Source organism: Lycium barbarum, chromosome 10, assembly GCF_019175385.1.
Source record: "Lycium barbarum isolate Lr01 chromosome 10, ASM1917538v2, whole genome shotgun sequence".
Classification (NCBI taxonomy): Eukaryota; Viridiplantae; Streptophyta; class Magnoliopsida; order Solanales; family Solanaceae; genus Lycium; species Lycium barbarum.
Genome location: NC_083346.1, coordinates 94,591,104 through 94,653,864, shown reverse-complemented (window position 1 = coordinate 94,653,864; position 62,761 = coordinate 94,591,104). Strand labels below are relative to the sequence as shown.

The following is a 62,761-nucleotide window of genomic DNA, read 5'->3' as shown; positions in this document are numbered from 1 at the left end:
GTTATTATTTAGCTCTTGGCGTCCTTTTGGGAAATCATTTCGTGTAGCCCAAAAATGTTGTAGATATTAACATTTAAATTCACTCTAAGTTTTAAACGATCCTACTTAATCTTCCAAAAAAAAAACTAGAATTCCGACAAACCCTGCTAGGGCTCATCTAAGCTAAGAGAAACAAGAATAAGATAAAGTGTAAGACAATCCATACAAGTCAAATACACAAAAGGAATAGAGTAGAGGAAGTAAATGGGCTTAGCCCATTTAAACGCTGTTACAATCGGCTCTTTTTGCTATATGGGCTTGGCCCGAGAATCTTTTATACATTGCGGGTTAGGGCTGACTCGAGAAGAAAGTTTCGTTGGGCTTTGGCCCAGCACCGAATGCGGAAGATGATGAGTCCCTTGGACTTTAATGCGAGATGATCATGCATAAAAAATGAAAAGAAAAGGATTAGTACAGTGATATGAGTCTTTTATAACACCAAAAAAAGCTAGTAAACAAAGTAAAGCAACTTTATCATCCAATTCACAGCAACATGTAAGTCCAAGGAAGACACTGCACATATATATATGATTAAGACAAGAACAATCAGTTTAACTTCCACCCAAACATGACAAATGAGTAATCACATATTCTATGCCTTTTTTGGAAATTGCTTTAAATTTTAATAAATGATGTTATTTTCTATAAAAGGTACCTAAGTACACCAGGTAAGAAAAAGAATTAAATATGATCCTTTAATAGCTAAACTGTCAATGCAGATCCATGTCTCGGACCTAGTAAACCCAGCGATCAAAAGAGAAGCAATTTGAGTATCAACTTCCTTGATTTCTAAACACGATCAGTAACTTATCTAATGAGCCAAGGATAACTGAATGTTCTCACTTTGCCAAACATCTTGAAATCATCACGAAAATGTCACAGTTATACTTGTTATATATTTATAGCTAACATCCCACATAATATAGATTTAATTAGAGATATACTTCCTCTAACAGGGGAACGGATATCCCAGAGTCATATTGCAATAATGCTATTAGGTATTAAACTAACAAGCTTGAATCCTCACAACAAGACATGAAATACGCTTAAGCAAACAAACATAATAAGTTGGGAGGGAAACACATTTTCTTCATAAACTGGTTGTTTCGAATCAACCAACTCGTAAAGGAAAACACCTAGTTAGAACAGAGTTATCCTCACTAGAAAGTATCTCAACTTAACCATATTCTGTTTCTTAAACTAACAAGGTAACCCTGAAAATTCACAAGTTGTATTTTTAATTGTAAACATAAGCATACAGCAATAGTGATTTCTACCTTTCTTTAAACTGTTATGCAATATTCCCCTGCTTTTCTTTTAGTAGCACATGAGAAATAAGTGGAAAAAGAGAAAGACTACTTAAACTGAAAGCTCCTTAATTACCGGATGAGCACTTCTACTGGACCGTAACAGATTTGAAACATCTTAAAACCAAACAAGACGAAACAAGTATCTGAGACTAAATCTCTTTTCACGTATGCTCTTATAGGAAATTCTTTAGAGTTCACTCGACTGAAACCAGACAACATTCAGGCTGACTCATTCCCATAAAATTTATATGCCAGTTCCTAGCTTAACAGACACAAACAGAAGCAAACAAACATACGTTTAATGAAAGCAAGATCATCTTAATTGAGAACTAACAGGTGGTTAAACTAATCTAAACAGGACTGATAATTATGACCATGCCAAATTAGAAACCAAATACTATCGACGTAATCATCCACACATGAACTCATACAAACACCTAAAACAAAACTGAAATTAAACTAAACTAAAATAAGACATAAACATATAGATGCTATCAACCATTAAACTGCAAAAACCTCAAACTAAATTAAGACAAGAACATACAAACATCACTAAAGCAAAACCAAACCAGCTAATCCTGAGCATGCATGATACTACAAGTCACTAAACTGAGGTTCAGCCAACTTAAACAACAAACATGTGTGAACATATAACTACTTCTTAAGCTACCAAAACTGAAATTAAACTAATTAAAGAAGGATTGTTTACCTTCTTCAAGTGCAGTGAACTAGGCCCGATTCTCGAATCTACACTCGAACAGATTCGAATCCCAGATCGAAACGGACCAGAAAGTTTTAGTATCAGACAATACTTAAGAACAGATAAAAATAATTTATCAAATGGTATGTAATTTAGGGGGGAAGTTACGGACTAAAAAATCTCCCCTTCGGCTGAAGACTTAGAGATGTATTTATAGGTGTAAAATTAAAGTCTAGGGTTTCGATTTGGGCGGGATTTCAAGTTGAATTAGTCGTTAAAAATCAAATCTCCCTTGTGATTCTTTCAGAGATCATTGTTGGATTTTTGTGTTGACCGAAAATAAAAGAAAAGGAAGTAATAGGTGTCAACGATGGGCGTCTGATATTGCAGAAGAAAGAGACGTAGATTATACCAAAGTAGAACGACAAATCTGTCTATGGCTAAAGATGGGGAAAGTTTATCCGACTTTGAATTCATTAATCTCCTTTTCCATATCTTCTAAATGTCTACCAACACCGAAACTACCTCCCAAGATGTTCCCTCGGTTTCTTCTCAAGGAGCCGAGCCAACCTCACAACCCAAAGGAAAAACCTTCATTGAACCTACCGTTTTGGACATAGTACCGTCCAAACCCAACTACAACAAAGAATTTGAAGCCGAGAAGCCTTATCTGGTTGCGGATAGAGGGTTCGATGTAAGGCGATATCATTCGTCTATTACCGAGGATAAACTTGATCAGGTCCGGGCTGATTGCGGATGGGATAACCGTCTGGTGCAAGCGTTCTCCCCCGGGCCCAATGAATCTATCACCAATCATAGGGAAGGCTTCTTGTATGTTTACACCTATCCCTTCACACTCAAGCTCAACCCCCCAATTAACTTGGTTATTTTGGATATGTGCCAGACATACAGCGTGACCTTGGCCCAAATTGATCCGATAATCTGGAGGACCGTAGCCTACCTCCGGCTGTTGGCCAACAATGTAAAAAGGGAATTTACTATGACACATTTCATTCGTTTATATTCCCCGAGGCTATTCCGAGGGGGCGTGATAAAACTCGCCAAGTGAGGTCAGAACCCGATCTTTTCGAAGATGGATGAAGACAGAGACCGAGGCTGGTTAGAGCGTTACGTCCGGGTGAGGACAGCAGACATTATTCCGGCTGATTATATGCCTTTTCCGGAGAGGTGGAACGATAATCGTAAGTTTCTCAGTTCTCCCTTCAATAATTAATCTTGAATGCTTTGTCAAACACTTGCTCCCTTGTATTCACACGATTTCTCCCCTTCTCTCTTTATATCAGCCGTGGCATGGATACCTCCGGCCGTCCGGAACATGAATGAATGGGTTGGAGCACTCCTCGGTCAACACACCCATGAAGAACGGACATGAGGGAACCTGTCGCGTGGCCGATGGGTTGCCCAAAATCACGGTAATACTCTGCTTGAATTGGAATATAATGTATCTTCTACTTTTTTCTTTCATTTTTATAACCTCTTCGGTATTCAGATTTACCTAAGGGCTCGGTGGAGCCAAGACCGGAGCCAGCAGCCGAGCCTGCTACGCCGGTACCTGAATTTTATTAAGCTGGGACATCTCGTCTTATTGCTGCTGCCAATAAAAGGCGGAGAAAGCCCTCGGACAAAGGGCAGAAACCGAAGAAGAGGGCAAGGAGCGTCGTTCGGACTCTAAGGGATGAAGCAGAGCCCGATTTTCTTATTCGAAGGGTCGGTGTAGCCCCCTCCGTCGCCTCTGTTCCGGAGGAGGAAGCCACCATTCCGCCATTTTCTTCAGCCGGGGAAGGACCTTCAACTCCGACTGTGCACACAGGTGGGGAAGAAGTTCTTCATCCGACTCCTCTAAGGTAAATTGAATATGTTGACATTTCAGGTGATGCTTCATCTGAGGAGGCCCCCCTGCAAAGGAATAGAAGATCCGGGCTCGCCTCGACTGCTGAGGCCGAACAAAAAGCTGAGCCGGTCCCTGACACCGAGGCTCCAGTGGATACTGGCCCACTGCCCGGTGGTGACCCAGCTGTAACATCCGAGGCACCTGCCTCTACCGAGACCGCTGAGGCTGCTCCAACTTCTCCTGCGCTGAGGTTAGATAACTTCGATGACATGTTCTCAGATACAGGGAAAGCAGCCGGTTTCGGACATCTCCCTATCCCACGGGTCACGAGGGCAGCTAGTCGGTCCACCGAAACTGGTTCAAGGGAAATCCTAGTATGTGTTTTCCCGGCCTCGAGCGTGGAACCGAGGAGGACAAGGTCGGTCGTGGTCACTGTCCCCGAGGATTGCAGTTTCTTGTCCCGTCCTGTAGGAATTGCAAGCTATCTGAGGCCCTTCATCTCGGACTCGGATAAGCGGAAGATGGTCGGAGTCCCTTGGCAGAGTCTCATTAATGAAGGCATGCACACGGGCAACCAGGTAAGCTTATCACCTAAGCCTTCCATAATTCAATGTGTACTTTAGCTCCGGTTTTATCCAAGTTCAACTTCTCATTTCTTTTACAGAGTGTGGTGCTCGTCAATGAGGCCTTCATCCGTGCTCAGCAAGAGGTAGATGACCTTAAGGGCCAGCTGGATGCCCAGGGTCGGGAAGCGGAGAAGTTCCAGCACCTTTTGCAAGTAAAGGAGGATCAATTTTACCGGGCAGCTGCCCTTTCCAACCTTCAACCCGAGTCGAAGCAGCGAAGGCCGAACATATTCGGTTGAAGGCTGAGTTGGACGGAATGGTTGAAAAGAACTGGCTCCTGGAAGCGGACAAGGTCGGCCTTAGCCAAGACAATACCCGTTTTACTTCGAGGCTCGGTGAACTCGAGGCCACTATCTCTCAACTTCGGAGTGAGCTGGACTCGGTCAAGGCTAATGCCGTGAATATGGCCGAGAGGCATAGGCTGCTTGAATCCAAGAATGCTGAGTACAAGGAGAAGTTGAGGGTATTCGAACAGAAAGCCGAGGATAGGGCCCGGATATGTGATGAGCTCAAAACTAAATTCGAGGAGGCAGCCGAGGCCAATGACATTCTGAAGGCCGAGCTTGAGTCGGCTACTCAAGTTCAAAGAATCCTCGATGAAGAGAGGTTGGAATTAGTGGCTAAATTGGCCCAAGCTGAGGCCGACTTAGCTGAGTCTCTTAAGAATGTAGAGGCTGCCGAGGCTCATACCACGATTGCGGTTGAGTATGGACGGTGGAAGTCCCGGAGGGCCACCCTTAAGCAAGCCCAACAAGGATTTGGGGACCTCCCGGCCCTGATACTCGAAACCAGAACGATCGAGGAGGAAGCCAAGAGAGCCCTCGATAACGATTCTGAGAGAACGGTATCCGAGCACTCCGTCTCCAGTCGCACCGGGTAGACCAGGGCCTGCATTATCCTTTATTTTGCCTTTGCCTTTTTGGCTTGTTTTGTTTTTTAGCTTTGTAGAAATTTCGGATGTAAAAACTTTCATATATGGAATGTGCATTTTCCTTTCTGATTCTCTTTATTCTTTTACCTGAATGCTCGTTACGACTTTTTCCCTAATCGCCAGTCTCGTTAAAGAATAAACAAAGGCTCGGAGTCATTTTTCTGGACTGTGCCTAAATATCGGCTTTTCTTTTTGTTCGGTACATTTTGTCCGGGGATTTAATCGAGTGGTCCCGTGGGACTTATTTCTGCTCTGTGAATTCAGACGTCTCCGAATCACGTTAGGCATTTTACGGCCAATGTTTTTCGACAGCTTACTTATCATAGATTAGGTTCGGACACTTGAATCCCTGCCTTATCAATTTTTGATATAGCAGTCCCCATTCGAGGGTGTTAAAAGATTTTGGCTTGGTTCAATGCGACCTTGTTGCCTTTGTCGAATTTCGACTATAGTCCCCGATATAGGGTATTTAGATAAAATGATGCCGAATTTCAGTGGTAATCATCGGGGTAGGGTGTTTAACAAGAAGACATATCCGAAATGCAATAATCTGAATTTTCAATAATTTTTATATTGCAAGTACTTGCATGTACATGATATGAAGATTTTGTCTGTTTCCTTTTGTTTTTGCCGTAGCAACTATTAAGTGGACATGATTCATTCTGATCGTTTGCTCCTTACATCGAAACCTAATACAGAAGGTCCGATTTTGGATGAAGATGAGAAATACAAAATTTTGAGGAATTCTCTGGGGTAGCACCTAACAACGTTCACTTGTTTTGTTGAGCTGCTTTGTTTTCTATTAATCGGGGTAAGCCTCGATGTGGATATAGTAGTCCCCTAGTGTTTATCCGAGCTGCATGATCGGGTAAGCACTATCAAGTCCCCACTCGTAGGGTATAACCCCAAGTTTCCGGACACTTGTCCTCGTTTTTATCAAGTAACACGTTGTACTTGTTGCCTCATTAAAAACCTTATTGGAAAACCCATTTTGGGACAAAATCGTACTAAGGAAAAGAGTGCAACACGTGTTTTCAGACCTAGCACCTAACTTCATCCGGTACTCGACTTCCTGCAAAAAAGAAAGATTAACAAAAAATAAACACAAGGATAGGTGTCCATACCTTAGCAGTAGTATCTCTTCAAATGAGCCACATTCCAGTTATTTCGAAACCGTTGTCCATCTATGGATTCCAGCTGATACAACCCTTTACCCATTATTTCGATTATCTTGTATAGCCCTTCCCAGTTCAGACCCAACTTTCCATCGTTGGGATTCTTGGTGTTCAAAGTAACTTTTCGAAGCACTAAGTCTCCAACTTGGAAATGACAAAAATTGGCCCTCCGGTTGTAGTACCTTTCAATTCTCTGTTTCTAGGCTGCAATACGGACCAACGCATTTTCGCGAAGTTCATCCGTGAGGTCGAGTTTTATGGCCATGGCCTTCTCGTTTGACTCACCGGTGGTGTATCTGAATCGGAGACTCGGTTAACCAACTTCTATGGGGATGAGGGATTCGGCATTGTAGACCAACGAGAAAGGCGTTTCTCCCGTGCTTGATTTTGATGTGGTTCTGTAAGCCCACAATACCTCCGGTAGCACTTCCCTCCAGTAATGCTTCAATGTTTCAAGTCTTTTTCTTAGATTTTGAATTATTGTTTTATTCGTGGATTCTGCCTGTCCATTTGCACTTGGGTGATGCGGAGTTGATACAATTTTCTTGATCTTCAACCCTTTGAGGAAATCATTGACTTTGCTGCCAATGAACTGAGGAACGTTATCACAAGTTATCTCGGCCGAGATGCCGAAACGACAAATAATGTGGTCCCATATGAAGTCAATAACCTCTTATTCTCTAATTTTTTCGAAGGCCTGCGCTTCAACCCATTTGGAGAAATAGTCAGTCATAAACAAAATAAAACGGGCCTTACCTGGTGCCCATGGCAGAAGACCAACAATGTCCATTCCCCACTTCATGAAGGGCCAAGGTGATATCACCGAGTGTAGCAACTCCCCGGGCTGATGAATCATCGGGGCATGTCTTTGACACCCATCACATTTTCGGACAAAATTCTTCGAATCCTCCTCCATCCGGTTCCAGTAATAACCGACTCTCATAATTTTTCGAACCAAGGCTTCTGCACCGGAGTGATTACCGCAGGTCCCCTCATGGACCTCTCTCATCACATAATCAGTTTCTCCGGGACCCAAACACTTGGCCAGGGGCCCGAAGAGAGACCGTCGATACAATTGGCCGTCTATTAAGCAGAATCGTGCTGCTTTTGTACTTAGTGACCGTGATTCTTTTGGGTCACTCGGGAGCTTTCCATCTTGCAAGTAGTCGATGTATTTGTTGTGACAATCCCAAGTTAGACCCATCATGTTTATTTTAGCATGCCCGTTTTCTACCGCCGAATTCATCAATTGCACTATAGTTCCGGGGTTGATTTCTTCCCCTTTGACTGAAGAGCCTAAAGTGGCCAATGCATCGGCTTCGCTGTTCTGCTCCCTGGGTACATGCTACACGGTCCACTCTTTAAACCGGTGTAGTATCACTTGGATTTTCTCCAGTTACCTTTGCATTCGTTCATCCTTAACCTCGAATACGCCATTTACTTGGTTAACGACCAAGAGAGAGTTGCATTTTACTTCAATTATTTCGGCCCCCATACTCTGAGCTAATTCTAAACCTGCAATCATAGCCTCATACTCGGCTTCATTGTTAGTCAATTTAATAGTTCTAATCGACCGTCTAATGGCATCTCCGGCGGGGGTTTTAAGGACGATGCCTAGCCCGGAACCTTTAAGGTTCGAGGCCTCGTCCGTGTGTAAAGACCAAATACCCAAAGCCTTTCCCGAGGTTAGCAGAAGTTCTTTCTCAACCTCGGGGATCATAACTGGGGTAAAATCTGCCACAAAATCGACCAAGATTTGGGACTTAATAGCCGTCCGGGGTTTATATTCGATATCATATCCGCTAATCTCTACGGCCCATTTGGTCAGTCTACCCGACAATTTTGGTTTATGCATGATGTTGTTTAGAGGATAAGTAGTTACTACGCATATCGAATGGCATTGAAAGTAAGGTTTGAGCTTTCTTGAAGCACTTACCAATGCCAAAGCCAACTTTTCAAGGTGGGGATAACGGGTCTCCGCATCTCTTAAAGTTCTACTCACATAATATATAGGGAATTGCGTACCTGATTCTTTTCAGACCAAAACACCACTTACCGCTACCTCAGATACTGCAAGGTAGAGAAACAACTGCTCATCCGCCTTCAGTGTGTGCAGCAGAGGCGGACTAGACAAGTACTTTTTCAATTCCTTCAAGGCTCTTTGGCATTCCGGTGTCCAAACGAAGTCATTCTTCTTCCTTAATAAGGAGAAGAAACGGTGACTTTTATCTAAAGATCCCGATAAGAACCGACTCAGCGCTGCTATCCTTCCGGCGAGCCTCTGCACTCCTTTGACGTTATTTACCACCTCAATATCCTCGATGACTTTGATCTTGTCCGGGTTAATTTCAATTCCCCAGTTGGACACCATGAAACCCAAGAACTTGCCCAAAGGCACATTTTTCCGGGTTAAGCTTCTTGTTGTATTTACGGAGTACATCGAAGGTTTCCTGCAAATGTTTTAAATGGCCCTCTGTTTATAGGGACTTGACTATTATGTCATCAATATAAACTTCCATTGTTTTCCCTATCTGTTCTTCGAACATCCCATTAACTAGGCGTTGGTAAGTTGCACCGGCATTTTTTAATCCGAAGGGCATGACATTGTAACAGTAAGTCCCGTACCGGGTAATAAAGAATGTTTTCTCTTGATACTCCGGGTGCATTCGGATTTGGTTGTACCCGGAGTAAGCATCGAGAAAAATTAACATCTCATGCCCGACCGTCGCATCAATCATTCTATCGATGTGAGGCATCGGAAATGAATCCTTTAGGCATGCTTTGTTTAAATCCTTATAATCAACGCACATTCTAAATTTATTACCTTTGTTCGGCACCATCACTACGTTAGCTAACCAATCCGGGTATTTTACCTCCCGGATAGAGCCTATTTTCAAAAGCTTTGTTACCTCATCCTTTACGAAGGCGTGTTTTGGCTCTGCCATGGGCCTCCTCTTCTGCTTCACCGGGGGAAAACTCCTGTCAAGGCTGAGCTTGTGAGTCGTCACTTCCGGTGGCACACCTGTCATATCTATATGGGACCATGTGAAACAATCGGCATTAGTTTGAAGAAACTTAATTAACTTGTTCCTAAGATCCAAGGTTAACCCCATGCCCAGGTATACCTTTCTATCCGGTAGATATTCGAACAAGATGACTTGCTTCAGCTCCTTTACTGTAGACTTGGTTGCATCCGAGTCATCCGACAAGACGAATGATATGGGTACACTGAAATCATCCTCTTCATACCCCGGGTCCGACCCCTTCTGCTCCATTGTCGAACCCGTACACTTTAGTTGCTATTTAGAGTCCTTGCCAGTGACTGACTCATCATCTTTTGGATCCGATTTTTTGGGAAAGAGTGGTGCTTCCTCGACTGTGAATATCCCCCTTGCAGCGGGCTGTTCACCTCGGATGGTTTTTATCCCCTCCGGTGTTCGGAATTTCAGTAGCTGATGTAATGTCGATGGCACAGCCCTCATGCTATGTATCCACGGTCTGCCAAGCAAAACATTATACTTCATATCCCCTTCGATGACATAGAACACCGTCTGCTGAATGGTGCCATCAATGTTGACCAGCAAAGAATTATCCCCCTTCGTGGTTTCACTCGCCATATTGAACCCACTAATCACTCGGGCTACTGGTACAATCTGATTGAGTAGCCTTAGCTGTTCAACCACTTTCCACGGGATGATATTGGCCGAGCTACCTGGGTCAATCAAAATACGTTTAACTTGTGATTTAAAAATAAGAACAGAAATTACCAACGCATCATTGTGTGGTTGAATGATGCCTTCTGCATCCTCGTTACTGAAGGAGATGGAACCCTTGTGCACGTAATCCCGACTGCGCTTCTCACGCACAACGGTAACCTTTGTCCGTTTCATCACCGGCCCTTGAGGAGCATCTGTACTTCCGATTATCATGTTGATTATATGTTGAGGTTCCACCGGTTTGGCCCGTTTGTGGGACTCCCTTTCCTTGTAGTGGCCTTTAGCTTGTTCGCTCAGGAATTATCGAAGGTGGCCATTTTTCAGTAACTGAGCCACCTCCTCCCTCAATTGGCGACAGTTTTCAGTTCTGTGCCCATGAGTTCCATGGTACTCACACATCACGCTCGGGTCCCGTTGACCAGAATCTGATCTCAGTGGTCTCGGCCATCTTACTTCTGCGAGACGACCAATGGCCGAGACGAAATCGGAGGTATTGATGTTGAGGTTGTACTTCGATATCCTCGGTAGGTCTTTGTTACTAGCCGAACTCTCGGCATCACTTCTAAATGATAGACCTCGACTGTTCAACGGCCACTCGGTCCGTTTATCATCCCGACCGGAGAATTGACTAGGACCAACCCTTAATTTTTCCGACCTGAAGCTTGGCTTTTCCGAATGAGAGTATGGACGATACCTTTCCCTCGATGTTCTTGACTCCGGCTCGTAATTTTTCCTCGTCTCTCAGAGCTTTTGCTCATACTTATGGGCCCCGGGGGGAGTTTGAGTTGGTCATCCTCTACCCAAATCTTTGATTCGTATCTGTTATAGACATCTGCCCAGGTCGCAACCTCGTATTCCATCAAGTTTTCTTTTAGTTTGAACGAAGTCGTCGAGCTTCGAGGATTAAGTCCTTTGGTAAAAGCTTGTGCAGCCCATTCCTCCGGAACCGGAAGGAGCTCCATCTGTTCCCTTTGGAACTGGTTGACAAATTCATGTAACAACTCATCGTCCCTTTGGGCTATACGGAAAATATCCGCCTTCTGAGCCTGGACCTTTTTAGCTCCAGCATGGGCTTTTATGAACGCATCCGCGAGCATTTCGAAAGAAGTGATTGAATGCTCGGGCAGATGGTCGTACCAAGTCAATGCTCCCTTCCATAGGGTTTCCCCAAACTTTTTCAACAACACGGACTCAATTTCATCCTCTTCGACGTCATTGCCTTTTATGGCACAGGTGTATGAAGTCACATGCTCCTGTGTGTCCGTTGTGCCGTCATATTTCTGGATATCCGGCATTTTGACCTCTTCAGGATGAATTTCGGAGCCGCACTTAGAGGAAAAGGCCTTTGAATGTACCTCTTTGAATCCGATCCTTTTAAAATAGGTGGAGCCCCCGGGATCTGATCCACCCGAGAGTTATATGTTTCCACCCTTTTCTCAGTTCAGTCTACCCGCTTTGCCAATGTTTCGAGCATTCTCAGAACTTCGATGGATGAACCGTCTCCCGATCCATTACTCTCGACTATCCAGGTTTCGTCCCTTCTTGGTTCGGCGACACCTTTCGACCTCTCCGGGGCCGCTTTATCATTTTTACTTTGCAGCTGAGCTATTGCGATTCCTTGTTCGGCGATGGCGGTTCTCTGTTCCTGTAATACTCCGGCCTTGTGCTTGGGATAATTGAATTATGAGTATTTAAGGGATCAGTGGCCAGCTGGGTGGCATTCTCCTAGTTCACGGTGTTCTGCCGGTTGAGGCCTTCCTTCGAATCAACAGAATTTAGGTCGATGGGATCTGTTGGTAGGTCCTATAGCACACTGTTCTCGTTTTCGGCCACAATCTCGTTGTTGTTGACATGACCAGATTGCCCACTGCTTGCCATTTGGTCCATTTTCACATAGATCAACAAAAGATTTCTTAATCCAACGGGTAGGAGATAGAAGCCAAGATTAAAAAACCACTATTATCCTAGCCCCACGGTGGGCGCCAAACTGTTTACCTCGGATTTAGGTAAAAATTGAATTTGTAAGTGAGGTATAGGATATGTGGATAACTTTAATCTATTTGGGTTTATGAGAAATATTTATGGATTTGCGTGCTACAATATGTATATAAGAATATATATCAATGCCTTGAATGAATATGTTGCTATAGATGATTGAGCTAATGGTGTTAGAAGAATAAGCAAAAACCACAAAGATCCACTGATTCGGACTAGAGAGAGAGAGAGAGAGAGAGAGAGAGAGAGAGAGAGAGAGAGAGAGAGATAATGCTTTAATATATATTTGCTATTACAATATTCTAGATCTCAAAAAACTAACCCCTAAAAGTAGGGAAATGTCCTCTATTTATAGTTTTGTCTCATGGGCCTTTCATACTACACAAAACCCTTTTGGAATAAAGAAACCTTAAAAGGATAAGATAGGACCGTACGGTTTGACATCCGTACGGTTGTCAGTACAAAATGGCAGAACGGTCTTGTCGCATGGCTGTTCTGCAGCTGGTAAACCGGACTAACGGCCACGAGAACTTGACTTGGCGAAACCGGGCTAACAGCAACGCAGAATTTGGTTCGGAGACACCGGACCAACAGATTTACTTCTCTTTTCTCGGATCAGCTACAGTTGGTGCAATCCCCGATCTGAAGAAAAGACTGATCATACTCGTGCTCATTTGATCTTACTCCCGGCCCTGGTGTCACCGGTTTTGCGCATATCCAGTTTTTACCGTATACAAGATTGAACCCATCAAATTAAAATCTCGGACCCGCCTTTATATACGGAATAACTTACACCAAGAGTTATGAAGATATGGGGAGTTCACGTTCAACTCTAGTGAGATTTACCTTGGATTCCAATGTTGCTACATTAGGATCCATAATTGAATTTACTTACCGATTTCCCATATTTGTTTTAATACGTACGAGCTTTAGTCAATGAACTGCTGAAATTTATGTTCATGACAAGCAAACACAAATATGAAATTGAAAAAGAAATCCATGCAAAAAGAAAAAGGAAAGGTACTAGACAAGACAGAAAAAAGTAAAAAGGCATATTTACCATTAATATTCTCCAATTTCCACAGTACCCACATTTGCAACCAGGTTCAGTTCAACCATGGATTCATGCCTCCATGACCTTTTATGTGCACATTTCCTATAAACTTCTTTTTAAGAAAAAACATGTTATAAATAGGAAGGCTCAACCAAGAGAAATACAAGCAAATGAAGTTATATGGCTGTTTTTCAGAACAGTCATTAAAATCGACATTATCAACACTATAGTTTTTGTAGTGATTGGAGATCGATAAAGAAGGGGATGATCATATATGATTCAGGGTGCTCCCTAGAGTTCCTCTGAATGCTTCATGAGGGTTCTTGTTTAGCCCCTCTTGAAGTGTTTGGGGGAACTCCCGGGTTCACTCTGATAATCACAAGAGTATACTCCATCGTATAAGTTATGTTCGTCTACTTTATTTTTTTGTATTTATTGCTTTTAATATGTCATTTGTTATTGAGTTCAATTTCCATATGTGTTAACCGTGTAGAAGTTTTCCTATACTATAATTTACCTTAGTAAAATATTCCAGGTAGCTAGCCTATAATAAGTGGAACATTTTTCTTATCATATTTATGTGGGATTAGTTTCTCTTTCACGTGTCTCGCACGTGCGCCCACACAACAACAACAACAACAACAACAAGCCCAGTATAATCCCACTATGTGGGGTCTGGGGAGGGTAGAGTGTACGCAGACCTAACCCCCACCTTGAAAGGTAGGGCGGCTGCTTCCGAAAGACCCTCGGCTCAAGAGAGAAGAGAAAAAAAAAAAAGGACAAGACAAAAGGTTAGATATGATCAAGCGTATCAAAAACAATATAAAAGCAAGGAATAACAAAGCAAGAAAGTCATGGTAAAAGGAGAATTAACTGCTATAAATAACTATGAATATGAAAACAATGAAAGTAAATAAGCCATTATAAACCAATAGATACTCGCAGAAATCAAGAGACAAGAAACTATAGAACAACATAACTACTCTTAAGGGAGGATAAACGCGACTACCTACTATCCTTCTACCCTAATATGAGTCCTCCATACCCTCCTATCTAAGGTCATGTCCTCCGTAAGCAGGAAATGCGCCATGTCATGTCTAATCACTTCCCCCCAATACTTCTTCGGCCTACCTCTACCTCTTCTGAAACCGTCGCTGGCCAACCTCTCGCACCTCCGCACTGGGGCATTTTCATCTCTCCGCATCACATGCCCAAACCATCTCAACCTCGCTTCCCGCATCTTGTCTTCCACTGAGGCTATTCCAACCTTGTCTCGGATGACTTCATTCCTAATCCTATCACTCCTAGTGTGCCCACACATCCATCGCAGCATTCTCATTTCCGCCACTTTCATCTTCTGAACATGAGATTTCTTGACTGGCCAACACTCCGCCCTATACAACATAGTTGGTCTAACCACCACTTTGTAGAACTTGCCTTTAAGTTTCGGTGGCACCTTCTTGTCACACAACACTCCGGAAGCAAGCCTCCATTTCATCTATCCTGCACCAATACAATGTGTGACGTCATCATCAATCTCCCCATTTCCTTGTATAATAGACCCAAGATACTTGAAACTATCTTTCTTCTGTATGACCTGGGTGCCAAGCTTCACTTCCACATCAGCCTCCTGTACTATATCACTGAACTTGCACTCCAAGTACTCTGTCTTGGTCCTACTCAACTTGAACCCTTTAGACTTCAGAGTTTGTCTCCAAACCTCCAGCTTAGCGTTAACCCCGCTGCGAGACTCGTCAATCATGACTATGTCATCCGCAAATAACATACACCATGGCACCTCACCTTGAATTTGCCGCGTCAATCCATCGATCACCAAGGAGAATAAAAATGGGCTAAGAGTTGATCCCTAATGCAGCCCCATCACCACTGGGAAGTGCTCTGAGTCTCCTCCCAAAGTCCTTACCCTGGTCTTGGCCCCATCATACACTTCCTTGATCGCCCTAATGTACGCCACATGTACACCTCTAGCCTCCAAGCATCTCCATAGAACCTCTCTCGGCACTTTGTCGTATGCCTTTTATAGGTCGATGAATACCATGTGCAAGTCCCTCTTCCTCTCCCTATATTGCTCCACCAGTCTCCGTACAAGATGAATAGTTTCTATAGTTGAGCGCCCTGACATGAATCCAAACTGGTTCTCTGAGATAGACACGCCTCTCCTCACCCTCATCTCCACCACCCTTTCCCACACTTTCATAGTGTGGCTTAGCAGCTTGATCCCTCTGTCGTCGTTGCAACTTTGAATGTCGCCCTTGTTCTTGTACAATGGAATCATTGTACTGCATCGCCATTCTTCGGGCATCTTAGTCATCTTAAAGATGACATTAAAGAGTCGAGTCAACCATTCTAAACCTGCCCTGCCTGCAGTCTTCCAAAATTCCCCCGGAATCTCATCGGGCCCGGTCGCTCTTCCCCTACTCATCCTACGAACAACACCCTTAACTTCTTCAACCTTTATATTCCTACAATATCCAAAATCACGACACCTCTCGGAGTACTCCAAATCTCCCAACACAATATCTCTGTCCCCTCCATCGTTCAAGAGTTTGTGGAAGTATGACTGCCATCTCCGTCTAATGAGAGCGTCCTCCACTAGTACCCTACCATCCTCATCCTTGATGCACTTCACCTGATCCAAGTCGCGCGCCTTCCTCTCCCTCGCCTTGGCTAGTCTATACAACTTCTTATCCCCGCCTTTGTCCTCTAGTTCGGCATACAGGCGTTCAAAAGCTGCTGTCTTTGCCGCCGTAACCGCTAACTTTGCCTCCTTCCTCACCATCTTGTACAATTCCCTATTCGTTCGCCTCTCTTCATCATCCTTGCTGTCTACCAACTTCGCATACGCCACCTTTTTTGCTTCCACCTTCTCTTGAACTCTTCCATTCCACCACCAGTCCCCTCGGTGCCGACCACGACTACCCTTCGAGACCCCCAGCACCTCTCTAGCTACTTCTCTAATGCAACTGGCTGTCCTATCCTACATATTGGTCGCCTCCCCACTACTCTCCCAGGCTCCCATAGATCTCAGTTTCTCCCCTATCTCCGTGGCACCCGTCATGGTCAAACTCCCCCATTTGATCCTAGGCCTATCGTCCACGACCTTCTTTCTCTTCCTCATCTTGATTTCTAAATCCATCACCAAGAGCTTATGCTGGGTCGATAGATTCTCACTCGGGATCACCTTGCAGTCTTTACAAAGACCTTTATCTTCCTTCCTAAGGAGTAAAAAGTCTATCTGCGTCTTAGCCACCGAACTACGAAAGGTTACCAAGTGCTCCTCCTTCTTCGGGAAACTCGAATTGGCCACCATCAGCCCAAAGGCTTTTGCAAAATCCAACAGTGCAACTCCTCCTCCGTTCCTGTCCCTGAAACCACAACCTCCATGCACATCGTCATATCCCCCTGAAATTGACCCAATATGCCCATTGAAATCTCCTCCGATGAATAGCTTCTCAGTGGACGGTATACTTCCCATCATCTCGTCCAAATCCTCCCAAAAACGTCTTTTCTCCTCCTTGCCCAAGCCCGCTTGCGGCGCGTAAGCACTAATAATGTGCAAAATAAACCCTCCAACAACCAGCTTAATCGTCATCAACCTATCGCTGACTCTCTTAACCCCTATCACCTGTTCTCGTAAGACATTATCTACTAAAATGCCTACCCCATTCCTATCACTCGACCTACCTGAGAACCATAACTTATACTCATCCACATCTGTAGCCCTGGATCCTCCCCATTTAGTCTCCTGGACACAAGCTATATTGATCCTCCTCTTCTTAAGAATCTTAACTAGTTCGATGGACTTCCCCGTTAGAGTCCCAATATTCCAAGACCCTACGCGTAGACTAGAGACTCCCTTAACCCACCTACCCCCTCTAACCCTCACCCCTATCCGAGAACATGACCCTAGTCCACCATCATCTACCCAAGCCAGTAAAGCAAATATAAACTACTCGACCAGGCAGTAATCAACACTAAAACACAAGTTAGTACTAATCTAGATGAAAGTGTAACTACTACGACAAAAACGAAATAAGTAATGCAAGGATGCAAATTAGCAGCAAGGGTAAAATACAGAGAATTAAAAAATAAAATTAAAACCGGAGGTACCAACTCCAGTTAGACAGAACCTGCTGACGTCGGAATCATTGTTCACTGTTCACGCCGGAATCACTGTTCACGCCGAAACACTGTTCACGGCGGGAAGCTTGAATCTGTCGGACCAGAGAGAAGGAGAGGAGAGAAGAGAAAAGAAGAAAAGGAAGATAGGAGAAGAAGAGGAGTGGGGGTGGGTATAGGTCTGTCACAAACCCTAGGAGAGAGAAAGAGAAAACTTACCTGGGGAGGCCACTGGGAGGTTGCTGGCCGTAGTTTGGGGGTGGCCGGAGTTGGGGGGTGGCCGGAGTTGGGGGGTAGGGGTGGGGGTAGATGAGGGAGTTGGGGATGGGAAGAAGAAGACGTTAGTTTCCTAGAGAGAGAGAGAGGGAAGGGGATCAGTGATCAGAACTACCAATGAGAAAGACAAGGCAGAGGAAATGATACATGGGCACAAAGCTGTTATTTGACTGGAAGAAACAAATAAAAACAAAGAAAAAGAATGACTTTGTATTGATACAATTTGAAGTACATCTGCAATGGAGAAACAAAACACATTATAAAAAATTTATATCTGAAATTTTTAACACAATTCCAAATTTGAAAGTAATTATTTAACCTATAAGTAAACGTCAAAACATACACAAAGTGCAAATTCCTATATTTGATTAGTTTCATATGTTTGACTACATATATTTTCTGGAATCTGACAATATGAAAGGTTAATATGAGCTTGTTTGGACAAGCTTCTAAAAATTATTTTACTATACTTTTGTTAAAATAGCTTTATAATAGAGTACTTTTGGAGAATAACTTGTGTTTGGCTAATTCATTTTGAGAAGTGCTTCTTTTGGTACTTTATAAAGTGATTTTGTTTGGTTAATCTTCTTAAAATATGCTTTTAAGTGTTAAATTATGAAAATAAATGTATTAAGTTTAATTAGCACTGCAATACTATTTAAATGAGAAAAATAATTCATATATTTTCTTAAGGGATTTAATTAATTTTTTATTCATTTATAGTTAAAATTTAACACAACAACAACAACAACATAATAAGTGAAATCTTACAAAGTGGTGGAGTTTGGGGAGGGTAGAGTGTACGCAGACCTTACCCCCATCTTAGGAGGTAGAGAGATTGTTTCCGGTAGACCCTCGACATAATTAAGGACAAGCAATTCACAGCAGTATGAAAAAAGATATGATGAAAACAAATAAATAATGACAACATATCATAAAAGCGTTATAGAGCAGTAACAACCACAGAAAGGAGCACTAACAACATATTAAAAAGGTAACCCACCGTTGTTGGACAAGCTTAAAGAAGTGGTTTGAATTTTGTTTTATTTTTGTGAGAAATTTGGAATGGGTGTACTGTGTACAAGTATGTCAACTGAAAATATAGCTATTTGGATGTATTTTAAAAAAGGTTCCTATTTACGTCAGTATACAACAGAATTAGTTGTAGCAGGCAGGAAAAACGTCATAATAAACGGGTAAAAATATACAACAAAAGGAAGTGGCCCATGCAGGTCTCGAACCTGCGACCGCGTTATTAGCACGACGCTCTAACCAACTGAGCTAATGGGCCAGATGTTCATGTTTGTAACTTGATTTTTAATTTCACTTTATTAATATACTGTCGGGAAGATCAATATAACCACGACAGTTTCAAGCAAGAGTTTAGCGTCGAAGCATAGGCTTATTATGCCTTGTAATTTCAAGATCTTAATATATGGAACAATAAAATTGAAAATATATCACGTACAATTTTTAATCCATTCAGAGTAATTGCAAAGATTCTAGGCATGATTACATAGTGCATCATAATACATTGAATGCTTTAAAATAAGATCTTAAGAGAAGAGATTTCTCAATCCACAATAGGGACTCCACGACGACTAGAGAAGTGTGCACCTCACTTATTCAAGTCTACAAGCTGGACCTTAATAAGATTGCTTCCTATTAGGGATGTGCAAATTTCGAGTTAACCGATAAATCAAATCGGAAAAAATGCTATAGGTTTCTTAGTACTTAGTATTAGTTCAACGATTTTTAAATATTTTATGTTTTTAATAGTGGCCTATGATCATAGGTTCTTTGAGTTTACGCTGGGGCCGGGGGGGGGGGGGGGGCGAGGTTGGGGAGCATGGAACATTTTCTTGTACTGTATAGGTCAGAACTTCATTTTTCTTACCATTAGCCAATTTGGGGTGGGGGCATGGAACATTTTCTTGTACTGTATAGGTCAGAACTTCATTTTTCTTACCATTAGCCAATTTGGTTCACTGACACAAAGCATCTAGGAAGTCTATTTGAATTACTATATATTTTGAACTCAAGATCATCAGTTTGTAGTGTTAGCCTTTTCTAGCTAGCTATCCCAATGTGGGTCCCTTGCACTAGAAGTTTTGTCACACTTACATTATAAGACATGTAACTGAATAGAGTTATGCACATAGAGATATTTTCTGGCTGATACTTGTAGTCATTGAGACAACTAATTGCTCAGAAGTATACCGCCATATGTAAAAGGACTGGATGAGGTGATTCTTTTAGCATTCAATTGGATTCCCAGCACTGGATGACTGAAGTTATTTTTGTTGCAGAGTAAAAAGACCTTTCATTGTTATTATTTTACATTCTAGGTGGATATACTGTCGTTGATAACAGTAATTGCTTTGCAAAGAACTTCTCTTTTGTTCGATAGTAGTGATATCCGGACCAGCTAGTACTCACCTCAACTATTCGATCGACCACCTCCCACCAGTGAGATACGGAGAAACTCTGCCCACCAAAGCTATAGTTTAGTTGATTTTCGTTAAAATGAAATTATTATTTAGGGAAAAGGGTCAAATATGCCCCCTTTACTTTGTTTTATTAGCTAATTTTATCCTCTGTTAGTGATAGTGAACAAAAATATCCCTGCCGTCTACAAAGTTTACACTTATACCCTTAATTGGATGAAAAACCACAAATCTCACAAAATTACCCGATTTCAATTAAAACTATCTGACCCGCGACCCTGGGACTTGCATCTCCTCTCCCTCACTGTTGCTTGCTCCACAACCATCACTGCGGGCGAGCTCGTGACACCAGAGCTCCAGCCAACATCACATCAAAACATCGTACTGGAAAGGTTAAATGTCATACTCTCGTCTCCCTCATGGTAGGGTGTTTTTGTTCACTATCACTAACGGAGGATAAAGTTGGCTAATAAAACAAAGTAGAGGGGTATATTTGACCATGGTAGACCCAATGACATTTTTTTTCCTAAGCTGGACAATGCTTTAAATACTGAGATAGTCACCTTCCTGGACCCTGTCTTAGCATCATGTAATTCTAATCATTAAAGCATCAAAGTCTTGATACATTATATTGGACAATCAAGGTCAATTCTTGTCTTTTACCTCACTATTTAGGCTACACAAGGAGAGTGATTGCCAGCAAAATCAACACTTCAATCCATATTGAATTCCCTTCACCCTTTTATCCCCTCAATTAAATGTGTTACGGACTTAGGGCTCGTTTGGTTGGAAACAACTTATCCCGGGATAAGTTATCTCGGGATTAGTTATTCCACCCTCAAGGTGGGATAAAATAAGGCTACAATCCCGGGATAACTTATCCCGGGATTAGTTATTCAGGATTTTTATTCCAACCAAACATGGGATAAAGAGGCACTAAAATTTTATCCCGGGATTATTTTTGCTTATCCTTCACACCAAACGACCCCTTACAGTACATATAGAACTGGCCATAGAATTTCCGAAATGCACTAAAACTCTGTTAAGTAACATCTAAATGCAAAAAGAGCAGCAAATAAAAGAAACAACAAATAGGAGGTCTGATCTTCCTTGCTTTCACTATGTTCCCTTAATATATTTCTCTTCCATATTCTCAATAAGCTTTGGCAAGTTGCCAATTTGTAGTTACACTATACATTATGTACAATAAGCTTATAAAATGGCAAAAACTTATGCATTACTAGAAATAGAGATTTTTCCCACCGACATTCAGCGAGAAATTTAGTGGGAAAATAGAGACTTTTTAGTAGTGATGGAAACATCGAATTACCCCATTCGAGTTCCACAATAACACAGAAAAAGAATGAGACATTAATACAGTTGATCACAGGCTTTGGAGGAGCGCCCTTTTGCAAGATGGAGCTTGCGTGCTTCGATGAGGGGATGTAGGCTCAACTCCCAGTGCCTTCAATAGGAACTGCCTCTCCTGAAATATGGTGCAAAATTCATGTCAGTCTTGCATCTGAATTCACATGAAATATATGATTCGATGAAAATCTATGATGAGGAGCATTAAACTACGCTAGAAATAGCAATTAGATTATCAGAACATAAGAAAGAATTTTGAGTATAACCCGAACTATGGAAGTAGTGTTCGGAATCCTTGCATTTTGGAGGAAATAAATTCTGATTTTTCTCTAGCCCAATTCAAACAACTGCTTGGATTTGAAGAGCTTCCCCACCTTTTAAATTTTCAAAATGGTCAATATTTAAATTAGGGAAATATTAGGGAGGTGCATACATTGTATAGTTTGCATTGTGTGGAAAAAAAATGGGTTGGTTTATATAGGTTCCTTTTCTGTATTTAATTAAGTCCGTTAGTTCCTTTTTCTCATATTTAGTACTGTCCTTCTTTATCTTTCACCCTATCTACTAAAGCTACCACAAGATGTAGGCCTTCACTTATGCCTTTAATTTATGACACTACGTTAGAAGAAATCTGCTATTTAAATTTACAAGAGGATGAACGAAAATACATCTGTAGGAATAAAAGTCCAATTTGTTATCTGTTACCTCAATGCATTTCAAGTGGAGCTGTTTTGTTCCAAAGCATTACATCATCTTAATATTAGACAAAACATAAAACTGTGATTGCTTACACTTTCAGAAAACTTTGGGCTAGGAATTGCTGCAGCTAATGATCTGAATGGTGGAGTTACTTGGAGAGGAGAACTGAAATCTCCCTTAGGATATTCGCATTCAACTGTTGCCGATCCATGATTGACTCTCATTTCATCACAAACAGGCAGAGTATCTATTGTAATCAAAGTCACAATTTATGAAGCAATTTAGCATGGTTATAGAATAGGTAAGATGCAATAAAACCCTGTAGTTGTTTTCCCAAAATATGAAATTCTTTGTACCATGAGGGGGTGAAAGATCACAGCAAATTCCATTTTCCAACTCTTGAACACCAGTTTGATCACCTATTTGAGAACTTTGCGCACACCGCTTAACTTGATTTCCTTCTGTTTTATCACCCAGTGCATGCGACAGTAGAGTTGATCCGGTACGGTACTCTGAACTGCCAACAGACACTTCAGATATAGCAGGTTGCCTGTACATCTATAATTTTAGACTCTGGTAAAGGATAAGCTTACGGTAGGAAAAATGACCTTTAATACCTTTTAGATGGTCGGATCCCTTCGTTACTACTTGAGTCTATTATGAGGTCCATATGAGTATCATGCCCTGAATTCGTCTCAGGAAGCCGTAACTTGAGCATATCACCTTCCTTCGTTTGATGAAGAAAATCCTGGAGTACATGCACAATATTTAGATCATCCCATCAGAGCTTTGGCAGAGTAATATCAGGTTGGTTCCTAGGTTAAGGAACACTAGAAAAGAGCAAAAAAAAAAATCAAAAAAAAAATTCTATTAGCAGGCTAAAACAATAATCTTTAGTTTCTCATATTGTCGCGGGGCTGAACAATCTTTTGCCATTATCAAAGATATGAATCATGCAAATAGGTGGATCATGAGTCCTCCCTGATTACAATTAAAAAAGTCATATAGGAGTAGAATAGAAGAAACTAGCTTTACGGTCTATAAATGGTTATTAACTATTGTTCAAAACAAGAAAATTATAACTGTTCCGATACAGAAAGGTATAAAAAAAAAAAAAAAAAAGGAAAAATAACAACTATTGACCCTCACCTTACAGGTATTTTCAAGACTCTGGTTAGTATATTCCGCATTAACATTGAGTGCAAGTGAGCTCAGTAGTTCTGCTTGCTGCATCAAAACAGATATCTTTGGATCGTTCTTCTTAAGGAATGTTCCTCGACTTTTGTTATTACTAGCTGCTTGAAAATCCAGAAACAGTCAGTCACATATTTGCTTTGCTCAGTAGAAATAATCAATGGTATGCTGTCTCTCATCTGATCTTTCACTGTCCCTTTTATATACAAAGTTCACTGTCAAAGATTGACATATACTAGTTAATTACCATTTTCAGATGTCTCTGTCATGTTGTTGACGTGCTGATGAGATAGTGCATTTCCCCCAGCAATATGGAAATTCTGAGTAAGCACTGTAAATGGACGTCTATGCGGTTGATTTTTATTCACATAATCATCTAAAATGTGGCTCTTCCTGCATCAAGACAATTGCATGTTATAATACATAACTTTGGTCTCTGTGCGACATAATATATGCATGGTATATTATTTTACCTCAACCTCTTAATACGCTCGGAAACATCAGATATTCTTTCAATATCGAGCCTATATGGAAAGATAATCCTCTTGTTATTTAGATTAATGTATGAAGTGCTGTTTTCTTTGGCCAGTGCTTCATGCTTTGCTTTCTTTTTGCACAGTGTAGTGAACCGATTCTTCACAGCATTATCCGTTCTGTAATAACGTACAGGAAAAGTTCAAAACACAACTTTCCGAACTAAACACAGAAAATTCTAACAATTAGTACCAAATACATTGATGCTTACCTGCCTGAAACCACCTTGGCAATTTCGGTCCATCTGTTTCCAAAGATCTTCTGAGCCTGCAAGGCACGAGCAATCTTTTTTTATCAGATATGGACATTGTTATGACAATTTCAATCTATCCAACTCCAAATAACATTAATTGAAACAGAAACTCCACTTAATAACAATGCTAAATTAAGTGACAATGCTGAAAGTTCAGAAAGGAAGCAACCATATAACAATTTTACCTCGCATAAAAGCATATCTTCTTCAGGTGACCATCCACCTTTTTTGAAATCTGAGTTCAAATAAGTGAACCATCTACAGATTTAAAAACACAATCACCATCAGTTGACCAAAACAAAAAGTATATAGTCCTCCCTCCGTCCCAAAGTAGTTGTCATGTTTCGCATCTCAAAAGTCAAATGTATTTTTTCATCAAATTGACATGAGAAAAGTTGCAACTTGTAGTACTTTTGACATGGTTTGTGAATAGCTAAGTTTTAATTGTAAATTATTGAATTGATTTAATCCAACTAGCTACCAAAATTAGTCTAATGGACTCTCGATAAGTGAAACAAGAGAACTAATTTGGGACGGAGGGAGTAGTAAAAGATAAAGGGAAAAAGTCAAATACAGAATGATTGCCCTTATAAATTGAGAGAGAGAGAAAAAAAATTGGACTAACCTTCTTTTGCATTGTCTGGTTGTTTTATCCTTGAAGTTTGAAGCTATGATCGTCCAACTACACAATGCATCATGACCAAAAAAATTCTTTTTAGCTTCAATAGCCATGTCCAATATCAATCACTCAATCAAACCAAACCACAATCCAAACTTTATGGTTTTATTAGATAAAAACAAAAATATGGTCTTTCATGAATTATTGAAAATAAAATCAAAAGGGTAAGAACTATACTTATCAGTTCCATGGATACGAATTTGCTCTCGTAGTATATCATCCTCCTGCAACTCAAAACAATCAGAGGCGTGGGCATAATTTAAAGTTTATAGGTTACGGGATTCTAGTCCATTAAAATTAGTGTGTTCTAGATTAAATTTGTACATATTCAATGAATTCCATTGTTTTTTATGTAAATCCATAGTTTGGACCGAAGCTGCTAGATTTGGCCAAACTCGTAACCGAAGCACTAGCTTTGGCCCCAAAAACAATCCATTTCAATTAGGAAAATCATCAATAAACGACCCAAAAAGAAAAAACTTTCTTGTAAAATCCCAATAGACGGATGCCAAAACACAGATTCAAATAAATCTATTAAGTATGTCTCAATTTCCAATTAGTTGGAGTCAAGAACATGCAGAAAAAGAACTTAAAAAAAAAAAAGACAAATAACAGTAACTACTAGTCTACTACCTCTTGAGACCAAGAAACAATACGTCTTTGTTTTTGCTTAGCTCCATCACTATTATTTACATTACTATTAGAATTGGCTGCCTTCTTCTTCTTCGTCATACTCTGCATTTTTTATTACAATCTATACTTGTGTGTTCTTGCATGCATAATGTACATAAGACCCTTTTGGATGAATGATTTATATACGAATAGCTAAGGGGACAGAAAAGTGGAAATTGAAAACTGTTCCATTTCTCTATTCCTTTCTCCTCGGATTCGGACTTCCGCTCCACTAGTTTTATGGGAATTCTATGCATTCCAACAGAAAGAAAAAAAATAAAAAGAAATTATATGTTGCCTCGGGATTTGGTTTGACGAAAAAAAAAAGTGAACTTCAGAACGTAGCTATCTAACGGTATACGAAGCCTTAAAAAATGATTTTTTGAAGTGTTTAAGTTGATCATACTCCTGATATTCATGATGAAGACGAGAAATAAGGTGTATGAAGGGGAAAGTTTAAAAAATAACCTAGAAATCCACGACAGTATATTAATGGAGTGGTTTCATTTTTTCTTCTTCACTTGTTATAGTGTACGGAGTTTTTCCTGATTGTTTGTTAATGGTACTTGCTAATATTCGTGACCCAACTGCTTAGTATTATGAGATTATCATATTTCCGTACAGATTTCTTCAATTCAAAATTGTGCTTGTTTGTGGGGTATCGGATGGAGGTTTATTTCTGGTTGATTGAATTAATTAAAGGGATTGCAACCCAAGTGACTTGATCAAATTTAATACTCCCTCCATTTCAATTTCAATTTATATGAACTCATTTGTATGGGCACGACATTTAAGAAAGAGGGAAGACTTTTGAAACTTGTGGTTCAAAATAAACCTTGAAAATTTGTGTGGCTGTAAATCATTCCTAAAGTGAATTTGTTTCCAAATTAGGAAAGAGGTCATTCATTTTGGCACGGACTAAAAAGGAAATAGGTTCAAACAAATTGAAACAGAGGGAGTATTAATTATAAAATCACATATTTGTCAAATATTAGCTTTTGATAGATAACGTTATTTTTAAAATTTAATCTAATTGTTTAATAATACTTGTGCAGCCAAACAATATATTTGTAGTTGCACTGTAATTACGTTATGATAAACAAATATGTCGTCGTAAGTACAATAATGTGTAATTACAAGGTTGTATAATTACTACTCAAGTAATTACATCAATTTCAATTACCATGTGGCTTTTCAAACAGACCCTTCTATGATACTCAGGCAAATCAAACGACTTTTTTTTAAAAAAAAAAAATACAGGCATTCGGGAAGCTCTCAGCTAGTTGAAGAGCGGCTTTGTTAATAGTCGTGTGGTGATTGAGATAGATAATCACCTGGTTCATCAAGCTCTGGAAGGAAAATTTTCGAATAAATCTTGTTTTGATTCTCTTGTTTATGATTGTAAGACACTAATGAATGGTTTTCAAGTAGTGTATGTTTCTCTAGTTTGAAAATTAGCGAATCTAGCTCCTCACACTTTAGTTAGGGCAACTGTTTCTATGTCTGGTTCGATGAAATGGGGTCAGTCCCACCTTTTTTTTATTTCTGATGTACTCGTTTTTTATTAATAATTGAGAAGACATCTTTTAAAAAAATAATGACTTTTTTGTTACTCCTTTCGTTTCATAATAAGTGGTGTTTTTACCATTTCATTTTTTTTCAAAACCAGGGGTGTTCTACAAAATCAAGAAATCATTAATTCTTAGTCCAATTTTATACTTATTAGATTAAATGGAGTTTTACATAACCAATAAATCATTAAAGAGTTATTTCTTTTTCAAGGCGGTTGACTGAGAGTAAAGTTAGTAAAAATGCTTCTTACTCTCTAGGAGTGAGTAATTTTTTTTAGTGGTGAGCCCAAATTAAAAACATCACTTATTTTAAAATTGAAAGAGTACAAAAAGTAATGTAATAATTGGCTTAATGCATATGTGGCCCCCTAAACTTGTCTCTTTTTTCCATTTTGGCACCTTAACTAAGTGTTGTTCCTGTTGAACTCCTGAACTCGTCCTCAAGTGTGCTTATCAAACCACCTAATACTGATTATTACTAGAAGCAGAAATTAAATTGGGAAAATGAAGGTATAGTAATATTTTAGACATGTGGTAAGTTATTCTTTAGGTCATAGATGTGTTGGTTTCTGCTGGTTCTGATCTTGTACTGCCAGCTTAAGTAAGAGCTACTCTTTTTCTTTTTCCTCTTAATTATTGTTGATCTTAGCTAAAAGATGACATAATTAAATTGGAGAATATCTTAGCATGTTGCTACATTCAAGATAGAACACTATGTAAGTCGGATTGTGTTTGGTAGACACAATTGAGGATGAGTTCAGTGATTCAATACAAACAACACTTAGTTGAGGTGCCAAAATGAAAAAAGGGACAAGTTTAGGGGGCCGCATATGCATTAAGCCTTAATAATTCTAGTGAAATAAAATAAAAATTGAGGGATAGTCGGTAAAATTAACCACAAATTAGCTAGTAGCAACGTCTATGTCATTTATTCATTAACTATCTTCCAAATGCTAATAACCCAAAAGATATATATACTCCATTTATACAATCTATTATCATCTCCCGAACAGTAGGAGAAGGAGAGGGGAAGGAAGATGTTTAAATATAATTAGTCAAAAGAGAGTTTATATATAACTTTGTTCTTGAGCCTTGAGCTCAGAAATTTCTTTATAATCTTTTTTTTTCCAATCAAAACCACTAATCAATTTCTATAACTTAAGTAACACAGTAAAAGTTTTTTCTATTCAATGTTTTTTGTTTGTCTAAGCATTTCCTATCGTGCTAATTATAATAAGGTGTCTTTTCTTATTCTAAAAGTTAGCTTTCTATGATCATTTTCTTTTGATTTAGTTCTTCTAGCTCCTATGATGATCTCTTCTTCTTGATATGAGAAGGGGATGATAGGGGCACGGGAAATTACTTCATTTGGGATAGGCGACAAACATGCTCTATCTTTTTGTAGGTGTGTGTGTATAAAGTTATCTAACTATATAGGAGTATAGTTTTTCGATAAAAGGATCAATTAACACCCCTTAAGTACGTATGGCTCCACCACTATGTCTACAAAACAAGCATTCTAGAGAGGGAATCTAATTGCCAGGTGCATGTAAAAGGAGAGATGGGAAACTTAAGGGTCGGTGTGACAGAGCTAAAAAACTCAAAAAAGTCAAAAAAGATGAAAACCTGATGGTACCCTAGGTAAAAGTTTCTCCACGTTGTTATATATATTCACCCACACAACACAATCCTTGTTCTGTCTACCCACTTTTTCTAAGTTGAAAATTGTTTAAGTTCCTATGCATTATTCTTCAAAAATATTTACACAGTTAAATTGTCTATATTATAAATTATAATTACATGTAACTTTTTTTAAGATAACTATTAATTGATAGCTTGATAAAAATGACAATTAATTTACTATAATAATTTAAGCTACACTGTAAGTTTTTTCAATAGTGCAACTATATATAGCTTAAATTAAATCCACAGGCATATCCTATTACTATGCATTGATTTTGTCATTTTTTGCATTCTTGATTTACTTTGAAAACATTAGTCCATGCGCTACAAAAAAATTGAAGTTAGTAACAAACAAATTATGTATCTAAACAATAAAATCTGTCACCAATCCTCTTCCACCAATGGGTTAGGGATAAATTATCACAAAAATCATGTTAACTACGAGAAATTTAACGGCTGATTAACGATAAAATTAATACGTAGCTAATTTCAGTTTCTGTTGCTTCTAAGGCCTTCACGTCTACCTCACTTTTCTAGATCTTTTGCCTATCACTTTATATATTTATATGGGAGCGTATGTTGTGTTGATAATTAAGCAACTCATAGCTTGCGTCAGATGGAATGTGATGATAGGCATTTAACTTTTTAGGATCATATGATAAGAGTTGATCTTGAAAGAGTCTAATTATATTCCAATGGAATATATTCAACCTAGAGCCGAATGTCTTAATGATGAGCTTGAATGGTTTTCATTATAGCATTCTTAGATTTTGAATTCAAGTGTAATTGACTACTTTTTACTCTGGTCATAACTAAGCCATAAATAAGGAGGAGAGAAATTATGAACTCGAGTACTTGCACGACTCACATCCGTCAGTATAACATTTACTGAACACAAATAAAGATGGACGAGTTCAAGTGTAGTGCATGAAGGGGTAAAAAGCAATTGCACATTAGGCCCCTAGTACTTAGTTTCAAATTTTAGCTTCTGTATGTTGTTGCTCAAGTGTTTATTTAGAATGGCAAGCTGTGTGTAGCTATGCCTAGCTTTGTAAGGACTCACTTTGGTGATTAATATAAAAACTTAGTAACCAAAAAAAAAAAGCAATTGCACAATTAAATTACTCTAAAAGTAATATGAAGAATAACTTGCTATCATAGATTAAATTGTGCTGATAATAAACGTGTAGTTGCACGTTAGTCCCAGACATGCATTTTTTCTATTATGTTACTCAAGACAGATAAAAGCTTGAGGTTGAAAAATAATTGTTGCATTCATCAACTATAGTATAATTGGTAAAAGATATTTCCTAACTCTTTCTTCATAGATAAATAGCTAGCTAGAGGTAGGATCCTTCACACAACCATCTATGATTTTGTAACTTTTGTTTTGTTCCAATAAATCTTTTCACTTTATATTTAATTTATTCATTGAAAAGGACCGTCTGGATTTTTGTTCCCTGAAAAAATTATTTAAAATTAATTTGATGTTAATAAAGAAAATATAAATAAGTAAGAAATATAAAATAAATATACAACGAATATTACCTCTTCCTCCACAAATGTCAACTGCATATGGGAACCATCACCGCTTGCATTTTTATACTCTATTATCGGTCCTCTTCCAATGACAAATACCTTTATTACCATTGAACATCACACCTTCTATGATTATTTATAGACACATTCTTTCGCCAAATCTGATACCATTGTTATTTCAGAACACCTGTAATAACTAAAAAGAAAGTTGCAAAACAATATCTACTCAGTATAAATTAATTTTTATTATCTAATAAGGTTGATTTACTTTATTAGAAGCAAATATCTAATATTTCTAATGAGGAGAGACAACCTGTACTGGCAATAGCTATTGACAAAGCGGCAGACACCTCTAAACATTAATAATAAAGTTACAAATAAAAAGTATAATAATGGGAAGAAATAATACCTTTCGAGAAGTTTGCAGAATTTTGTTATCTTTTTTCTGAAGCGGCAGTATCAAAGCTTATGATGGAGAATGTGGAGCAATGATATTTTTTATAGAAGTATTTGGCTCCTATCAAATTATATTAGGAATACAATTCAAATAGAAAGAAGAAAGGAGATCAAATTGTTACGTTGTAGTAATAGCCGTTCTGTTAGTAGTCGTTGGTTTTTTTTTTTGTTCGACTGTTAATTAGTTTAATAGAAATAGAATTAGTAATTAATATTCAGACAAAAAAAGGATTAGTAATTAGTGATTTTAGTAGTAATAGTTAGGATGGGTACAAAAGTCGGCTGTTAGATATTTCAATAGAAAGGATTAGTAATTAGTTTTCAACCAACAAAAAGAATTAGTAATTAGTAGTTAACTAGTTATAGTTAGTAAGAAGGATTAGTAATTAGTAGTAACAGTTAGTAACGGTATAAAATTCGGCTGTTAGGTGGGTCAATAGAAATAAGATTAGTAATTAGTAATCTTAGTGGGCATTTGGCCATAAGAATTATTCACTTTATTCAAAAAAAAAAAAAAAATCATCTTTTTCACTTTTCAGCGTTTGGCCATAAGAATTTTGAATACAACTTGAAGTTGTATTCCGGAATTCCAAAACCAAAACAAAAAAAATCACTTTTTTCACTTTTTTACAACTACATTTCAACAAAAACTACTATTTTAAAAACTATGGTCAAATACAACTCCAACTCCAACTCCAACTCCAACTCCAACTCCAAAATTCCAAAAAAAGTGATTTTATTTTGGTATCTATGGACAAACATTGCATTAGTAGTAATAGTAAGGGTAAAAAAGTCGTACAATATTTTAAGGCTATTTTGATCAACCAACATTTATATTCATATATATATATATAAAGAATAATTACGCGTGAGTACAGATTGGCCATTTAGTTTACCAAAGTTGACCCATGTTTAAATTCTTAAGCAATTTGGCCCACTGTTTGATCGAATGTGCGAAGACAAAATTAAAGAGAACAAAAATCTAGTCGTTACTTCAATCTGGAATTTTCAGATATGTGTTTCTCTATTTTGGGAGTAGCTTACTTTAATGATTTCGTTTGAACAAACCTGGACAAAAAATATATACATAGTTGCTTTGGTTTGAGTAGTACGAATTTGTTGAATAGAATCTGTCGGAGAATGTTGTTTGAAGTTGAAAAACGTGGTTATCCATGATTTAAGGCTGAGAACGTGCATGGAAAGTAGAAACTCCATAGACTGTCATTGTTTAAGCTCAATGTTTCAAGGTTTGAAAATCGTATTTCCGCAAATATGCTCCGTTTCGAGTGGTATTGTTGCAAAAGATCGGGTACGTATTGAGGAGCCTAAATCTGAATTTTAGGGTGATTTGGTGTAGCTTTTGAGATCTTTTGGATGGATTTGGTGCTTGGATTCAAAGAAGAAGACGTAGTCAGTTTTTGTATGATATTATATACTAGCGCATATGAGTGTATAAACACCTTTTATACACTATTATGCACCTATATATATAATGCACATGTCTTTGTATGTAAGTGTATAACATCATATAAAAGTGTAGTAGCGTCTGTAGCTTGTCCAAGATCAACCCAAATCTCCATTAAATGACTTCAAGTTTTGTAAACAACCTCCTTATATATTTCTAACAAGTCTAAACAACACCCACTCCAAATTTCTCACAAAATCGTATTCAAAATTTAAACCCACTTATTTATGTTTGTTCAACAATGATGGATTATCTTAAGAATCTAATTTTCACCACCCTAATGGATTTGATTTGTTGAACTAAAACTAAATATGGTATTTCTTTTGTTCTTCTTAATTTTCCCCTGTTAGTCAATAGTCAACACCCCCTATTTTCACTTTTTACTCAGTACGACTATTTCGATTTTATATTTTCTTATCATTTTAATTAGACCATTTGGTTTACCTTAATCTTCTTGTTCTTGTTGTCTTTATTGTGTTTCAATTGATGAATTAGCGGATTCAATCACTATTTTCTTTTTCAGCCCTTTTGAATTTGAGAGTGATACTTAATGGAGGTTCAAAATTTGATGGGAGAAGATGGACACCATATTCTACAGTTTTGAGCCTATTGTTTTCGGAGCAAAGCTTTGCAATGTAAGTTATGAGCTATATTTTTGTAATGTGAGTCAGCCAATTGTATTATTCTGAAATTTCTCCAAAAAAAACTTATATGGTATTAATGTATATAACCTAAATCTAAGATGAAAGAGAAACAAGAAAAAGTGATACTTTTGTAGTCTTTTTACTTGCATTTCATGTAGGGGTGTCACAACTCAAAAAGTCAAAATCATTAGGACATGTGGCCGGCACCCGAAAACCCTCTTACCGAGCAAACTAACCTTAACTACAATTCAATCATTCAAATTCACAGCAAATAAAACTGAAACAAAGATATAACCAAATTGAACAAATAAAGACAGACTAATCCGCGACAAAGCAATATCCATAATACAACGTTAAACTAAATAGGTATAGGCTCACACACTTATTCAAAAGCATCTAAGAAATTTGGGAGCATAAATCAATTGCTGAAATAGAAATGAAAGATGACTAGGAAGGTTCAGCCACCACTGAACTTTGTGGTAGGTTAACTATTATATAAACTACAAGTCTGGATCACAATCAACCACATGGTTCGCTAATGCTAGGAATCCTAGGATCTGGTTCTGAGCACATAAAAAGAGGAAAAGAAAAAAGGATGAGTACAGAAGTACTCAATAAGTATCATTAATTGTCCTAATGAATTTTTGATGAAACTAAAGTATGAAAATTGCCTTTTCATTTAAGAGCATGTACATGTAATACTATAATCAACAAGTGTACATGAAGAAAACAAGATACAATAAATACCACATACATCCGATGCACAAATAAACATAAGACAAATGCACAATAACAAGCATATAACTATATGCACAATAATAAATTATATATCACTATGCACAAATATGAAGTATAAGAAAAATATATTTACAAGTAAAGTCAACCGGCATGCCCATTATCGGCGATGCTCACCCACAAGAACCATCTTTATCATATCATACACGATTCAACATCTCAAGGCGAGTTGTTCACTCTAAAGCACTCTGAAATGAATTTGTAATTTTCTCCTTTTAGTTTTTTAAATTTGCGGAGTCATATTTATAGTGATATAAAAATATACACTGAGTCTCAGGAAATGAATTCAATGCTAATTCCACTTCCAAAGCAAGTGAAACATCTGACTGTAGCATGGTTTCTCTGAATGAATTGCCTAAGAATAATGTTTTTTGAATAAGTGAATTAGGTTGCAACTAAAATACCTAGTACAGGAATTAGACAAACTGTAGAAAACTTAAAAGAATTTTAATCTTGTATACGGGTAAAACCGAGGATACGGACGTGCTCGGTTTCCCGTTGTTATGGTTATGCTCGGGCACGTTATGACCGGCTCATCAGGAACGAGGCATCGAGCTCGATCTGGGATGATGCGATAAAGGAAGGGCGGTTAACTGCCATAAGGAGAAGACCGAAATATCCGCCCTCAACCGGATATTTCGGCGTCGATCTCGGCAACAGCTGTCACCAGATTTCTTTCCTTTATTTAGAATTGTACTAGGGTTAGGACTCCTCTACTATATAAAGAGGAGGTTTCCATCCATTGTAGGGGGCTGGCAACAGAAAGCGTGAAAGAGTTCATATCAGAAAACAATAAGAATCCTTTGAAACCATTCCCATTTGTTCCTTAGTTCATCTTTATTGTTCATCGTGTAAGTACTCGATAGAGGGTATCGACCTCAGTTTCTATACCCGAGGATGGACATAATTAATATTCGGTTAGATCTGCATCTTTATTTACTTATTGACTCATCTCGCAATTTAATCTCGAATCGAATTTAGCCACATATCTTTGGCGTCACGCATAAATTTAATTGTTCTCCATTTTAAGGTTAAACAGTTTGGCGCCCACCGTGGGGCCTTAGATAGTAGTGGCGGTTCGATACAACATTCTGGTTACGCTCGATATTTTACACTTGTTCTTTAAGGTTTGATTTCAGGTATACTAAAATGTCGGATTCCCATTCCGTCAACTTCCAAGTGGAACCAAGCCATCACGAGCATGACGATGGGGATGTACCAAACAACAACGGGCCCCCTCCCCCCCGTTAACTCTGTTTAAGTCGGATCATCGGTGGGCAACGTACCGGCCGGCGAGAATAACGGAGTTATGCTGCAACAGCTCCAAAACCAGTTACACATGGCTATGGCTCAGTTACATGCCCAGTAAGAGATCATAGTGCAATTGTAAAATCGGGGTTAGGCACCCGATATTGCCCCATCAGAACAGACCCAGGATACGGAGGAAAGACACGTCCCACGGGGTTCCGAGAACCAACCCGGGCAAAGTAGCGAATTGATAAGAATGCTCGAAGTTTTAACGAAACGAGTCGAGTCCGGCGAAAAGAAGATAGAGGCGAACGACAAGAAGGTGGAGAACTACTACTCGAAGGTCGATTACATTTCGGGGGCTCCACCAGTATTGAAGGGACCGGATTCGAAAACATTTGTTCAAATGCCCTTTTCGCCGAGCGCGGGACCGATGACAATCCATAAGAGATTTCGCATGCCCAATATCCCGAAGTATAATGGGACAACGGACCCAAGTGAACATGTGACTACATACACATGTGTTATTAAGGGCAATGATCTCGCTGATGACGAAAGGGAATCAATGCTACTTAAGAAATTTGGGGAAACCCTGTCGAAGGGGGCGATGATTTGGTATCATAACTTGCCCGAGCATTCAATTGATTCATTTGCCATGCTCGCTGATGCTTTTGTCAAGTCCCATGCCGGGGCCATCAAGGTCGAAACACGAAAATCAGACTTGTTCAACGTCAAGCAACAAGATGACGAGACCCTCCGCGAGTTTGTGGCTCGATTTCAAATGGAGCGCATGGACTTACCCCCAGTCACTGACAATTGGGCCGTTCAGGCTTTCACCCAAGGGCTCAATTCAAGGAGCTCGATCACATCTATGGAGCTAAAGCAAAATCTGATAGAATACCCGGTGATCGCCTGGGCTGATGTACCCAACAGGTATCAGTCGAAGATCAGAGTCGAAGATGATAAGATTCTGAGGGCTGCTTCGGTATCATGGCATTCCGGTAAAGGGAGTGATCAATTGAGGAAAGTGGTAGATCGATTCCAGATCGTCATATGACAGGTACCAGCCTTACCCACTCGATCGAAGGGGAAACAGGCACAATAGCGAATCAGGCAAGAATGATAGGAGGAATGATCGAGGCCAAAGTAGCCGTGGATTGATAAACAAAAATGCTATCGATAAAGCCTCGGGAAACAGAGAAACTCCAAGGTTATTAGAGTACAACTTTTGCGTCAATGTAGCAACCATAGCGGCTGCCGTTATCCGAAACAAAGAAACAAGGCATCCAAGGCCAATCCAATCTGATCCAGAGAAACGGGATAAAAATCTTATCTGTAAGTATCATCATACTCACGGCTATTGGATCGAGGATTGTCGGCAGCTGAGAGAGGAGGTCGCTCGTCTGTTCAATTTGGGACATTTTCGAGAATTCCTAAATGAACGAGCAAAAACCCATTTCAAGAACCTGGACTCCAACAAGCAGGACAGGCCGGAAGAGCCTCAGCAAGTGATACACATGATCATGGGAGGAACTGACGTTCCCATTGGGCCGGTTGTAAAATGCACCAAAATTTCCATAACAAAGGAAAAGCGTATCCGGAATGATGACCCCGATGGTCCCATCACGTTCGATAACGAGGACATGGAAGGCATTGCCTAACCGCATAACGACGCACTGGTAATATCTGTCCTTGTCAATAAATTTAGAATTAAACGTGTGCTAATTGATCCAGGTAGCTCGTCTAATATCATCCAATGGAGAGTCATCGAACAGCTGGGACTACTAGATCAGATCGTGCCGGCAATACGGGTCCTCAACGGATTCAACATGGCATGCGAGACGACGAAGGGTGAGATCACTTTACCGATCAATATGGCAGGAACTATGCAACAGACAAAATTTTATGTGATAGAGGGAGACATGGGATACAATGCATTGCTGGGCAGACCATGGATTCACCTCGTGAGAGCGGTCCCCTAAACTATGCATCAGGTATTGAAATTCCCGACCCCAAAAGGTATCAAAACCGTCCGTGGTGAACAACAGGCCGCAAAAAAAAAGTTCGCGGTTGAAGAATCTGTTAGGAGTATAAAGGCGCCAGATCGGAATGAAGGGAAGAATGCCAAATAGCAATCACAGATCCCGATCCCGGAATCTTCGAAAGATCGGAACGGAGACACACTAGATGAAGAGTCAAAATTTGGAGTACCGAGAACCTCTGTGGTGCCCGATGATTCTGATGCCATTAAGTCCACAGTCGAAGAACTCGAGCAAGTCATACTGGTCGACCATCTACCAGAGAAGAAGGTATACCTGGGCACGGGGTTAACCCCCGAGCTCAGGAAATTTTTTATTGAGTTTCTTAAAAATAACTCAGGTTGCTTTGCTTGGTCCCATTTGGACATGACAGGTATTCCACCGGATGTGACGACACACAAGTTGAGCCTGGATTCAAGTTTTCCTCCTGTCAAACAAAAGCGGAGGCCACAGCCCGAGGTAAAACATGCATTCGTCAAGGACGAGGTAACCAAGCTTCTTAATATATGGTCCATTCGAGAGGTAAAATATCCAGATTGGTTAGTAAACGTTGTAGTAGTGCCTAAAAAGGGGAATAAGTTTAGAATGTGCGTAGATTATAAAGATTTAAACAAGGCCTGTCTAAAGGATTCATTTCCTTTGCCCAACATCGATCGCATGATCGACGCTACTGCGGGTCACGACACGCTGAGTTTCCTCGATGCCTACTCCGGGTACAACCAAATACAAATGGACCCGGAGGATCGAGAAAAAACCTCCTTCATAACTAGGTCTGGCACATATTGCTATAATGTAATGCCCTTCGGCTTAAAAAATGTCGGTGCCACCTATCAGCGTTTAGTCAACCGCATGTTTGAACACCGAATAGGGAAATCCATGGAAGTTTATATAGATGACATGGTCGTTAAGTCCCTGCGAGCAGAGGACCACTTGAAATTTTTGCAGGAAACTTTCAGCATATTAAGAAAGTACACCATGAAGCTGAACCCGGAAAAATGTGCCTTCAGAGTCGAATCGGGCAAGTTTCTCGGATTCATGGTATCAAATCGAGGGATCGAAATCAACCCGGATAAGATAAAGGCAATTGAAGATATCACCGTGATCAACGACATCAAAGGGGTACAAAGATTGCTGGACAGATAGCTGCCCTAAGCCGATTCATCTCCAGATCCTCGGACAAGAGTCATCGATTTTTCTCGTTGCTAAAAAGAAAGACTGACTTTGAATGGACCCCCGAATGTCAGATGGCCTTAGCAGAACTCAAAAGATACTTATCAAGCCCACCTCTACTCCATACGCCAAAAGCGAACGAGCAGTTGTATTTATACTTGGTGGTGTCCGAGATAGCGGTGAGCTGTGTCCTGGTTCGAGAGGAGAAAGGTATGCAATACCCGGTTACTATGTAAGTAGAACCCTCGGTGACTCCGAAACCAATACCCTCATTTGGAAAAACTCTGTTTGGCTTTATTGAGTGTGTCTAGAAAATTAAAACCTTACTTTCAGTGTCATCCCATATGCGTCGTAACATCGTACCCCCTAAGGAATGTCATGCATAAACTCGAACTCTCAAGTCGACTAGCAAAGTGGGCTGCGGAGATTAGCGGGTATGATATTGAATATAAACCCCGAACTGCGATCAAATCTCAAATATTGGCGAATTTTGTGGCCGATTTTGCACCGGCCATGATCCCCGAGGTCGATGAGGAAATTATTCTTACCTCGGGGACTAGTACGGGAGTCTGGAATCTTTACACAGACAATGCTTCTAATGTAAAAGGGTTCGGGTTATGGATCGTTCTTAAACCTCCCTCGAATGACGTAATAAGACAATCCATTAGATCGGCTGATTTAACTAACAATGAAGCCGAATATGAGGTTATGATTGCAGGTTTAGAACTGGCTAAAAGCTTGGGAGCCGAGATCATTGAGGGCAAATGCGATTCTCTCGTGGTGGTCAACCAAACGAACGGAACTTTTGAAATCAAGGATGATCGAATGCGGAGATATCAGGAAAAATTGCAGGTTATCCTTCACCGGTTCAAGGAGTGGGCGTTGGAACATGTACCCCAGGATCAAAATAATGAGGTGGATGCCCTGGCAAATCTGAGATGCTCGGTAGAATAGGATGGGTTCAATTCCGAAGCTGTGGTGCAGTTGACAAAATCGGTCATAGAGACCGGCCACGCCGAGATAAACTCGACCAACCTCACTTGGGATTGGAGAGTCAAATACATAGACTATCTTCAAACAGGAAAGCTACCATCCGATGCCAAAGAATCAAGAGCCCTCCGAACCAAAGCAGCTAGATTTTGTCTGATCGATGGCCAGTTATACCGAAGGTCATTCCACGACCCCTTGGCGAGATGCCTAGGACCAGGAGAAGCCAACTACGTTCTGAGGGAAGTTCACGAGGGGACTTGCGGAAACCATTTGGGAGCCGATTCATTGGTCCGCAAGCTGATCAGAGCGGGATACTATTGGAACATGATGGAGAAAGATGCCAAAACCTTCGTTCGAAAATGTAACGAATGCCAAAGGCACGCCCTGTCAATACACCAACTCGGGAAAAAAGCTCCATCCGGTCCTTTCCCCATGGCCATTCATGAAATGGGGCATGTATATAGTAGGGCCTTTGCCATGGGCCCCAGGTAAGACGCAATTTATTTTACTTATGACTGATTATTTCTCTAAATGGGTCGAAGCACAGGCATTCGAGAAAGTTAGGGAAAAAGAGGTCATTGATTTCATTTAGGACCATATAATCTGTCCATTCGGGGTACCGGCGGAGATCGCGTGTGATAACGGGAAGCAGTTCATAGGCAGCAAGGTCAGCAAGTTTTTCGAAGAATACAAAATCAAGAAGATCTTATCCACCCCGTATCACCCGAGCGCGAATGGTCAGGTCGAGTCTACCAATAAAAGTATATTGCATAATTTAAAGAAAAGACTGGCCGGCTCTAAGCACCGATGGAAGGAGGTTCTACCCGAGTTTTTATGGGCCTACCGCACGACGGTAAGATCAAGCACCGAGGAGACTCTGTTTTCCCTTGTATACAGAGACGAGGCCCAGATACCCGTCGAAGTTGGTGAGCTAAGCTTGAGATTCCAATATGCCACTGAGGACTCGAACCATGAAGCAATGTCTGCCAATATGAATCTCGTGGACGAAAGGAGGAAAGATGCTCATATCCGGATAGCCGCACAAAAACAAAGGATGCAAAGATATTATAGCCGGAGGACCAACCTCAGGCACTTTCAGATTGGGGACTTGGTACTGAGGAAGGTCACACTTCATACAAAGAACCCTCACGAAGGAAAATTAGCCCCGAATTGGGAAGGACCATACCGAGTCTCTGGAATAACCGGGAAAGGTTCTTATCAGATCGAGAACGAAGACGGACATCAGCTGAAATACAACTGGAATGTAGCACACCTAAAGCGTGTTACTGTTAAAGTTACAAATAAAGTTTCTTTTGTTTTTCTTCTCTCTCAATCTAACCACGCAGGGATACAGTCCTAGGGACACCGAAGCAGCACAACAGAAAACTGGGAAGTCATAGACCTAGGGCTAAAAGCACGTGTTGTACTCTTTTTCCCTTTGATCGTTTTTTCCCGAAGTGGGTTTTCACAAATGTTTCAATGAGGCAGCGCTGAACAGCGTGCTACGCAAATAGAGCATACCGATCAAAGAACCGAGACCGGGGACTGCACATACCGGGCTAATAGTACTCGAGCTCTTATACCTCAGACTCGAGTACTAGGGGACTATTATACTAAGTGATGACTATGTAAAATCCAAGGCTTGAATGATAGGATCAGATGTAAGGACCAAACGATCGATTGAATCGTGTCCAATTAGTTTGTTCTTGCCACGCCAACGCTCAAGTCAAGCTCGATCACAATGATCCAATGTTGCCAGGTACTGAAAAGCTATGTCCCAAACGATTAAAGACTACGGTCTAGAAATCATACACAATGCTAAAAAGCTATGGCCTAAACGGTTACGGTCTATAAAATATGAAGATTACAGTCTTAAAACACAAAAAATATTGTGATCTGATCTGTCTTGCAATTTATAAATAAAGCAACGACTAAAGTCAACATGGATTAAAACCCGATCACGAGCTGTTACCACTTGAATTTTATCCCGGCCGAAACAATAAGGCAAACTAAAACGATGGCATAAATCGAATAAATCTTGAACCAAGGAATACTTTGCAAAGAGTAACAAAAAGGCGATGAATAGACCGAATGAAGATCTTCTTTTCATTTATGCATACATATAAGTGGATTTACAAAGGCTCGAATTAGTGGCCTTAAAACAAAAAGCAAAAACAACAACAAAGGGGAAGAGAAGGGATGTAAGGCCTACGAGCCTAATATTCACCCGATCCCTTAGTTTCTTGCCCCGCTGACTCAAGGTCGATATCTGAATCCTCAGGGTCGAATGCGGACTTTGCTTCCGCTTCGAGCTTCTTGGCCTCCTCGATCAGATCTGACAAGTCCACTCCGATGGCTTGAACTTCTTCGAGGGTTTTCCTTCGGGATAAGCACCGCACGTACTCGGCTTGTAGATTACTAGCCTTCTCGGCAACAGTCACGTCGGCCTTATACTGCTCTAACATATCGTCATAACCCGAGATCTGGTCAAGAGCCTTTCCATGTTCAGCTTGTAGATCGGTGATGACCCGGTTCAGTCGATCCCGTTCAGCTTTGGCCGCAGCAAGCGATGAGCTGAGTCCGTTTATTTATTCCACCGATGCCCGAAGCTTCTCCCTGAGAGCATCACGTTTGGCCACAACACTGATGGTTGTTTCTCGGAGGGCATTAAGCTCGGGCTTGATCCCATCAAGCTCTGCTCGAAGTTGATCAATCTAGCTAACGTATGCCCAGGCCTGAGAAAGAAGGGAATTAACATCGGTTATTGAAGATTTATTGTAAACTTGAAAAGCCCTTACCTTCTCTGCCAATTGGTCGCGTTCCCGCTTAGCCTTGGCAGCTTCCTTTCGAGCCGCTACTAAATCCGACTTAAGGATAGAAAGGTCAGGGAGAGACGAGATATATTGCAACTTCTGCTCATACAAATTCATGAGCTCGTCTACCTCCTGGCTCTTGCTTTTGAGCTCCACCTTGAGCCGGCCCACTTCGTGCCTGAGCTGGTGAAAGCTTGCATGATGAAGCACAGAAGCCTATAAGAGAAAGAGGAAGGGTCATTAAAATGAGGCATGAAATTAAAGCTAAGTGAAAAGGGTGTAAGAACTAGACTTACCCGGTTCAATGCCTGCTAAGCTTCGTTGAAAAAACACGATTCGCTGACTTCGGCCATTTTTTTACGGTCTTCCTGGGACACCAAAGGGTACAAATAACTAGCCACCCCGACCGGCCCCGATAATATGTTCATATCAGCCGGTACTTTGAAAGTGATTAGCCTCTTCCGATTCGGATCGGTACTATGGGTAGGAAATAATTTCTCCAACCTAGGACCGAAATTAATCCCGAAATGGTTGGCCACGGGGATGGACAAATGCTCAAAACCCGACATACCTGGAGCGGGTATTTCATAACTCTCATGACCGGTTGCCCCTTCCTCGGTCATCTTGCCTTTGGCTTTTTCAACATCGGCGGGAATATCCACCAATGGGGGCGGAGAATCCTGTATGCAAATTATAGTTTCAGATGAGGCCACAGCTTGTATCGGAAGGACAAAACCAATACCATACAAAGGCGGAATGTTAGGTACCTTTGAGCCTGGTATCGAGGAAGCTGCCTTTAATCCAGCAGCCGCGGCTGGCAGCCTTTCAAAAGTGTGCTCTGTCATAGGGTCTATAGATGCCCCGACCTTCGGCCTAATGCTCCCCACGACCGTCGGCCTTGGGACATCCCTCAAACCCGCCAGAACTTGACTTGAGCGTTCCACCAATGGTGGAATAATCACCACAGAACCGGTCAGATCTTGCTCAAGGAGCTCGTCAACAAGACGATACCCGCCCAACGCCCGATCGTCATCATCAGAATGATCCGATAGTTGATCGATAACCTCGGCGTCCAGAGCACGGGCCGAGACGTCTTCTAAGAAGGTCTGTCTGATAGTGAGCCTTGATCTTTTCCTGGCCTGGGAAGAAGCTCGAGAAGATTCGGAGGATGGTCTTTTCTTCCTTTTAACTTTGCCTCCCTGATCAGGAGCTTCGATGTATTGCTCGTCGGCCGAGGCCTCAGCAGCTTCCTGGCCCCGAATTCTGGTGGCCTTTGATAGACCTGTGAAGCGAGAAGAAGAACAGTCCTTACTTATCTAGCATGGCGTAGCACGTAGGGATGATGGGACAACGCTTTAAGGGAAAGACTAACCGTGTGTTCTGGCCTACTACCTGGATCGGGATAAACGTCTCTAGGTACGGTTCGCATAAGTAAGTTGGGAACAGATTTTCCCGATCCATTGATCAAGGTTAGGTACCACACCGAGAGTTCGGGCAAGCGCCATATAGACACGAGCAAATAAAAGATTCAGTGTAAGTACAGGCATATGATCATATCATACCAAAATAAAGTTACTTACTGTTCGGGATCCATATCTCGGAAAACGAAAACTTGTCAGTCGAAATCAGATCCGTTGTCCTGATTCGGACAAACCTGCCCTGCCAGCCTCGGTCTCTTTCTTCGTTCAGACCATGGAAAAGTGCTTTTCCGGCTCGTTTTGAGAGTTTAATCATGCCCCCTCAAAAGACACGGGGACTATATAGCCGGAGTAGATGGTGCACCGTGAATGGAGCATTCATGTTTGAAGTGAAATAACAGAGGAGCACAACGATCCTTTAAAATGACAGATGAATTTGGCCGAGGGTAATCTCATACCGTTTGTAGAAATCCACTACCACGCGATCGAGTGTGTTAAATGTGAAAGGATAGGTATAAACACTTAAATACCCTTCCACGTAGGTCGTTATGGCTTCATCCTGGTCGGGAATAACGACCTCTTTACCCTTCCACTCGCAATCGACCTTGACTTGGTCGAGTTTACTCTGGGGTATCGTGCACATATAGGCCGATATTTCGACACCTCGATCCCCTTGTTGAGAGGGTTTCTCGACCTTGAAATCCCGAATAGTCTAGCAATCTTGAGGAATGAAGTCAGTCAGTATTGGCTCCGGTTTTGGAGCCGAGGAGGTCTCACCGGTTTTAGCCTTTGAAGATTTGCTCATCATTTCAGAAGTATGAAGATAAGAAGGTTTGAATGAAGGTTTGAAGATTGAGTAGGAGACTGATATGAAGGTATGAAGGTTTAAAGATATGAGAATCAACGCGCACGAAGGTAAAACACTCTTTGGTAAAAGTCAGAAAGTGAAAAATGAAAGGGAAAATTTGCTTTTATAGAGTGAGGCCGAGACGGTTTTCCTTCCATAACCGTCTTCAGAACCAACGGGGTCTTGACACATGCCGATGTCAGATGGATGTGACCTTGATCTTATCCAATCATTGGGAGCGTACGGGAGAAGAAACCGGGATGACCACTCGATCAACAGATCGTACTTAAGCAGGTGGGCCTTCCGATGAAACCTAGGTTGGGCTCTCACACAAATACCACTATGATAAAGTAAAGCTTCAGTATCAATCACAAAGATGTGGTGTCGAACCAATTACGGTCGAGTTTTGAATAAAATGTTCGAACATGGCAGCCGATAGCAAAACATTTCAAATTTTTGTGAACTATAGAACAATAGATTATTGATCAAATATTGCAAGGACATATACAAAGCTTCAGGTACAAACAACGCACATAGAATGCTCAATCAAGTTCAATAAAAAACAATTCGCAAAGTCTCATTAAAAGTTATTCCATTTCACAAAATTCTGACTATGTCGGATACATCAGTATAACAGGAAAAATGGGAGAAGCCCTACTCTACTGTTACTAATTGGAAAACGAAAGTAAAATAGCAACACCCTTGACCGACCTAGCAAGTCGAAGGTTGAGATCTTTAGCCTATTCCTCAGGATGCAGCGATGACGTGTGACACCGATTAGATATCCCTATGACTTGCACCGGAGGGGGATGAACCGGGGATATTCAGCCCCGGTAGATCTTATTCATCAAGCACTATTGTCGGTGGAGTTTCGGCCAAAAGACATTTCTCGACGGGTCTCCAGGATATGACGGGTTCGAACTCGAGATCCAACCCCCGAATGCCTAATTGAGAAGCTTCCAGTCTCTCTGCGCCCAGGAGCCCTCGGTGGCGCAGATGCTCTTCTTCCCCGAACAACATCCTCGGCTACCAACTTTCCCTTGGAGGCCCTCCTCATCTAAAGTCCTGAAAATCAAATACATTGGGTTGAGACATAATACAGGGAAATAAGGGTCGAAATGATCAAATTAAGAAATTACCATGGTCTTTGCCTTTCCACCCTTCGGGTGCCATCCTTCTTCAAGAACGGCCTACGCTACGAGAAGCTCGGAGAAGGGCAATCACCCATTCAAAAATAGCCATAACAAGCTCGGGTTCAACCGGATTTGGTGAGGGGTTCCACACCTCAGGAAAATCAGTAGACAATGGACGATGAAGTTGAGCTGTGCGTATCATCACAAACCAATGAGCCACCCTCGGTCGTAGTCGTCTTCGGGATCGATCAGGCTTCGACTCCCCTTGGGAACCATATGAACAATTCCACCTCGGATCACCCGAGGTATATATATGTGAAGCAAATGGTCAATGGTGATGGCGACTCCGGCCATATTAGCCAACTTCTCAATACAATACACAAGTCTCCAAACCTATGAAGTGATCTGCCCGATACATATCCTATACCGGTGACAGAAGTCCTCGATCACTCGATGAACAGGAAGAGTGATCCCTATGGCAAAAAGGATACGTGTATGGCATCGAGTAACCGACAATGTGGTGATTTATTTTCACACCATCGCCAACAGGGCGAACGTCAACATCTGCGCCTAAGTTGCAATCTTCCCTGACTATGGTAATGGCACCATCATCAATACAAGATTTAAAGTTCTCTACCGAATCAAAATGGTGAAGAATTTTACAGTCGTTCGTATAGATAAGACCCGACGGGAGAATACTAGCAGCAAGAGATTCTAGCCTCCTGTCAGAATCAGCGGCTCCCGTTGATGGCGTAAATGAGTGCTGATCTTCACCTTGAGTCAATAATGGGACGTGAGCCATGTTTATGGAAGGTTTTTTCTTAACAGTAAATAGTTACGCCCTGATGAAGGAAGATTGAAAATCCGAGGATTGCTACGAGCTTGATTCGGGAATCGCAGAAGGTTTTTGAGGAGGAGCAAAGTGAGATTTGAAGAAGTGCAGATGCATGGAAAAGGAAGAATACATGGGCTTTATATAGAAAGAGAATCAAGAGGTCCTGTAGCGTATCAAGGACTCTGACACAAGGAGGACTCCCAAAAGTATTTGGCAGTTGGGTAATGATGACCTAGCATCGGGCAGAGTGAGATTTTGACTGGAAGGTCTTGTCCTAGGTAATTGGAGGCGGCTGTTCAGCTTTATTTGGGTCCATTTCTCGTCGTCCGTAATTTTATCTCGGGGAATGGGGGGACTATCTGTATACGGGTAAAACTGAGGATATGGACGTGCTCGATTTTTCATTGTTATGATTATGCTTGGGCACGGTATGACTGACTCATCAGGAACGAGGCATCGAGCTCGATCTGAGATGATGCGATAGAGGAAGGGCGGTTAACTGGCATAAGGAGAAGACCGAAATATCCGCCCTCAGCCGGATATTTCGGCGTCGATCTCGGCAACAGCTGTCACCAGATTTCTTTCCTTTATTTAGAATTGTACTAGGGTTAGGACTCCTCTACTATATAAAGAGGAGGTTTCCATCCATTGTAGGGGGCTGGCAACAGAAAGCGTGAAAGAGTTCATATCAGAAAACAATAAGAATCCTTTGAAACCATTCCCATTTGTTCCTTAGTTCATCTTTATTGTTCATCGTGTAAGTACTCGATAGAGGGTATCGACCTCAGTTGCTATACCTGAGGCTGGACATAATTAATATTCGGTTAGATCTACATCTTTATTTACTTATTGACTCATCTCGCAATTTAATCTCGAATCGAATTTAGCCACATATCTTTGGCGTCACACATAAATTTAATTGTTCTCCATTTTAAGGTTAAACAAATCTCAAGACTTAGTTCTTCAGTTTTATATCTCTCCCTCTATCAGGATTCGCCTTCTTGATTTTGTTATCACAATGCTCTTGATATATGTGTGTTTCCAAAACAACAAAAAAAAAAAAAAGTCAATCTCAACAATATATAGACCACCTATTAGCAGCAAGGATTAGAAATTGGCATGAATCAGATGAAATCTCTTACCCTTTTAGAATAAACAAATATGAAGAAAACCACGACTTTCCATCAAATAAACTCCTATTATAACTCCACTTCCTTAAATCTAAGCCAATTAATGAATTCTTAGTGTCTAGCTAATAGCTAATTTTCGATTTATCTGATCAGATACTATCTCTTAGTCATCCTAATGAACATAATTATGTGAGCTAGTTTATCTGCAAGATTTTTATCTATAACTACAAATCTAATTGATTAGTCCATGTACATTACAGAAGCAGAAGTTTAAAATAGTTACTTCATATATTACTATACGTTTTAATTAGGAAGTCTTTATTCACGTGATGTTTGGCTCAAAATTTTTATAGAATATTTATTGGTAACAAAAAGCAAACCTAATAAGGCCGACTATAGCTTAAGGAGAAGTGGAACTCCATAATTCATAGTAAATAGTGTTGACACCTAATTTTTGACCTCCCATAATTTATTTTAATCATTCAGAACCTTTGGATATCAAACGGACATATCAAAATGATTTTATAAAATTATTTAGATAAAATTTTGCCATTTTTATTTAGTAAAATAACTGATAAAATTATGAATCATTTGGAAAATAATTTACGTATTTCCAAGAAAGAGTAATCTGAAACAATTGTCTATTTAATTGATAAAATTATCAGAAAGTCAATTAACAAGCATTTCACTCCGATTGATTCAAGGGATCTGATTAATTGAATGAATTAATCATTTTCCCCCTCAATTCTTAATTTTGCATATTTAATATGCATTTGTACAAGTTATTAGAATTAATCATAATTAATCAAGTGTTTAATTATGGTTAAATTCCATAAATTATTTACTATATGGCTAATAGTGGCGACAATTGAAATAATCAATTGTTAAGTTTAATTCTGGCCTTACTAAAATAGCCAATTTTCGTGGTTTTAGTCAATCAGTGTCATTATTGCAAAACTAGCCTTTAATTGCCTTAATTATTTTTATTATGGCCATAATTGAAATAACCAATCCATGGTTCAAGACAATTAAGGTCATTATTGCAAAATCAGCTTGTTAATGGTTTAATCGTTTAATGTCTTAATTTGGTTATATTTGACATATTGTGGTTAATAATCAACCCTTTAAGTTTTGCCCATTTAATTAAATTGCCCGTTTTGCCCTTTATACATATATATACACACAACATTGTGTGTATATACATGTAAAAGGGCCCCTTTCTCCTCTTTTTTATTTTGGCCGAGCCCAGGCCCAAATGACCCAGACTCGGCCCAACGGAGGCAAGTATATATGGCTGAGCCTTCAGCCAAATGAGACCCCTAAGGGGTCATTTGCATTGTTGCGGCTAGGGTTTCTATAACCCTAGTGCTGCGGCCTTGTCTCTCCCCTTTCCTTTCTGTCCCATCACCGTTTAAGCATACTTACAGACGAGGTAGGTGTGTACAGGCGTCGTTATGGCAGAAAAAGGGCGAAACATTTATTGCTTCATCCTTTTCACGAATTTTCCTTGACCAAATCCCACCCAAACACGCTTAGAGGTACAACCATCCCTTTCTTTTCATCATTTTCGTTTTTACTTTGCGTGCAAGTTGGTCCTTCACCTTGAAATCCTTGATGCCCATTGGTTCGTTGGGAACTGAATGGATCGAAGAAAATCGACTCAAATTGAGTTGTTTGTTGTTACTTTATTTTAATCCTGTTTGTTCACTTTGAAAACAAGTGAAAATTTACAAAAAAAAATGAGTCCCACATCGAGAAGTTGGGTTTTTTTCTCTCATTTCGCAAGCTGTGCAAAAAAAAAAAAGACAGAGGACACACGGACAGAGATGGAGATACATCTATAAACCCATATTTTGAGGATTTATACTCAAAATTAGGGTCTCAGTTAAAAAATTTTACTTAACTTTAAGGGTTGGGTTTCTGAGTTTAAAAATTTGATTTCCTTTGTTTCTTGTGTGGTATGAGTTTGGATTGGGAGTACAAGAGGTTTCCAAGTTCATTCTTGAATCGGCTGCGCATCAACAAGGTAACAATTTATCTTGTTATTGCTATTTCTTTTATTTTGTTCAGTTTAAGTTTTAGTTTATATGCTGCTTAGTTAAGTGTTATGATATTAACATCCTGCTTAGTTCAAGTAATTAGTCATGTTTGTCTAAATTCAAGTATTTTAATGATGTTGTAGTCGTTGTTGTTGGCTTTGACCTTTGGGCTTTATGGTGCTAAAACCTCCTTAATGGCTTCAAGAATAATCATATGAAGTTAAAATATTGACATTGTCTCAATGAGTTAACCACTTAGTTCAAAGGTTAAAAAACCTAAAGAAGAGAAGAGGATGAGAAGTTTGATGTGAACTTGTCTAAATTCTTTCTCATATGAGTCTATTAGTGATGAATCATGTTGGTTGACATTTGTTTGTCCAGGCCAAGATTTATATGAACACCTGAAATGGTTTAAGTCTATTTACTAGTATCTGTGAATGTCTCATAATAATCTTTAATGTGCTTGTTGATTTGATTGAATGAGTCTAAAAGGTTTTAATAAGTGTTAATGCACTTAAACAAGTCTAAATATGATTGAAAACACTTGAAGGTGTCTGAATAGACCTGGTTGTATCTAAACTTGCTCAGGTCTATCTGAGTATGTTTGAGTTTGCCTAAATCTGTCTGAATTTATATCTGAAATGATCTAAACATGATGGCATGTTTATTGTACATTAAATTAAAGCATATAATAGGTACAGATTCTTATTGGTAGTGTGTGAACCAATAATAAAAGTAGAGTCAACCCTCTTGTCTTAAGCTCTAATCTAGTTTAGGTGATCAAAATAAACTAAAAGATCCTAAGAGTACTTTACTTGATTTGTCCATGACTTCAAATATTTTTAAAAGAATTGTATACATGAAATTGACCTTGTGTGGTCCATAAAATTAGCAAAAAATGATATGGGGGTTGAAACATAAGAAAGAATAAGAAAAAAAAAGAATAGGTGTAGGTTTGGACCCCTTTAGTTTTCTTGATGTATTGCTTGCTTTCCCCCATCTCTGTGTATGACTTTGCCCTTCTTGACTAAGTCTACATAAATTATTTCAAAAACTATTCATTATTGACCTGTAAGTTGGGATTAATAAGAAAAAATGATGCTATGAAATGATGCTATGAGACTGGAAGGGTGAAGTGGTTGTATTCAGAGGAAAATATGTTTGTTGTGATTCTGTCTTGATTTGCACTATCCCCAAAGATCAACCTCAAAATGGATGTCTATATGGTTTTAACTTCTATTATGCTTAAAAGAAATTCAAAATAGTTTTCATGATCAAGGCCCTACTTTGAGTTAACTAAAACTGCTAACTCTGTGTCGATGTTGATTAAACATTTAGCTGGGATTTGATTTAAGGGTAGTTGTTTGGTAGAATCGTAAGTGATGATGAACAAACCATGAATCACTTGACAGCAAAGGAGCCTTTTAAAAGGCACCTCAGAGAGAGGATGGAGAAGTACGAAGTTCCACTTGGTCTATAGTGTCCACCTCCAAATACTAGGTGCCACGATATACTCCATTAGTCCATAGGGTGTATGTTTGCCTTTATGATTACATTTGACTCCTCAAACTTCATCATTAAGTCAAAGTTTGAAAAAAATGAAGTGAGTACATTAGGTGTCTAAATAGGCCTCTAAAGTCAAAATAGGAAGTGCTCCACAATAGCTTGACTATTTTTTTTTAGGAACGAAAAAGAAATAAGGAACTAGACGAAATGGAAATCTTATTAATTAAGTCATTGCTTTAAAAGGGGTATTAAAATGCTAACTACTTGTCTCTATTAAGATTCTTTGTCATCCTGTTCCTTTATAGCCTTGATGAAACTGAAGGCCATAACTATTTTTGTTATCTGAGTTATGAAGTACATAAATCCTGTACCACTTTTATATGCACCTTTATCCTGCTGAATCAGCTGAAGCAGAATATGTGCCTTTATGTCATATGTGATTGTTTGAGTCTCCTAGGTCCTACCTATCTTGTACCATTTTGCCCAGTTAAGATTGCCTAAGTTGAAATTATCTTTTGTCCTGATTCTTTGATTCCTAAACTCTCCTTGTGATTATGGCTCAATCTTCTTGATTTATATATCACTGTTAAATTCTTGGTACTGTTTGACTCCATGGATGTATATTGCTATGATCTTAACTCCTTTGCTAGGTCAACTGTTACTTAAGTAAGGTCAGGTGTTTTCTTTTATATTGTGAAACTGTTCCTTTCTCATGGTGTGTAATTGACTAGTTTAAGTTCTCACTAACCTCAGTTATAATGCTGAAGTTTCCCTAAAAATGTGTAAAGATTTACCTAGTAGTTGGTCAAGACATAAGCCCGAGGTCTAATTTAATGATTAGGTATACATAGAATACACAACATTTGATAAAGAAGAAGGAGTATACATATGGTATACACTTGCTATATATATCACCTATGTATATCAGGGGTATATCTAAACAAGTTAGCTTTATAAATTGAGTACAAAGGGAGATAGAACTCATTAGGTTATAATTTCAGCCCAAATATAGACTTAGCAAAATTCTGGGCCTGGCCCATCACATTTAGCACAAGAATAGCCCATGTCTATACTTAGCCAAATAGGGGGCTCGGGCAAAATTGTTAAAGTGTAATCGTTGGCCCGTTTAGGCCCAATTTTGAAACTAAACATATGTATATGTGTGTTTCATTTTATGCATATGTATGTGTTATATAATAGTGATAAGTTCAGTAGTATAATTTCTAACTAGTTTCCCCTTTTTGTTTCTCCTTTCCACTGTATGGCCACTTGGGTCTAGTCAAGCCAGGTCTGTTGGGCCAAGGCCCAACAGACCATTTTTTCAACAATATGAATGTCGGGGCTAAGGGAAATGGAAAATATATCGAAGGAGTGCATCGAAGGCCCAACCATGGGTTAAAATAGCCAACTAGGGGCTTGGTACGCCTCTAGCCTAGCTGTTCTCTTTTTATTATGTCCTCTTATCTCTCAAATTGCTGTATTGTATTCATGTACTTGCAAAAACTCGTATTATAGTGGAATCTTTTATGGTTGAACTAGACATCTTAAGACAACGGTACTTGTGCCGTTTAGTCGACTTTAGGTCCCCAAACGAATTTCAAACAAACCGGTTTAAGTATAATGTTTTCAAAGTTCGAAAAAATAACGAAAATTGATTTGTGATACAAATTAATAAGCAAAGATAAAAGGAGTTTCAAAAATGTCAGAACAAAAGATCATATTTTACAGACTGAGCACAAAGTTTTGGATAAAAGATTAAGTTCAAACCAAGTGATTTTGGGCTAAGCCCAACAAATTAAAACTAAAAACGATTTTAGGCCCAAGGCCAACAGCGGAAAAAAGAGACCTGGGCTAAAGCCCACCTGGGACAAAAACTGTTTTAGGGACCAAAGCCCCCCCCCCCCCCCTCCACTTGGTTTCTATTTTTTTTTTTTAACGGAAAGAATAAGGATTTTTGGGCCATAAAGAAAGAAATAAGGCATACGGTTTTGGGCCAAACTCACCATAAGCCATCTTTTAAAATAAACATCTTGGGCCTAAGCCCAAAAAATAAAAGTGTCTTTTGCAGTCTATATGAAAAACAGATTTACAAAGAGTAAAAAAATTTTTTTACAAGTCGGGCTTATTCAAATAGGTGATACACATTTGTAATATGAAGTTTAAGATAGGCCGTTCTAACGCACTATACGGACTGACCCGAGACAAAGTATATGATTTAAAGGGATAATAAATATACTTACACTCTTCCAAAACTCTTTTTTTTTTCTTTAAACAAAATACCTTATCCTTATATATAAAGGAACCTATTCTTATCTGGATATTATAAATCCAATCTAAACTACCCTATATATAAAGGGAACATATTTAAATCTTTTAAAACCAATGATATGCAATCCAATGATTATATTTTATAAAGCGGAAAACAAACACCAAATAAGCAATTTAAGCAGATAATCACATATTGGAATTCGAAGGTCAATCGTATAGTACGAATCCTTAATATTGGGGTGTCTGACACCTTCCACAGGGGATCATCAGAACCCTTACCTAGAACTCTGAATTACGAAGGACTTTTCACTGTATTTTGAATAAACCCTTCACCACTGATTTTCCTAATTTCCTAAAAATTAGGTGATGACTCTGTTTTTCAAAACAAAATCCGAAAGAGCACCAATAAGTTCTTAGTAGCTTTCTAAGCGCTAACCCCGCCCGCGAAATGCGAACCGTAACAGATGGCGACTCTGCTGGGGAAACTTAAAGGTTCTAACTATAAGGATTCCAGTATAATGCGAATTTATGTGCTTCAATTTCTTATATGTTTACTTTTTAGTAGTTATAAATTGTCATTGCATGCATATCGCCACTTCTTGGGTATCTCAGACCTAACTGAGGCTCACTAATAAGACTACCCTGTGTTCAGACGGTCTATGACCCGAAGATACCGCATCTCATTTACATGCTACGTGGAAACGATGCTTGTGCCTATGTGTTGAACCATTGGCCCTGCGGGAAGGGGGGAATCTTAACCATGTTTTATTTTGTAGATGGAAAGAAGAATCCAGTTTGATATTGTTACACCATGGAAATTTTGTGTCGTTGTGCTGTAAATAGACTAACGCAAATTTAAAGTGAACATGAAGTTCTTATGACAATAAGGAGAGTATGTGGTAGCTTCAAAGCATATACGATAAGATTTTGAAGTTATATGAATCGGTGAAACTAAGTTCGTCGAGGGGAAAGAAAGTATAAGTTGTGTTTGGGAAAGGTTTCGCAAACTATGGAGTTAAGAATTACTTAGTAACGTCTTGAGGAGAAGTTATAAAGCTCCTTATATGGTTAATGAAGTATTAAACAAGTGCCAAGAAGATTCTATAAGGATTGGAGATCAACGAATTGACAGAACAATTTCGGAAAAATGTGAGCTGTACGACCACTTATACGGTCCGTACAACTTTATACGGCCGTATAAGGGTCCGTATAACGGTCACAGTGAGGGGTCAGTCTTGGCGAGATTATACGGTCACTCATACGGACAGTATAAGTGTCCGTATAACAGTTACAGAATGGATCGATTGTTGGTGCAATTCTACGGTCACTTATACGAACCGTATAAGTGTCCGTATAAACCATGTCGGGCAGCTTTCATTTTTTTTATATAAAAAGAGGACACAAGTTCTAATTTCTTATTTCCCATCTTTTCCATCACTCTTGAAACCTCTAGAATATTCCATACACCATATTAACACATATCCGAGAGAAATCAAAGATTAAACACCAAGGATTAGTATAATGAAGTGTGTGGATGCTCACTAGGGTTAATAGAAGTCAAGGTTTCCCTTGGAATTGAAGTTGGGTGTTTTATCAAGTGGATTATCTTCATCCAAAGATCATTCCTACATAATCAAAGGTGAGTTTTACATCTACTTCATGTTATTACAGGTATTGAGTGGTCGAAAGACTTGGATTAGAGAAGAAAGTAGAATATGGAGCCCAAATGTGGAAATAATGACATCCTTGAATAGTAATTTGACTTGGACCATAGTTCTTGATATGCCATGAGTATAATCTTGTTGTGAAGGATACAAATAATGTTAAAGAAGTATTATATGGGAATGAATATGAGAATTGAACAATGATTAACGTAAAGAAGTTTATTGATTATGATATGATGGGTGTGCTATTGATATTTGGGAGTTGTGTATTATATGGAGGAAGTTGTTGAAACAAAAGAAATGCTGCCCATTTTTTGTTAGCTCTTAATCGTTTTAGTTGAGACTTAAGTATACTTCCCATTATCTAATTTTGGTACGAATTCTCTTGAATGTAGAATCGTGAGCTTAGAAGGAAGCGTTTAGTTGATAAAGTTAAAAAGACGTAAAGGTATGTAAGGCTAGTCCCTTCTTTCAAGGCATGACTTCTATATCATGATTTGTTTTTCTTCCATGACCTTCTGACATCCCAAAAGAGGAAAGTTAAAGATTCTTAGGAGCTTCTTATGAGATAGAGATGAGATATGTTCTATGATATTGATGATGATAAAGATGTTATCATGAGCTTGATACTCCTATCTTTATGATTTCTTTGATGTTATTTCTTGTTGTTGTCTCACCTCATGATATTAGTTCTTTCAAGGTGAGGCATAGCGATGATGATTATTCCATAATGTAATCGGAGGTTACCGACCTTATGTAACTTCGATAGAGTTATAGCTTTCACTTGGGCTCCCATGCATGCCTTACACTATGCATATGTTTAATTACACCGGGCCTTTTGGCTGGGCAGTCACCACTACGATGGGCGTAGTGGGTAGCTATGATAATGATTACTCCGTGCCTATATGACCGGGTAGACACCACTAGTGGGCGGCATGAGATGTTTACCTCAGACGCGGGAGGCCCGGACGCAGGTTAATGATGATCACACCGTACCTATATGGTCGGGCAGTTTACATATGCATACTTGATATGATATTGTTTATTATTAAAGTTAGCATGCATGACTTCGCCGTAAGAGGCAATCAGTTACAGGTCATTTCTTCATCTTATGCTCTCTTATTTCTTGATTATGTTATTGTACATGCCTTACATACTCAGTGCATTGTTCGTACTGAAGTCCTTTTTTCTTTTATGGACGTGTTGTTCATGCCCACAGGTAGACAGGAAGACGGACCGGACACCTAGAAAGCCTTATCAGCAGTTGTACAGGAGCACCCCACTACTCCAGAGGTGCAGCCTATTAGTATATTCTTTTGTGTACATATTGGGGCATGGCGGGGTCCTGTTCTGTCCTTATGATTTCAGTATCCAAGTTAGAGGCTCGTAGATACTCGTGTATGGGTAGTAGATGTTATGTGACCTCTTCAGTGTATATTTTGGTATATCATTTTGTAGCCCCGTGGGCTTATGTACATTTATGTTTTGAGAGATATTCGAAGTTCGTTTCATGATAAGCTTGTGTTGAGATGGCGTATGTTCAGGTTGGGTATGATAGTTAGCATGATGAGTGGTGCTCGATAATCAGCTTCGGGTACCCGTCATGGCCCATTAGTTGGGTCGTGTCAGATATTGTCGTCACAGCTCCGGATTTTCTTAGAGCTTGGTGGGAGTGGTTAGGTGATGAGCACCGTAGGACTATTAGTTGCACCCTAGGTCATTTACCTTCAATCATGACCATGAAAGGTCGCCCGGAACTAATAGAAGTATTGGCCGGGTATTGGGACGACAAGGAAATATTGTTCCGCTTTGGAGACATTAAGATGACACCCACCCTAAAGAAGATTAGAGAGGTTATAGACAGCAATGGAACTTGTATGAGGAGAAGACATAAGCCAGACCTTAACTTGTTGTTCCCTCAGAGGCCGTCACTCAGTCAGATTTAGAAGCATCTTGCTTTGACTCAAGCACCGTGGGCTCATGGGCATACAGCAGCCTTCAGAGACTTGTACTGGAGATTCGGGGATACCACTAGGTATATGTTACATTAGGAACAGTTCAAGAATCGAGAAGAATGGGAAACCACTCGGCTTTTAGCATTTGCAAACGCGTTGTTATGTACTATGGTATTCCCTAGGGACAGACCAATAGCCATAGACACGCGAGTCATCTGCCTGGCTCAGGCTCTCTTCCATGGCATAACCAAAGATCAGGAGACTCGTTATGTCGACCTCGCTCCCATCGTATTGGCGAATATCTTTCGAGCTTTAGACAGGTGTCGAAACCGTTTTAAATACTTCCAGGGATGTAGTATGCTGTTAAAATGGTAGATTGTCAAACACCTTCGAATGGAAAAAGAGGTCCAGGGTTTGAGTCGTCACAACAGGGTAGATCGCCTCATTGATTACTGTCCAGGTTGGGGCTACATGTCCACGAAGGCATGGGCCAGCTTCTCTACAGAGTTGACTGAAGACAGGATCCAGTAGATGTTCCTTGACTTCTTTTCTGAGACTGTGGTAATAAAGGGACGAAACTGCCCATTCCTACCTTTGGCTGGTGTCCGGGGGACTCGCCCCTACTACCCCTCCCGAGTTCTGAGATAGTTTGGGAGAAGAGAAGTGATACCCTAAGTAGGGAATACTGAGCAGTTCATCATAGAGCACACGGGAGAGAAAATCCCGAATGCTAAGGAGATTCTTCGAGAATGGAACGGGCGCACGAGATTAGGCCCAAAAACAATACCCCCCGATAGGTTCGAGGCAGTATGCGATCCAGGGTACTACGTCTGGATACAGGGTCACCTAGACAGCACCAACGCCCCGGGACCCATACTTCATCACAATGTCAGGGATTGATTCGCACAAGCCGAGGCTAGGGTTCGCCTGATTGGGAGAAGAGCTAACGATAGGGACTCCGAGTATTTGGAGAATATGGAGCATGATCAGGCCGCTATAGCCGGTTTGATTCAGGAAGGGGACAGCTTGAGAGAATATTTTCAGAACATCGATGGAGGCTGGGCTACTATTTTGGACTAGACAGATCCAATCATAGTCAGGATGGGACTGTATCAGGAATGTCTTCACATTCAGACCGCCTTCGAAGGGCAAGAAGGCCAAGACAGACCGAGCCTCGACATCAGCTGGAGGAGAGTTCTGTTGATTCATCGCTTTTTTTTTTTATATATAGCCCTATGTCGGCTTCATCATTTTTGTAATCCCCTCAGGGAAAATACTATTATTATTGATGAATGATGATTTTCGAGGCAATGGTTCATCTTTACAAATGGCAGTTGCATGTTTCAAACGATTAGGATAGCTTTGGCTCAAAAAGCCTTAGGAACACAAGTAGTATAACTGTTTACAAATTACATGACTGTTTGCTACATGCTTCACATGCCTACTTGCTATATGTGCTATCATGTATTAAAGCCTGAATACTATTGATCCAATGTTTAAATTACATACCCAAAAGAAAAACCAATTAAATTAAAGACTTACCCTAGTTTATCCCCACTCAAAAGGTTGACTTGCAAATGGCAAACCAAGGAGATTAGAACATGCTCAACCTATGAGAGACTGCTAAAATGCTACAACTCAAGGTTCAGCAAATGGAAGGACATCTTCAGGAAATACGCAGAAACATTAAGGAAGTCGATAGGTTGCTGGATCTAGTTGGTAACACACCAGAAGGTATACCACAAGAACAATACTATCAAGAGAACGTCTCTGAAGAGGTGAGAGAGCTGGTTCTGAACTACATACCGTTGGAAAGGAGGCCAGAGACTCCTCGAATGGGAGTCCCGGAAGAGGAGAATGAGAACCAAGGAGTTGAATTCGACCTGTGGCTAATGGAGTCGGACCCATAAGAAGAGTCGGAGCCTCAATAGGAAGCCCCCGAGCCATGAGAAGTTGAAGGGGAACAACCAGAGGGAGTTGAACCTCAAGATATGGTACAGGAAGAATTTGAACCAGTAGACATAAAAGCTGAGAGAGACCTAGAACCTCTAGAAACGTTCCCTGAGTTCCAGGTGGCAGGACGTGATGTGGATGAAGAATCTGACAACTATGAACCCATTGACGAAGGATCCGACTACTACGAGCCTTCATCAGGACCAGTGCTAGCTACATCCACCATGACATCGGGGAACTTTGGAAAAGCATATCCTCATTCACCCGTTTGGTGGGGAATAGCCTTCAAAGACCGATCCCCTTCCACCGCAATCAAGCCGGTTATACTCTGAATGAGTGTTTGGGTCTAAGAAAAAGAATCGTCAGTCTGATAGACAACAGGGTTATTGGGACTTTATGGGGGCTACATACCCGACCACCCCAGGAGAAGGAGTCACCGCCGAGACACAGATTTGGCATTATGATTTAATAGTGTTCGAGGAATTTTACTCCCGTATTTTCTCAACCCTAGCCGTCTTGGGAGGGTTAGACCCGTGGAGCCTGCGCGTGAACCCCTACCAGTAGGACCCAACATAAATAAGAAATGTTTGTTCCATACGGGAGCTATGGGACACGACATTAAAAAATGTGATGCTTTCAAGCTCAACTCGAGCACATGATCAAAGTTGGGGAGATCTTGGTCATCCTCCCACCACAGTTCTAAAAGGAAAGAAAGACAATGTTATATCCCGTATTTCGCATATTCGGAAAATTTGAAATAATTGTGACTAGTAAGAGATAAGGCAATATTTTGATTTTATTTAATATATATGTTGTTCATGAAAAATATTGATGCGGAAATATCGAGGAAGGCTAAGGGCAAAATTGGAATTTCGGAAATTAGTTTCGTGACTTACAAAATATTAACCAAAGTAAATGGGCTAGGGAAAAAAAAAAAAAAGAGGCCCAAATCTATGGGGTGGCCGGCCATGGAAAACAAAATGGCCCAAGCCCATGTAAAAATTAAACCCATGTAATAAAAGGAAAAAGGGGCCACAAATTATTCATTATTCAAGAACTTTCAAGAAGACAAACGTTGAGAGCAAAAAAAAGAAGGGAAATTCGGCCAACAAGCAAAAGAGAGAAAACATTTGAAGCTTCCAATCTTTGATCCAAAAATTTATTTCTTCTTGAATTCCTACTAAGTTCAAGACCCTCTTCAACATGGTATAATTATTTAGGCAAGAAAACCACTTTGGTGGCAAGTGGAAAATTAAAGAAAAGGTAAGAATTCTATCCTTGTTTATGTTATGGAAGGCGTATATATATGTTGTAGTGAGTAGAATTGAATGAAAATCATGGAAATGTCGTATGTTGTGTGTGGGCCGTGTTGGTATGTGTGAGTGTATGTGGCCGTGTATGTGTGTGTAGTGTAGGGAAGATGAACTAATTGTTATGTAGTAATTTGGTTGTTGTTGATATGTATTCTATGATGAAAATGAGAATTTGGTGATTCGAGTTGAAGTTATGATGATTGTGGGCTGTTTTGGAAGCCACCATGGTCATTAATGTAGTTCTTGTATTTGCGGGAATAACATTGCTAACGTATGAATTGTTGTTGTAGTTTATGAATTTGAAAGAAGAAAATGCGTCGTCGCAGTTTCGTTGCATTTGTAGAAGTTTCGGGTGGAATATGGTGTTAGTGGGATTGTTTGAATATTATGTAAATTATTTGAAATGTTCTTGAATTGTGTTTGAATGATCTTGGATTAGTAATGAATATGTGAGCGTTGATATTGGCTTGAAAATATGTAGTTGAATTGAATGTGATAAGCTACGTAGGGATTAAAGGTTACTAATATTAGAATGCGCTTTAAATTGATTATTGATGTAATTGGTATGGTTGTTGGTATTGTTGGTATGGTTGTTGATGAATTTGGCCGAGTTAAATTCTCGGGGATGTTGAATTTACAGGGGAGATGCTGCCGAAATTTCTGTAGACAAGTACTAGTTAGAATTGAGTTTCTAAGTACATGTAGCTAATGTTTGGTAATTGATAACGTTATTGTAGATATTGGAGAGCCCGAGACTTGAGTCGGGATTTGGTTAGCGAGCGATCGAGGTATGTAAAGCCTACCTTTCCTTCTTTTGGCATGACCCTTTTGAAATGAACAAAAATGTATATGTATGCTTATAAAGAAAATCCTACTCTTAGAGCCACTAGGATGGCTAACATCTTTGACTTCCATGAGCTATTTCATATGGCTTGATACATATTTATGATATTCGAAGACCCTAGTTGTTATGTTTTCGAATGTTGTTCGAAGGAAAAATCGAGAGGACTAAGTCTTTGATGAATATTTTGGTACGTAAATATGGTCCAAAAGTCTCCATTTGATTTGATCCATAATGTTATTCGAAAGTTTCCTAATATGAATATTTGATCCATAATGATGTTCGGAAGTTTTCTAATATGAATGATACTTGAATTTCCAAGTATGGCTTATGAAATATTTTTAGAAGGTTCTGTACTTCAAAAGCTCGTAACTTTCTTATACTAATTCTGATTGACCCGAATCTTATTTTTGAGCCTTCAGATGTCGGTAAATATACTTGTCCATCGAGTTTTGAAATTTATTTATGTACTTATATGCATATGATTTCCTCACTACTCCGCTCGTGCATACTACTATGATATCGTTCGCCGGATTCCGGGCCGGTTTTGTGATCGTGCGCACTATGTTACATTCGGCAGTATGATGTGTTACGGTTCCCGAGTTCCTCTCCATAGGGCCGGGTACCGCTTATATACGACGTTATGATGTGATATGGCATATGATTTGTTCTGATGTTGTGATATGTTATGATGATACGATATGTTCGGGGATTGTACGGAGATTTGAAACTTTCTGGAGTATGATGTGTTGTGGCGCCAGCGTCGGAGTGGCGACCACGTTCCAGAGCCCTATGCATGATTTTTATTTGCATTATTTATATTTTCAGCACAGGTTTTGATATACTAATTTTGTATCCACTTTATGTACCTCTCACTTCAGTTATGACTCGGATTACTGTATTTCATGCTTTATATACTCAGTACATATTTCGTACTGACCCCCTTTCTTCGGGGGCTGCGTTCCATGCCCGCAGGTACAGACGTTCGTTCTGGTGACCCGCCAGTGTAGGACACTTATTCTGCTATTTGGAGTACTTCCTTTGATCCGGAGCTCATATTTTGGTACATATCTTTTGCGATACATATTTCTGTATATATGACTGTTTGGGGGTACGGCAGGGCCCTGTCCCGTCATATGTTTCTGTTATGATTTGTAGAGGCCTGTAGACATATATGTGGGTCATGGGTCATGTTTGTTCGATTATGTCCGTGACTTATGCCTTAAGCGGTCCTGTTTGCTATTATGGCCAAAACGGCCCCACATGTTTGTATATGTATGTATATTCGGGCGATGTGTATTCCGCCAGCTTGCCAGCTTTTGGTAAGACATTTCTGTTACAGGTGACCGCTTAAGATGACGTCTGTTTTCAGTATCTGTTCAAAATAGCGTATGTTAAATTTGAATAAGTCTTTGATATATCGGTTTGGTAAGCGAATGGGTTTGGGTGTCCAAATAGGGCACCAGTCGCGGCCCACGGGGTTGGGTCGTGACAAAAGTGGTATCAGAGCGGTTTGTCCTCGGAATGTCTACAGGCCGTGTCTAGTAGAGTCTTGTTTATCGGTGTGTTGTGCACCACATCTATAAACAGGAGGCTACGGGACATTTAGGATGTTACCTTTCTTTGGATCTTAGATCGTGCGATAGAGTTGTGCTATTAGGATGATTTCTTTCTGACCGACTGTTATGTTTACAGTGATGCCTCCGAAGAAGGCGAAGGTTGCCCAGAAGGGCAAAGTAGTGGCAGGAGAGACCAGCCAGATAGAGAGAGTCACTCGGGCTCGTGC

The 62,761-nt window shown here is 40.0% G+C and overlaps 4 protein-coding genes and 1 non-coding gene across 5 annotated transcripts; 2 read left to right on the top strand and 3 right to left on the bottom strand.

Moving 5' to 3' along the window:
• Positions 1 to 6,498: 6,498 nt before the first annotated feature.
• Positions 6,499 to 17,011, bottom strand: LOC132613140 (uncharacterized). Its single transcript, XM_060327189.1, has 2 exons — positions 16,714 to 17,011; positions 6,499 to 6,530 (listed from the first exon to the last, which is right to left on the bottom strand). The coding sequence occupies exons 1-2, from the start codon at positions 17,009 to 17,011 to the stop codon at positions 6,499 to 6,501; spliced, it is 330 nt and encodes a 109-aa protein (XP_060183172.1).
• A 2,023-nt stretch (positions 17,012 to 19,034) lies between these two features.
• On the bottom strand, positions 19,035 to 19,105 carry TRNAI-AAU (transfer RNA isoleucine (anticodon AAU)). The gene has a single exon. It is a non-coding gene; the product is annotated as a tRNA-Ile (tRNA).
• Positions 19,106 to 21,394: 2,289 nt separating this feature from the next.
• LOC132613139 (transcription factor MYB124-like) lies at positions 21,395 to 25,720 on the bottom strand. The gene is made up of 12 exons (XM_060327188.1): positions 25,622 to 25,720; positions 25,166 to 25,212; positions 24,935 to 24,991; positions 24,495 to 24,567; positions 24,268 to 24,323; positions 23,996 to 24,175; positions 23,770 to 23,915; positions 23,478 to 23,623; positions 22,946 to 23,076; positions 22,685 to 22,878; positions 22,421 to 22,575; positions 21,395 to 21,747 (listed from the first exon to the last, which is right to left on the bottom strand). Exons 1-12 carry the CDS (start codon positions 25,718 to 25,720, stop codon positions 21,646 to 21,648), a joined length of 1,386 nt encoding a protein of 461 aa, XP_060183171.1. The 3' UTR covers positions 21,395 to 21,645.
• Positions 25,721 to 35,494: 9,774 nt separating this feature from the next.
• On the top strand, positions 35,495 to 36,722 carry LOC132613138 (uncharacterized). Its single transcript, XM_060327187.1, has 2 exons — positions 35,495 to 35,994; positions 36,122 to 36,722. Exons 1-2 carry the CDS (start codon positions 35,495 to 35,497, stop codon positions 36,720 to 36,722), a joined length of 1,101 nt encoding a protein of 366 aa, XP_060183170.1.
• A 95-nt stretch (positions 36,723 to 36,817) lies between these two features.
• Positions 36,818 to 39,224, top strand: LOC132613137 (uncharacterized). The gene is made up of 3 exons (XM_060327185.1): positions 36,818 to 36,912; positions 37,474 to 37,559; positions 38,989 to 39,224. The coding sequence occupies exons 1-3, from the start codon at positions 36,818 to 36,820 to the stop codon at positions 39,222 to 39,224; spliced, it is 417 nt and encodes a 138-aa protein (XP_060183168.1).
• Positions 39,225 to 62,761: the final 23,537 nt, after the last annotated feature.

What these genes read in the sequence shown, in the direction of transcription:
- LOC132613138 (XM_060327187.1), top strand. Translation starts at nt 35,495, where the DNA reads ATGACAATCCATAAGAGATTTCGCATGCCCAATATCCCGAAGTATAAT. An exon ending in TGGGCTGATGTACCCAACAG is followed by an intron (nt 35,995 to 36,121) that starts GTATCAGTCGAA and finishes GTCATATGACAG; the next exon opens with GTACCAGCCTTACCCACTCG.
- LOC132613137 (XM_060327185.1), top strand. Translation starts at nt 36,818, where the DNA reads ATGGAGAGTCATCGAACAGCTGGGACTACTAGATCAGATCGTGCCGGC. An exon ending in GGCATGCGAGACGACGAAGG is followed by an intron (nt 36,913 to 37,473) that starts GTGAGATCACTT and finishes TGGACATGACAG; the next exon opens with GTATTCCACCGGATGTGACG. An exon ending in AGCGGAGGCCACAGCCCGAG is followed by an intron (nt 37,560 to 38,988) that starts GTAAAACATGCA and finishes TTATGATTGCAG; the next exon opens with GTTTAGAACTGGCTAAAAGC.
- LOC132613140 (XM_060327189.1), bottom strand. Translation starts at nt 17,011, where the DNA reads ATGACGATTAAGCTGGTTGTTGGAGGGTTTATTTTGCACATTATTAGT. An exon ending in GCTGATGGTGGCCAATTCGA is followed by an intron (nt 6,531 to 16,713) that starts GTTTCCCGAAGA and finishes TCTTTTTTGCAG; the next exon opens with GAAGTCGAGTACCGGATGAA.
- LOC132613139 (XM_060327188.1), bottom strand. Translation starts at nt 25,720, where the DNA reads ATGACGAAGAAGAAGAAGGCAGCCAATTCTAATAGTAATGTAAATAAT. An exon ending in TTGTTTCTTGGTCTCAAGAG is followed by an intron (nt 25,213 to 25,621) that starts GTAGTAGACTAG and finishes TTTGAGTTGCAG; the next exon opens with GAGGATGATATACTACGAGA. An exon ending in AAGATATGCTTTTATGCGAG is followed by an intron (nt 24,324 to 24,494) that starts GTAAAATTGTTA and finishes CGTGCCTTGCAG; the next exon opens with GCTCAGAAGATCTTTGGAAA.